Source organism: Pinus tabuliformis, chromosome 2_2, assembly GCF_031772625.1.
Source record: "Pinus tabuliformis cultivar Carrire ecotype Pingquan chromosome 2_2, CPIR1, whole genome shotgun sequence".
Classification (NCBI taxonomy): Eukaryota; Viridiplantae; Streptophyta; class Pinopsida; order Pinales; family Pinaceae; genus Pinus; species Pinus tabuliformis.
Window position 1 is genome coordinate 949,520,098 of NC_142300.1, and position 72,089 is coordinate 949,592,186.

The 72,089-nt window shown below is 36.5% G+C and overlaps 1 pseudogene; it reads right to left on the reverse strand.

Moving 5' to 3' along the window:
- Positions 1–12,372: 12,372 nt before the first annotated feature.
- Positions 12,373–38,419, reverse strand: LOC149196338 (uncharacterized; annotated as a pseudogene).
- Between the last annotated feature and the right edge of the window lie 33,670 nt (positions 38,420–72,089).

Sequence of the window (72,089 nt, forward strand, 5' to 3'; positions counted from 1 at the left end):
AGTTAAAAGTGATAACATTACTTGTGGATTTATGTGGAAGGATCAATCGTAAAGGACACGTTTTGCTTCGTTAAAAGACTTGGGATTTGATGGACACTAAACTTCTTGGTCCGATTCTCCACTAACTTTGAGTTTGACATTTCAATATAGTTTTGCTTAGTTTAAAAAGCTCAAAAAATAATTTAGAAATTTTGGCAAGATTATTAAAAAATGGGGCAGGAATTTTTTAAAATTTGTATTATTAACAAGAAGTAGCGCCCATTATTACTTGTTACTAGGTGATAAGTGATAGGTTAAATCTTTGTGTGATGAATTTTTTCTATCACTTTAAAATGAAATATTTAAAAAAAAATACAAAATTTTACAATATTAAATTAAATAAAAATGGTTTTTTATAAAATTTTATTAAATAAAATAAATTTAATAATTTTTTTTTTTTTTAAAGTAACATATCAAAATATTGATGATGATGGTGGTGGTGGTCGTTAACATCCACTGAGACCAAAACTTTGGTCTATCCGACCTCAAGAAATGAATTATTTAGTTTGATTTATGATTTTATTCCTATGCTCAAAAAGCTTGGAGAGAAGCCTCTGAGACCAAAACTTTGGTCTATCGGACCTAAAGAAACCAATTATTTAGTTTCATTTAAGATTTTATTCTTATGCTCAAAAAGCTTGGAGAAAAGCCTCCTGAGCTCACTATAATTTTGACAACGTAAAAGGCTAGGAAGCTCAGTGTTGCAACAAAGATTTTGAAACTGAGATATAATGTGGTTGTACGCGGGGCACTCTAAGAGGAATTGATTTTCATCCTCGATGTTCGTATTCTCACAGAGATGGGAGAACCTTTCCATCCATGGTGTTTTAGGCACTGCCCAAGGAACTGTCAAGGACTCGTTTCACTATGGATCTCATGAGAGTAAAATTAACTAAAACATCATTTATCCATTAAATAAGACATAAAATCCCCCCCACACACACAACGGAGTAGTGCTGTGTTATATATATATATATATATATATATATATATATATATATATATATAAAACACGGTGTAGGTCTTTATTTTCATTCTATTAACAACAAAAATATCAAAATTAATGTTAATTTTAAATTTTTATTTTAAATATATGTTAACATTATATGAATTATCCCCGGATGCGGGTGGCGGAAAGGATAGGACAGGCGAGCCACATGCCACGCATGGGCTGCCCCGTGTTAACACCACGGCCACCATGGGAAGGCCGTCAACTGATAAATGAACCCTCTGCTGCGTTAATGCAGTTAATGGCGAGGGAGTATGGTAGATGGAATTACAGAAGGAATTTAAGGCGCGCCTGTATCGAGGGAATGAGGCAGTGTTTTACAAGCACGATGGAGCGGGCAAAGAATTATTGTTTGAGAAGAGCTGGGAAAGGCGGAATTACAGAGGGCCTCAGCGGTGGCAGTTTCTATCACCCAGAGACTTGGATGCCCGTGGCCATTGCCATTGCCATTGCCACTCTGGTTGCTGGTCGAGCAGATGTTGGCAATTGGCACAATTGCAACACCAGTCCTGGAAATGGTTCAATCTGCCACCAAGGGGAGGATTTCAGAGTGAAGATTTGGTACCAGAGGGAGATTTGGAAAGCAATTGGTTCTGCCATCGATTCCAAACTTACCTGCAAGCATACAGAAGAAGAAGCGGACTCACCATGGTCAAAATTCGACAACGACAGCCATGCAGGAGAGGTCCAGCAAGAGGTTCCTCATCACGGGCCCCTGCAGTGGATGAGCATCACCACTGCTGCTGCTGTTATTGCCACAGGAGAGCCAGGGCAACCCCACTCCCCATTAGTCAATTCTTGGAGGTTGGGAGTGCTGATGAAGGAAAACCAGAGCTTCCCTCCTTTGGTTCAGTGGTATTCAAGCTGCAAGGCTCTGCGGACAACCCAGGGCTTAGTGCCCACATATCAGTCATGTTCACAAAAATTCTGGAAGGCAATGGGGAGAACACCCCTCAAAGCCTGCCGGAGAAGCAACCGGAAGGAAAAGGCAAGGAAATTGACAAAGGAGAACAAGAAGCGGCGGAGCAGAGCTCAACAATGGTGCCTCCAGCGTATGAAGCTGGAAGAATGGAAGACCAAGGCACGCAAGACACCTTTCCTCCAGTGGGGCCACCCCCTCCAGGCGTCGACGAAGAGCTATGGAGTAAGATGTGGGAGGGACGAGCAGAGGGTGATGGCTGGGCGTACGTGGTTGAGGACAAAAGCCTTGCTGAAGAGGCAGATGCCTATTTCGCGTCCCTACGTCCACCTTCAGCCCATCGCCAGGATTAGCGCAGCCGCGGGTACTCTTCTCTTGTTATTTCCATCGCCGAGTGTAATTTTGTTTAGTCTCTGGTCTAGTGTTAATTTCAAATGGTCTAAGTTGATAGATGATATGAGCGCCTCTGTCATGCTCACTTCTGTCTGGTCTTTGAGTCAGTCTCTTTTGGTAGTTCGCCCCTGCGTGGGCAAGAATGTGTTGGGTCTACTCTTTGCTGCTCCTCTGGGAGTCTGATAGTTTCTGGAACTGTTTTGGAAAATCGATCCGATGCTGCCCCTGCGTGGGAGCTTTTGGTGTCATGGCAATGTCTGAATGGTTTTGGTGAAGCTACCCCAGCGAGGGAGCTTTCAGAATTTTGGTCAAGGTCCCCAGGGTGCTACCACAGGCCCTGGAAGACATGTCTTACTGCCTGTAATTTTTACTTGTAAATATAATACATGACTTAGCTAGTTTTTACGGAGAAAAAAAAACATTATATGAATTATATTTAATTATAATTATAATAATATTTTTTTAAACTATAATAAAAATTATTTACTTAGGTAGTTCAATTGGTAAGTGCTTGGAGAGAAGCTTCCCGAACTCACTATAATTTTGAAAAAGTAAAAGGCTAGGAAGCTTAGTATTGCAACAAAGATTTTGAAACTGAAATCTAATGTGGTTGTACGCGGGGCACTCTAAGAGGAAGTGATTTTCATCCTCGATGTTTGTATTCTCACAGAGATGGGAGAACCTTTCCATCCATGGTGTTTTAGGCACTGCCCAAGGAATTGCCCAAAGACCCGTTTCACTATGGAGCTCATGAGAGTAAAATTAACTAAAACATCATTTATCCATTAAATAAGACATAAAATCCCCCCCACACACCACAGAGTAGTGCAGTGTTATATATATATATATATATATATATATATATATATAACACGGTGTAGGTCTTTATTTTCATTCTATTAACAACTCAAGCATTAAAATTTAATTCCATAAAAATATCAAAATTAATGTTAATTTTAAATTTTTATTTTAAATATATGTTAACATTATATGAATTATATTTAATTATAATTAATAATAATATTTTTTTAAACTATAATAACAATTATTTACTTAGATAGTTCAATTGGTAAGTGTTGTAGAAATGAAGTCTCACTCAATTTGAAATCTTGTGTTCAAATCTTGTACTATACCCGATTTGCATGAAAAATTGGACATAATAAAAATATAATCATACCAAACTTATAAAAAAATATATAATACAAATTATATTTAATTTAAAAAAATTTATTGAATATATAAAATCTTACCTAATAATTCTATTTCATATTTAATGATATAAAACTAATGCATATTTAATAATATAAAAGTAATATGCTTTGAAATTTAGTAAATTAATAAGCATTTTCGACCCTATCAAATATTAAGTAATGGTAGCTCTTATCTCTCGTCACAATTAATAAACTTGGAAATATTAAGTAATGGTAGCTCTTATCTCTCGTGACAATTAATAAACTTGGAAAACTTATTTAAAGTTGGAAAAATTATTTAAAGTTGAGAAATTTATTAATTGTTATATGTATTAATAATCTATAATTTTCATTGTGACTTGATATTGTTATTTTATTTGAAAATAATTTTATTTAAATTTTGGATATTTTTAAAAAATAGTAAATTACTTTTTTGTTTGTAAATTAGTTTCTGTTTGTTTGATTAGGTTATGTGAGGCTTGTGATTATTGGCACATTTAACCTATGACTTGAGTAATCTCAATAAGGGGCAATTAAGCCATCAAAATCACTAAGTGATTTTAGCAGATATGGGCCACAATAACCTTTAGCATGGCCACAATAACCCTTAGCATGGCTAGATTTTTGCCCACATTATTTTGAATCAATGAAATTTACACCAGGAAATGCCTTAACAAAAAACCCATAGAAGTCTACTCTACACCCTATGGGAAAATAGTAAATTATTAATAAAAAAATAAATTAGTATTTAATTTTCTATTATGTTAATTCTTAATCAATACAAATACATCTATCTACATTAGTTTAAGAATAATTAACAATTTTCAATAAATATAATAACATTCTTGTATTGAAAGAAATTATTAAACTCTATTTTACATTGTTCCACAAATGTAGATAATTTATGTCGACGTCCAAACACCATATTGTTAAGTAACAATACATAGACACATACTAAGAAAACAAGGTATATGAATAAAAAACATTCAAACTATATTATTAAGTGGCATTACATACATTAAAATAGTGTTTTTTAGAGACAAGTTTCATTTAACTGTGTTGGGAATCAGTAGAGATCATAAAAGGGGTTTCTTATGTTGTTGGGAGGCAAACCAAGTACTCAATACATTGCTTTATCCCAAACAATGAACATAGAAACAACCATCAAACCCTATCCCAATTCTCATCTCTAATGCTATCAAAGATATCTTTTCTCAACCATCCTCTCTTGATATTACTTTGACTGCCACTGTCTCCACTAGTTGTCTTCATATATTTTTTATTGTATCCTCGAACAGGATATCCACATAAGCACTTATTCCTTTTAAAAGAAGACTCATTAAAAGTGTAAAATTGTGTCCCTAGTGGAATTGGCCCACATAGGTTATTAGATGAAACATCTAGATAAGCCAACATTGATAATTGAGATAGGTCTTCAGGGATTGCTCGATTCAAATTATTTTTGGACAAGCCCAACTGCTCCAAAGAAGGTATCTCACAAAAAGATGTTGGTATTTTTCCTTCCAATTGGTTCCGAGAGAAATTTAGTAATCACGAGCTTCTCATGTTGCCTATGGTTTTAGGGATTTCTCCAGTAAGATTATTACTAGACAAATCAAATATAACGTTTATAATCAAGACATGTGACACATTATACTCAATCCCTTTTATGTATTCTTCCATTTGAAAAGAATACTTAATAGAATAAAATTGATGTCTTGCAAACCCTTGAAGTGTTTGAAGATTATATGGTATTCTTCCATTAAAATCATTGTTGAACAAATCTAAAAAACAAATTGATAAAATTGTGATTTATTAGAGAATAACACTTTAAAAATTATTATTACTAATGTTTAAAACTCTCAATTTACTCAAATTTACAAGGGTTGAAGGAAGCTCACCTCTAAATCCACAACTCTTTAAATCCAACATTAGAAGCTTAGTGCAATTGGCTTTAAATCCAATATTATAAGCTTAGTGCGATTGGCAAATGATGAGGTTAAATTCCGAGAGAAATTGTTAAAATGAGCGGAGAAAATATTTAAAGAAGTGGAATTATAGATGCACACACTGGGAATAGGTCCCTCCAAATTGTTTTGTGATAAATCTAATGTCTCAAGTGGTGTCCCTCCAAATTGTTTTGTGATAAATCTAATGTCTCAAGTGAAACCAGATTATTAATATTATTTGGCATTGTTGTTTGAGAAGTATAAGCATTTAACTTTGGTTAAATTGACAAGGTTTTAGGAATGTGAGTTATGAGTTTATTTTGAGACAACTTTAGGTATGACAGATTAGTCAAATTGAAATTGCTGAAGAATGTGTGAGTTGTGTGTTCTAGATGCATTTCTATATATATTTTTCTATATAAATTTTTGAGATTAAGTTGATTGTAGATTTCTAGAATATTCGAAAATCTGAAGGGCATAGATGCCGTTAATTTTTTTACAGCAGTTATGTCCTTCAAATTCCTAAATATTCCAGGAATCTGAAAAAAAAAAAATGCCATGACGGTCCTGATAAAGTTACAAGTCACGTTGACGAGTGGTGTGGTGTCAAATTGAGAGAAAGTGTTGAACAACTCCTTTGGAGATAATTTGTATGCTATCAATTCACTCGCATTTAGCGTTATCCTCACGGCGCTCGTTTGTCTTCGTGGAACGGGAGAAGGAAAAAAAGGGAGATTCCTTATGAGTAGACGTGCACTAGAAAATGAAAGGGGCACGAGAGGTCTTTCTGCAAGTTAAAAGAAAAGAAAATATATATGGAGTTAGCGTGTTTATCAACTCCACTGAAAATGATTTGTGCGGTATGAATTCACACCTATATCGCGTTACCCGTTACCCCCACGGCAGCCGTTGATCTTCTCGAGAGGAAAAACAAATTAAAGATCCATCCTCTCCGTTTCGACCACAATTCCAAAGCACGTGAATTTGTCTATTACTGATATTATTTTTGTCAACTATACATATTTTTGACACTTCTTGCACACGAAGAGCCGTGTGCACAGAAGTCCCGTTGATGATGGAGAATGAGTGGCATGAAATGGTTGAATAACAACTCCACTGAAAATGATTTGTGTGGTACCAATTAGTCTTAGCCGCACGAGAGAAGGAAAACAAATTAAAGATCCATCCTCTCCGTTTTGGCCACAGAGTGTGTGGTATAACATCCAAAGAAATTACTGAATAAGTCCATTCAAAATTATTGGTGTGGGGTATCAATTCACTCGTATAACGTCAGCCCAACGGTGGCCTTTGGTCTTCACGGCCCGAGAGAAGTGAAAAAGTCTGGCCTTTTAGAGAAGGGGATATGTCAAGAGTTTATAAGATTTAAAAAGTGAACAAGATATACCAAGCACTCGTGGTTGACTAATCATATTTCAATTGAGAAATTAAATAAATAAATAAATATATATATATATATATTATTAGCAATTGTTTTTAAAGGTGCAAAGATACAACGAAGGTATGAAGGATTGGGGAAGATTTGTTTTTCATCATTGTGTTTGAAGTAGCAAGTTTGTCTTATAGTTATGCATACAACATCATAAATGAATTATCACCAAAATATGTGAATTGTGTGCACAAACTGTCCCAAATTTAAGGATTGGGAGTACAGTACCCCAAAAACATGCCACTACAAATTTTAACTATGGCTATGTAGGGCCAACAAATAATATTGTTAATGCAATACCAACCCTGACGCAGAAGTGTAAAAGCTATGCTAATCATGCCACTATTGGAAATAGGCTAAAACAACCATGTGATTATGAGGACATGAATAGGTCCGTGACTTGGCTCAATGTGGTGGTTCCCCTAAAATGATCCTGTAGAGAGTGTTGTTGCCTTATCATCATTTGAGGCAATTCATAATTGTCTTTATTTTTCCATGTAAATAGTAATAAACAATTTATTCGAGATATGCCATGAATTTGACAATACTTAAGTTGATACTTAAAATTTTCTTTAGATAAAATTAATAATGAAAGTTTATGAAATTTTATTGCAAATGAGCAAGGATATTTAATGGTTTCCTTTTATAAATGTTATCCATGCTTCTTTGCTTCTATTCTATCTGAAATGATTTTTGCCTTAGCATTAGGGCATCATTTATTTTTTTCCATAAATAGCAACACGAGTTAAACTCCAAAGAGCTCATTATTTTATTATGTTCATGGAAATATGCATCTCGGATTATCCTGTTCTTATGGCACATGTTCAAAGAATTTATTAATATTATATTGTCATTGTAATGGGCTATCAAAGTTATGCAGACATAAAACAGAGAGCTTTGTATGGATGCTTATGATGGAAAACAACTATTGGTAAAATTGTGAGTGCTTTGTATTTATGCTTATGGTGGAAAACAACTATTGTAATGGGCTACCAAAGTTATGCAAACAAAAAACAAAGAGCTTTGTATGGATGCTTATGATAGAAAACAACTATTGGTAAAATTGTGAGTGCTTAGTATGGATGCTTATGGTGGAAAACAACTATTGGTAAAATTGTGAGTGAATTTTTTTCGCAACATTTTGTGAGAAACTCAACTTTGTCGGCTCTCTTGGTATTGCAATGTCAATTTCTAATTGTATAATGTTCCATATTGTATTTATCGAGTGGTGATGGAATGCATTGACTTTCCGCACAATGGCATTACTATGCATTCTATTATTTGAAAACGTTTCCAAGAAATTAAATTTTTAAAATATGGCAATCAGTTCAAGATCATGAAAAAAATAATTTTTACTTGTTAAAAGTATTTGGTTGGTTGGTAAAGCAAGGTGATTATTAGTTTTTTGCCAAGAGAGATAATATTTATAATAGATATTTTCTTTTAAATAATATAAAATATTTGATCTGGTTTTCTGTTATTTATCCATTTAGGGCATTGAGCCACAACTCACTTTTCATAATATTTCTTTTTTTGTTCTCTGAAGAATATTAGTAGGCACTTGAAATGTTGGTGGAAATGTGTCACCCAATGATTTGGATATTGAGGACTTACTGGGTAAACAAGAGCAAGGAGATATGTATGTCCTTGGTTTATTTTTCTCATTGAACTTGCTTTATTTGAATCTTGCCATTGATTATTCTCTAGCTATGCATGGTCATTATTAGTTTTTTCCAAAGAGAATAATCTTTATATAATATATATTTATTTTAAATAATATAAAATATTTGCTCCATTTTTCTGTTCTTTATTGATTTAGGGTGTGGAGCCACAACTCACTTTTCATAATATTTCTTCTTTTGTTCTTGGCGGAATACGAGTAGGCATTTGGAATGTTGGTGCAAATGTGCCACCCAATGATTTGGATATTGAGGACAAGCTATGTAAACAAGAGAAAGTGTATATGTATGTCCTTGGGTAATTTTCCTCATTGAACTTGCCTTATTTGAATCCTATGATTGATTATTCTCTAACTATGCCTTATTTGATTTTTGGTTTGTTATCATCTAAAAGAAAATAAAATAGGCTATATTGAATGAGAAAATTGATTATAAATGGGGAAAACATCAACCTCTTTGTTGGAGTTTTGATTTTTTACCCATGTGAACGCTTTGTTCATCATTTCAATTTCATGGAAATCTGTCTCTATTTCTCATGGGGCAGAAGCTTAAAAAATTAAATTATGTATATCTGTAATTTTTTATGGTTGTGAAATTTGTTCATAGATGAGATATAATTTTGTTGGATAAGGCCTCTCTTCTACTTCTGAATTTTGATAACAAGCCTTAGTTATATGTGTTGTAAATGCCTTTTGGGTATAATAATCCCATAGAAACCCTATGGTTTGCTAGTCCTCGCTCATGGCATTTTTTTGTCTGTACAGTTTCCAAGAGCTAGTTCCTTTGAATCCTAGTGATATTTTTTGGTGCTGAGGATAATAGCCTTGTATCCAAGTGGGAAGCTATCATTCATAGAACATTCAATAGGACACATTGATCTAAAGCAAAGTGTAAAATAAATAGTGCTCCTCCTTGGTCGTCGAGATCAAGGCATTTGATTCTTCTAACGCCATTGTAGATGAAATATTATCTCCCGAAAAAGATGGGGCCAACAATGAAGATGTTAATTTGTTGTCCCAAAGCATTGGGAATGATACCATCAGAGATTGGCTATATTCTAGTAATCTATATAGATTCAGTAGAGTCTCCATCTTATGAGGAAGAACATGATCAACTTTGCCACAAGAATTAATTGATTTACAGTTTTAGAAGAATTAGAATGAAATGGTTGGAGCCTTGTAGGATGTATTTAATTTTAAAATAAATAGTTGGCTTTAAACTCTTCTTTGGATATAATATATATGAGGAGAAAAACATCATGGTTATATTAAAAGATTCTAGAAGAATTAGAATGAAATGTTTGGAGCCTTTGTAGGATGTCTTGACTTTTAAAATGGATAGTTGGTTTCTAACTCTTATTTGGATATAATATATGATGATGATGATGATGATGATGGTTAGCGTCCGTTGAGACCAGATATTGGTCTATCGGACCTAAAGAAACAAATTGTTTATTTTGATTTAAGATTTTATTCCTATGTTCAAAAAGCTTGGAGAGAAGCCTCCCGAGCTCACTATAATTTTGACATTGTAAAAGGCTAGGAAGGTCAGTGTTGTAACAAAGATTGTGAAATTGAGATCTAATGTGGTTGTACGCGGGGCACTCTAAGAGGAAGTGGTTTTCATCCTCGATGTTCCTATTCTCACATATATGGCAGATCCTTTCCATCCATGGCGTTTTAGGAACTACCCAACTACCTGTTCCACTATGAAGCTCATGAGAATTCATTCTAATCTTTGCTATATTAACTTTCTTCTTTGAGCCAGTTAAAATAGAGAGATACTTTTGATCTTCTAGGGTGGGGTTGATGACCTTCTTATAATAACTTAATTTTCTTTTAGTCACTAAATCTTTCTCACACCACATTTTTCTTTGAACTTAGAAGTAAAAATATCTTTAATGTTATTTATGTTTTGCAATGCATCATTCTCGTTGATCTCCCAATAGTTTAACCAGGCCCTTGTGTCTTCATGCCACCCTCGATTGAGCCTCAGGTGGTTTTGGTTGGAATTTAAAGCTAGCTTAGGAAGTCTATGATCGTCTATATTATTGAGTTTGTGCTTGTACAACAGAAACCTAATCATAGGTAGGCTCTCAATAGGGAAAATACCTCCTTCTATAAGGAGAATAGGATAGGGTGTATTAATTTTAATCCCATAAGATCAACTAGCTAATAGGGGAAAGACCTGCTTCTATAATGAACATCTTTCCTAATTAGCGTGGCTTCTTAACTCACTGATCTTATGGAATATGACTAGTAATGTACAACTGCTATCGATGTCTTAGTGTATATATGTATTCCAGTGAAATGAATTCAATGAAAAGGATAATAAAGATTTTATGTATACGTATAAATAAAATAAAATTAGTGTTTACATTCATTCGAGTAAAATGAACTAAATGAAAAAGATACTATATATATATATATATATATATATATATATATATATATATAAAAGTTTATGTATATCGAATTTTTTTGGATATTAAAATAATTTGTGAGCTTGAGGATTTATTTTATATTACGTATCTATATATATAAACACATAGGTAGATTTCCTCTTTTATATTCTAATTCCAGGTAGTTCAACTATCTACTATATTTAACTTCTTATTGGAATGCAAGCACATTTTTCGCACAGTTCAAGTTGGTGTGGAATCAACGATTTTTTTATAAGTTTATGTCACTAATAATTACATGTCATTAATGTCATAATAATTTTAATTTACAAATTAAAATATACATACAATTGAGCAATATCCATACGTGTTAGTTAAAAAGATTTCTAAGTACAGTGTATCTGAATTAATTAATAGTTAGATGGCATTACAGGTTATAATAATTTTAATTTACAGATTAAAATATACAGATAATTGTGCAATACTCGTCGAGAATTTTGACTACAATGTATTTGAACTAAAACTTACATGTCATGTTAATTTTAATTTACAAATTAAAATATATAGACAATTGTGCAATAGTTAAAGAGAATTTTGAATACAACGTTTCTGAAGGGAACATATAATAATTATACTATAATTAAAATTTCTTAATATTCAAATATTATTTGATGAATCTTGCATTATATTTTATTTTTGTAATTTTCTCTCGATCAATGAATTATAATATGGAATGCTAGACATTAAATTTAAATTTCCAGCTCACAAATTTGGGAAGAACAATTCAAGTTGTTACTTGGCTTGTTGTGCTCAACCATTTTTTTTCTAAATCCTTAGCTAATTGAATTTTATGCAAACAATTAAACCTAAACCTCGAGTAAGTAATAAGCAACATAATTCTTATTCACAATGTATTTGTATCATTATTTTCTCCTCTAAATTCACCTATATTTTGGGCTCCAAAACAATAGAACTGATGCAAGTATAAGATACAATCTCGAAATAGGTGTCTTCACTATAGACTTCTCATGTTACGCCCTTGAGCAGGATTAGTTAACTTATGGAAAACAACACCCATGCAATCCATGTCCTCATGAAGTTTTGAAAGTTGTAATAGATATCATGAGGTTGAAACCTTTAACAACCCCAATAAATTAATTATATTTCATTTTGATAGGTAGTGAATTAAATATAGATACCATGACCTCTGAGAAGGAAACCCTGTTTCATATATCTCTGTAATTAAAAGAAAGTGATAGATAGTAACACTAATATTACAAAACTGAACATAGTCAAGTCTTCTGAAACATGTAACTATTACCTTAAATGCTCTATGTATGTCATTGTTATTTGGAAGGCCATCCCACATCCATGGATTGCCAACAATAGTTTGCATCTTCAGCCTTCATGTCAAGGTTTCTGGATGAATGATGAGGGGCAGTGTTGTTATTGGCATTAGATAGGTGAAAGTTGCATTTGCCACTTCACCCTTCTTGAAGGCTGTGGAGGTGGAGCCTATCTGTTGGTCATATGAATAGGCTCCCACACAATTCTGCCCATGCTAGGTGAATCCATATGCACAGAGGTTGTTTTCCAGTATCGAGAAGGAAAGATAGACCTCATCCTTGCTCCACTTTTGCTTCGAAGAAGATGAAATGCCCTTCGATACTAAACAAGATTTCAAATTCTTGTTACTTCTATTGTTTCTTGAGAGAAGAGGGTGTAGGAAGTTGACATAGAGGCGCCTAAATCCACCGAAGCCCATGACCACGGATTTCAACTTCCCACTCTGAAGTGAGGCGGTGGATAACCAATGGCGCGTGCAGATGGATTTTCAGAGATCCTCATTGCATTTGACTCGCTTCCATTTATTTCCCACCCAAGAAATCCCTCTACCTGCTCTCCTTACCCAGTTGAGTGCTTATTCTACCATCCTATCCCTCGTAGTGCAGGCTTAAAATTCAAAGCAGAGCGGTTGAGCAATCAGATAGAGAGTCGGTCGAGTACGTAAATGACTTCATCCAATCCTGTGCTCTCCTTGCAATATAGATAAGGTCGAGTATCTATAATAAATTCCCCTTCTCAGTCGAGTTTCTTATAGAAAACAACCAACATTCATATTATGTATGTAATAAGGTGACGTGCAATTACTGTTGGAGGGAGTGAGCAACAACCTTCAAGGCACTCGTTAGGTGAGGCATGAAATTGGGCCCACACTGGACCATTCATACATTTATTGCCCACCCAAGAAACCATGACTGTATGGAGCATGGTCAATGCGTAGTGTGTGGTAGCGTGCTTTGATAGATCCAACATGGGAAAATAAAAAGGTAGACGATGGTAGGGATTGAGACGATTCAAAAAGAAACTCCTTCGGTGTAATTATATATTATTTATTAATATATTAAATTATATTATATACTCAATATTAAATTTATGATAATTAAATCTAAAAAAAATCAATTATGATAATTTCATCTATCATAATAATTATTTGGAGAAAGTTTCTTCATACAGATATTCAAGTATTGACATTTATTAGCTCAACTAGAATTGTAGCATTAACAAAAGGATCATTAAGGATGAAACGTTTATTATTAGCTTGAAACGAGTTGTAAGTCGATTAATCTTTGGGTTGGAGCAACAAATGGTTCCTCTTTCAGACTCTCGTCACTCATATTATTTTATATGGCTCTGAGGTTTGACGTTGTAGTATATCTAGATAATCATGGAGGAAAATTGAGTTGATCCAAAAACAATTTGTAACCAACAAACTCAAGATGAAAGGAAATACTTCCTATCATATCCTCTTGATTTAAGCTAGTTTTTCCCCCCATTGAAAGCATGCCCATGTTTAGGTATCCATGGATGCCATGAGGTTCCCCATAACTGCTTCTAGCTCTAGATAGAACCCCCACCTCTGGGTCAAGCGAGGATGGCACAAGGATGCATGGTCTTGGCCAGAACACTGGGGCATAAAGGAGGAAATCAACTTGGAGAATAAGGATAATATAAAAAATACTATTCTTCCAAATTTAAAGATAAGTTGTGGGATGATAAGGAGCTAGAGGGGAAAATGAAGCTAAGGTATTATAAGGAGGTGATCAACCTCACTCTTGCTAACCAAATTCATCATGATGTCTTCAACAATAATAATAAGAAAATGAACATTGTGAAAATAATAACTAATTCTCATGAGCTCCCAAGTGAAACTCGTAGTTGGTCTATTCCCAAAACACCTTGGGATGAAGGAGGTTGGCACCTTTACAATACTAAGAGGGTTCAACATGATTTTTTTCTTTTTCTTGGATTTTTAGGCTATTATCCATTCTCATTTCCAAAACACACTACCAACTTTCTTGACTTGTTAAGTCAACAAAACTACAGTGACCTAAGAATGCTTCTTTCCCTTCTTTTTGATCATAGAAATAAAAAATAAAAGAGTCTCAATTAGTCTCTTACTTTCTTAATGTTCCATAGAGCAAATTGGTCTTAGTGGATGTTATTCATCAAAATCATCATCATGAGTTAATTATCTCATAGTAATTTTGACTGGATTTGAAATTTTACAATAATATTTACAAAATTAAAATAATAACTAAAAGAAAATTAATTCAATATGAAAAAAATATTATAGATTATTAATTTATTACGTGTTATTTTTATTTAGCAGTATGATTTTATTTATTTATTTTTAAGTCATTTTAGTAGAGAATTTTTTTTTGATAAGGGTGGTTACCCTTCACTAAAATTTTCTTCCTGATGATGAGTATGGTAATTAATAGAGGTTGCTACAGGCATAGGGACAACATGATGTAGAGGAGCAATAATGATATGACAAATTGAAGACCATTTCCCTCTCTCCCACTAAAATATCTCTAACAACGTGTGAGTTGTGTGTTCTACATACATCTCTATACATACATGGTGGTCTTGATAAAGGTACAAGTCATGTTGAAGATGGAGAACGAGTGGTGTCAAATCGAAAGAAATGGTTGAGTAAATCCATTGAAATTTTTTTGTGTGGTATCAATTGAGATAATGAGATTGTCTTTCAGAATAATCACATCATTGAGATTTGGTCGACCTTTCAAACCAACTAATGTGGTTCATCGGTCATGTGATATCACTTTTATATTTATTAATATATTATTTATATACACATAAGTGAATAATTTTAAAAAGGTTTGGATCTATTAAGAAGAGTTATGCATTTCTCACAACATAAAATATTCACAATATCTATTGCTACAACGAAAGAATTTGAGGAAGAAGGTTTTTCATGTGATTATGAGATCACTTTTATATTTATATATAGATTTTTTTTTTTGTAAGTTTGGTAGGACATTTCCATTATTTTTCTATCAAAACAATAAGTTACATACACATGTCTGAAGGTTAGGTGGCCTTAACCTACCCTAAGGGAAACCGAGTATGTTGGCCACCTGATAGAAAAATAAGCCATCCAAAAACAAAAATAATAAATCTTTCTAGTCACACTATATATGTGTGAGAGTCTTTGTTTTTCCTACTAGTTAGATACCTATAAACATAATGATAATATGCCTAAAATTTTGGAACTGCTTCATACAAAGCTAAAAGCAGGGGTGCACTGTCACTCTACAAATCATCAGCTGAATCAACAGGAGGAGAGTCCTTCATAGCGAAACCTGGCAACTTCGTGTGGGGAATGCATGGGATGTGTTGCTCAATGCGGTTGAGGCATCCATTTTGCTACTACAATTGAAATTGGATCTTTTGAAACTCTTTATTATAATCCAAGTGCCCATGGGAAGACATATGCATCTTTGGTGGAAACTTCTTTAAGGCTTTATCCAAAAGGATCTTCATCATCCAATATAAGTGGACTATTTGCCTGTATTGAGTGGATCTTTCACAGGAATGGCAAGGGTCCAGAATAAAAGTTTGTCACTCATCCAAATCAATTTCCAAACTTTCCTCTATTTGTTTATTCTCCTCTTCCCAATCTGTTATGCGCTGCTTGACTGAGTTTGAACTTCCCGAATGATATGTCTTAGTGACTTCCTAGATAAATCGAGATGTTGATTTACAATCCCCACGGATGAGCTAGGTTGAATGGTCTCGGAAGGGGATTCTTTCCTCTATTTATCGCAGCCGTGACCTCCCGACCATTCCTTCCCTTACTAAAGGCACAAACCATTTTGCTACACCTACAAATCAAATAACGGGTTGTCTCAAAATCTAGAGGTTGGCCCGAACATAATCTAGGCTCAGAAGTAAGACACTTCCGAGGGTCGCTACATCCCTTAATACCTGCCAACGAAATTGCATAAGAAACCAACAAAATAAGGATCCAGTTAGAAAACTTGTTGTCAACAGGTGACTGCAAGTAGTTACAGTCCTACATATACTATTGCTCCACCAATTCCTGAAGTTAGGCCTATACTAACAGACTGAAACATCCACAGGAAAGACACCAGAAGTGGCCATGTGAATCTCATCTGTAATTAATTTGAGCAACAAAACTGTACGTTAGAGAAAGAAAGAACAATTGAGTGGTGACCTACCCCAGGACCAAGACCCACACGCAACCATGCGCCAAAACCATATACAATATACCATTACCATAAGGACAAGATTGTCACAACTTCATTGAAAATGATTTGTGTGGTATCAATTCACTCCTATATAGCATTGGTATTAAGAGATATATGTGGAATTTATATTTAAATGTGAAATGTGCAAAAATGTTAACACCTTTGAGTTGTGTGTTTGACATGGATATCTATAGATACAAAATGTTTTGTTCAAGGAAGAGTCTTGTGCGTAGAAGTCACATTGAGGATGGAGAATGAGTAGGCATCAATTGAAGTGGCATGAAATGGAAATAAATTATTGAATAACAACTCCACTGAAAATGATTTGTGTGGTATCAATTCACTCCTATATTGTGTTACCCCCATGGTGGTTGTTGGTCTTCATGGCAAGAGAGAAGAAAAACAAATTAAAGATCCATACTTTCTGTTTCTGATCACATATTCTTCCAACCATAGAGTCTTCCAAAGCGCGTGAGCTGTGTGTTCTTATATATATACACGACGACTGTAATGAAGAAGTTGTGTAAGTCACGTTGAAGATGGAGAAGAAGTGAGAATCCATTCGTGTGGTATCGTATCTAAATAAATTGTTGTATAACTCCATTCAAAATTATTGGTGTGTTATCAATTCACTCGTATAACGTTATCCCCACGGTGGTCGTTGGTCTTCGTGGCATGAGAGAGGTGAAAAAATTTCAAGTGTCTGCTAGCCTTCTAGAAAAGGGTATATGTCGAGTTTATAAGTTTTAAAAAGAAAACAAAATATACCAAGCACAGATGGTTGATTAATCATATTTAAATTTAAAATTTAAATATGTATATTATTATATATTATTTAATAATATATTAAATTATATTATATACTCAATATTAAATATATGATAATTAAATATAAAAAATTTAATTATGATGATTTCATCTATCATAATAATTATTTGGTGAAATTTTCTTCATACAAATATTCAAGTATTGACATTTATTAACTCAACTAGAATCGTAGCATTGACAAAAGGATCATTGAACGATGAAAACAATTGGAAGTGGAGTGATATTTGGGTTTGGAGCGACAAATGGTTCCTCTTTGAGGCTCTCGTCACCCCTATTAGTTTATATGGTTGTGAGGTTTGGGGTTGTAGTATATCTAGAGAATCACAGAGGAAAATTGAGTTGATCCAAAAACAATTTATAATCTACAACCTCAAGATGAAAGGATATACTTCCTATCCTATCATCTTTATTGAAGTTATTTTTTACCCCATTGAAAGCATGGCGATGATTAGGTATCTAACGTATAAGAATAATATTTACAGCATGGATGCCACGAGGTTCCCCAAAACTGCTTCTAGTTATAGCTAGAACCCCCACCTCGAGGTCAAGCGAGGATGGCAAAACGATGCCTAGTCTTGGCTCAACCATTGAGGGATAAAGGAGGAGATAATCTTGGAGAATAAAGATAATATAAAAATTATTATTCTTCCAAATTTAAGGATAAGTTGTGGGATGATAAGGAGCTAGAGGGGAAAAGGAAGCCAAGGTATTATAAAGAGGTGATCAACCCACTCTTGCTAACCAAAATTATCCTTTTGTCTTGAGAAATGTTAATAAGAAATGAACATTGTGAAGATAAGAACTAATTCTCATGGTCTCCCAATAGAAACTAGGAGTTGGTCTTTTCCCAAAACACCTTGGGATGAAAGAATTTGTCATCTTTACAATAATAAGAGGGTTGAAGATGAAAAGCATTTTTTCTTGGATTTCTTAGCTCTTAGTCAGATCCCTTCTCATTTCCAAAGCATTTTCCACCCTACCAATTTTCTTGACTTGTTAAGTCAACATAACTATAGTGACCTATGAATGTTTATTTCCCTTCTTTTTTATCATAGAAATAAAATATGAAGGAGTCTCAATTAATCTCTTAATTTCTTAAGGTTCGATAGATGACATTGATCTTAGTGGATGTTAATCATCAACATCATTATCATATTCATAGATTAATTATTTCATAGTAATATTCATAGAGTTTAAAATGTTACAAAGATATTTACAAAATTAAAATAATAACTAAAAAAAAACCCCATAAAATAAATATTATAGTTAATTTATTACTTGTTATTTTTATTTACCAATATGATTTAATTTATTTACTTTTAAGTTCTTTTAATATAAATAAATAAAATTAATAATGATAATTACCATTCACTAAAATTTTCTTGAGAAATAATGATATTGCAAACTTAAGATCCATTTCTCTATATCTAATCCAAAATGGATCTAGAATAGACTTCTAAGTCTAAAATTATTCCTCACAGAAGAAAATGGAAGTGAAAGGATTCTCTTGGAAATAGTCTCATTACAAAGATCTCTTCAATCTGAATCTAATGTAATTTGAATGGGCTAAAATGGACTTTGGATGATGGAGTTATTGCAAAAAGAAGTTTGCCCATTGTCCTTTGAAAAGGAGGCAATTTCTTATATAAATGGGACTTAAGAGAAGTAAAGGCTTTCTATGGAAAAATCACATCAGAAGGTTCAAAGGGAGGACTTAGAACAAAGGCCTTAAGGACCCCCAATTAGCGATCTCCGATATATCGGATCAGAGGTAGGCTGCCATGTGATATCGAGACACTAGGCGAGTCGATTGCGATAAGCGATGGTCGGCGATTGAAGATCGGCACAGTCAAAGGGAAGATCGTCGGGTTCGTTGCAATTGTGATATGAAACATGCGATTGGGGTCTATAGCGATGCTTCAATATCAGTGATCAGCGAATCCCCGATACAAGGAGCCAATGCCAATGTGACGTGCGATTGTGACTTGCGACAAAGCGCGGACCCGATCAAGTTTATGAATGTGGTTGAATAATATTTGAAATCTAGAATTTCGGATTTTCTGTGTATTTCCATGTATTTGGGTTCTTGACCATGTGACAATGCAATTACGATATTGCGACCAAAGGAGGACCTGATAAGGATTATAGACGTGATTTCATAATATTTGAAATCCGGATTTGCAGATTTTCTTTGTATTTCCATGTAATTGGGTTTTGGTCTTATGCAATGTGATTTGCGATGAGAAATGAAGAACACTGACCCGACATGTTTATAGATGTGATTCTATATTATTTGAAGTCTGGTTAAATGCCCACGATGTGTTTTGAGTGCATTTTCCTGTGTATTTTCGTTATTTGGCTATTTCGTCCAGAGGAAGGAAAAATGATCAGGTGGCCATGCCCGCTGGTTCCTTTCCATTTGTAAATGGATTCTTGTGATGAAACAATCAGGTTCTTAAATGATGGAGGTGACTGTAACTGATGCATTACAAAAAGCACAGGGAGCTCAATTGACAGAGTAGCTGAAGGTTGCTGAGATTCGCTTGGAGGTCAAGCGAACCACTGATAACACAAAGAGCCAGAGATAGAGCCAAAGCCAGAGCCAAAGCTGAGAGCCAGAGCAAGAGCCAGAGCCGAGAGAACAACAAAGAGATCAAATGTTCCAGCTATTGCTGGTGTCTGATGTGTACTGAATACAGAAGAATGAGTTTCAAAGACACTAAGAGAATTCTGAGGGAGTTGGTGCAAGCTAGAGCTCAAGATAGCTCAGAGCGCTGATTGAAGGAATCTAGTCCAGAGAAGCCTAGATCTATCTGCAAAGTATGGACAACCAGCAGGATAAGATGGTATTCTAAACCCATAGGTTTAGTTGTAAACCAATGGAGTTGAGCATGGAGCTTGTAAAAGAATACAACTATAATCCCAAAGAGCCTAGTCAAGTTGACTATAGCTCAAGGAGTTGTAGCCCAAGATATTAGGGTGAACTCCATATTATATTGTTGTCTTATGTGTTTGTTTATTTGCTGCATTATTTACTGTTACATGTATTTAAATATCAGCATAAGCAAGAAAACTTAAGGCATTAGAAAGTTTAAAGGCAAACACAAGAATACACCTATTTCAAGTTCTTTTAATTCTGCAATTGGTTAATCATAAGCTAGATCTTGGAAATTAATAAGCTTTGGAGTGGGAGAGGTTCTTGTAAGCTTGAAAAGAAGCCTTTAGTGCCCCATTTCAGATCAGGTGGTATTAGAGTATCAAGTTGATTAACCCCGCCTTCAAAGAAGGTGATATCGAAGTTGGTTATGTCAGAGTAAGTTATACCAAAGCAAGTTGTATCATGAAGCAGGTAGTATCATGATGCTTGATTGATCAAAGCAGGATGCTTGACTGAAAAAGCAATCTATATGCTTGTTTGACTTAAAAGGTGTTCAAATAGTCAAATTCTTCTATTTGATTGTTTGTAAACTGACTATTGTTTGAGTTTGCAAAGGTGAAAGGAAAGTTGTTGTTAGTTAATTCCAGGAGAGGACAAGAAGGAAGAAGGGTTGAAGGCATTAGTCTTATCCCAAAGGACCTCAAGGTCATCCTTAAAGCACAAGAGGTTTGTTGCAAAAGGTTGCTTGAATAAGCTCTTTGTTAATCTTGTTTGAAGTTCTTTTGTTCATTTGCATAATGACAACTTCTACAAGTGAATCCTCAAATTCCTCCTTCATCACAAGATTCTTTGATGAAGACATGAAGCAAGACTTGTTCATCTTAATGGCCATGGTGAGAGAAATGTATAAGGATGGAAGGAAGAGCATCATACTTAGAGAGTACTTGAATTCCATGAAGGAAGAGAAGGAGTTGCTTTCTGACAAATTGCAGGAAATGGAGAGACAACTTCATATTGCAAATATGAACCTGGAAAGGATGCATGAGTTGGAGACACAACTCTTTATTGCCAAAGAAGCCTTAGCCAAGTATCAGCTTGAAGAAGAGGTAAATAATTCCAGTTTGTCTTCAAATTTTTCTAAGAATATTTATGTTAGTTTTTTTGAAAAACATACTAGAGGCATAGGCTCCAAGTTAATGTCCAATATGGGCTATGAAGGAAAATGATTGGGCAAACATGCACAAGGTATTGTTGAGCCAATAATGGTTGAGGAAATGCCTAAGTATTTGGGTCTTGTTTATGGACAATCTTATGGAGAAAGTTCCAAAGCTGCCATGAAGAAAATTGAAACAGTTCTAAGAAAGAGTTTCATTTTAGGTCTTCTACCCCAAAAGTGTAAAGATTGCATTCACGGGGAATGCAATAGCTTGAAACATCATTTTTAGAAAGAAGGTGTATATCAGCATACACTTGAACCACAGAGTTGTGGAGACTCTGAAACCATTGAAGAGGTCGATGGTGTTTCAAAGGGAGCTACTTCTTCATTCAATTCAGCTCCTCATGAAGGAAATAAAGGTAAAAGAGAAAGGTATAAATCTGGTTCTAAACATATTCCTTTTGATTATGTAAAGCATGATAAATTTCCATATAAGCATGGGAAAAGAATTGCATGTTCCTTTTGTGGTTTGGATAACCATAATGTTTCTAGATGTTGGAAGAGAATGGCCACATACAAGAAACTTTTGAAGGAAAAGAAGTAAGAAGCCAAAGGTCCACTGGACAAGGAAAATCATGCTATCAAGATGTTATGAAATCAGCTCAAGAAAAGATAGAAAAGATAGATCAACGCCTTAGAATTCAACCTCTTCGAGGGGGAAACCTCCTTTACATTACATAAATAAAAAATTCTTGGATGATTCAAATGACAAAACCTCCTTTCTATATATAGGAGCCTAAGGATTCACAACATAACCCAACTGACCTAACAATAATAATATAAAGCCACAAAAATAACAATAGAGGGATTCTATGGGGCACAGTAATAACAATATGGGGATAATAGGGGCACAACAATATTAATAAGGGATGCAACTACAATAGTAATGGGGTAATCACTAGTATTATAGGGACCCAACATGCCCCTATCCTTCAAAAAAGTGTTGTCCTCAATGCTTGAGTAGTTATGGATGCTTCTGTATAAAATTCTCATCCTCCCATGTGGAATCTTCAGCGGATAAGTTCTTCCACTTGATAAGATACTCCGAAATTGATCGATTTCGTAGCTGTCGAGTTCTTGTTTCTGTGACTGCTTCTGGTTCCAATATAATTTTTCCTTCCTCGTCAAGTTCTGGCAATATTGTTTGAACTAGGAGCTTGTCGCCTATAACCTTCTTTAAACATGAAACATGGAAAACTGGGTGCAATTGAGAAGCTGCAGGAAGCTCCAATTTGTATGCCATAGTACCAATCTTTTGCAACACCTTGTACGGACCATAATACTTTGGTGATAATTTATTATCCTTCTTAGCTTGCTTGAGAGACATTTGCTTATATGGTTGTAGCCGTAGGAAAACCCAATCACCTACATCAAAACTTCTTTCCATGCGATGTTGATTTGCCTGTTGTTTCATTCTATTTTGTGCCAACACGAGGTTATCCTTTAAGAGTTGGAGGACTTGTTGTTGATGTTCGATGTGATGTTCCACTGCTTGAACCTTAGAATTTTCTCTTAAATATGATGTGATGGATGGTGGTTGATATCCATAAAGTGCCATAAATGGGGTCATTTTTGTTTCTGTATGGAAGGAAGTGTTATACCACCATTCAGCCAGAGGCAACCATTTGACCCATTGTGTCTGTTTATCAGATACAAAGCAATGAAGATATCCTTCCAAAAATTTGTTTACTATCTCAGTTTTCCCATCAGATTGAGGATGATAAGATGAGCTATGAGCTAACTGAGTACCAAGACAAGAAAATAATTCTTTCCAAAAATTTCCAGTGAAAATGGGATCTCTGTCACTTACAATAATCTTTGGGTTTCCATGTAGCTTTTGAATTGTTTCCATAAATGCAGTAGAAACTGTACTGGCTTTAAATGGATGTGATAATGCACAAAAGTGTGCATACTTGGTAAGTCTATCAACTACCACCATGATGACACTCTTTCCCTCAGACTTGGGTAAACCTGTGATAAAATCCATTGAAACCTCTTCCCAACGTTGGCTTGGAATGGATAAAGGTTGTAATAGACCCGGTGTCTTAATTGTTTCAACTTTATTTTTTTGGAAAACCAAACATTCCGCCACAAATTTTTGAATATCCGATTTAAGGCCATCCCAAAAAAATTCCTTCTTAACCCTGTGGTAAGTTTTTAAAAATCCTGAGTGCCCTCCTAAGGGAGAAGTGTGCAATTCCATAAGAATCTTTTGTTTTAGTTGGGAATTCTTACAGAGGTATAAGCGATCTTTGTACCATAAAGAATCATTTTGCCAGCTAAATGTATCAGACGTACTGGAATCTTGTTGTAACTTTTGAATAAGTGCCCACACTTCTTCATCATTCTTCCATTCCTCCCTTGCTTCGTTTATCCAATCTGGTTGGATAATAGAAATGGTGCACAACAATGCTTCCACATCCTCATCCTTTCTTGAGAGTGCATCTGCCACCACATTTTGCTTCCCTTTTTTGTAGATGATTTCAAAGTCATAACCCAACATCTTTGTGACCCACTTTTGTTGCTCTTCAGAAGATAATCTTTGTTCTAAAAAGTATTTAAGGCTATCATGATCTGTTTTTACCTTGAAGTGTCTTCCCATTAGGTAGGGTCGCCATTTCTTAAGTGCATGGAGTATTGCCAACATTTCCTTCTCATAAATAGCTTTGTGTAAAAACTTTCCCTTGATTGGACGACTTTCAAAAGCAATGGGTCTTTCATCTTGCATTAAAACAACACCAATTCCATTTCCTGAAGCATCACATTCCACAATAAAGGTTTTTGTGAAGTCCGGTGTAGCTAAGACCGGTGCTTGGCACATTGCCTCTTTAAGATGTTCGAAGGCCTTTGTTGCTTCTAGAGTCCATGAAAATGCATCTTTCTTCAATAATGTTGTTAGAGGTGCTGCTATTCTCCCATAATTCTTAACAAACTTGCGATAATACCCTGTCAACCCGAGAAATCCTCGCAGATGCTTTATGGATGTGGGGATTTTCCATTCCTTAATGGCTTTAATTTTGCTAGGGTCTACCTTAACTCCTTCATGAGATACAATATGACCCAGATATTCCACCTCTTGTACTCCAAAGAAACATTTGGATCTTTTTGCATATAATTGTTTCTCCTCCAATAGTTGTAGCACCCTGTCAACATGTTCAACATGATCCTTCCAAGACTTGCTGTAGATTAGTATATCATCAAAAAATACTAACACAAATTTTCTAAGGAATGGTTTGAAAATGGAATTCATCAAACCTTGAAATGTTGAAGGTGCATTGGTAAAGCCAAAAGGCATGACCAAAAATTCATAATGACCCTCATGAGTTCTAAATGTTGTTTTCAGAATGTCTTCAGTCTTCATTCTGATTTGATGATATCCTAAATGAAGATCCAACTTGGTGAAGTAAATTGATCCATGCAATTCATCTAGTAATTCATCAATGACAGGAATGGGAAACTTATCTTTAATAGTGAGCTTGTTGAGCTCCCTATAATCTGGACACATGCGCCATGATCCATCCTTCTTGTGCACTAATACTACTGGAGCAGAGAAAGAACTTTGACTCAGTTGAATTATACCAGCCTCTAGCATTTTTGCAACCATACGTTCAATTTCACTCTTTTGGGTATAGGGATATCTGTACGGCCTGATGTTTGGAGGAACACTTCTGGAATCAGATGAATAGCATGATCATGATCACGAATAGGTGGGAGACCTTTGGGAGTCTCAAATACCTTGGAATGATTGTCCAAGACTTTTTGGAGATCTGGAGAAATAGATGATTCCAATGTGGAAACATCTAGCGAACATAATTGTGCAATTACACCCCTTTGTTCCTTTTTTAGAAGCTTTGTCATACCGTTAGAGTTGATTATCTTTCCTGGTTTCCCTGCAATACCCCTTAATTCAACTTCCTTTCCTTCCACAGAAAATTTCATGAAAAGTTCTTGAAAATTAAAAGCTATTGTACCCAAGGATTGTAGCCATTGGACTCCTAGTACAACATCAACACTTTCCATTGGAATGGAAAGCATTGGGCTAGTCAATACATATTCTCCCATGGATAGCTTGATATTATGGCACTTTCCAGAGCAATTTATTGTTCCTCCATTTGCAACCATCACTTGACACTCTGGTGCTGGATATAAGAAGCAATTCAATTCTTTTGCTACCTTACAATGAATAAAATTGTGGGTACTTCCTGAATCAATCAACACTATTACCTTTTTCTTCTTGATTTGTCCTTCTATCTTGATGGTTTGAGGAGTGGTAATTCTTGCCAATGCATTACAAGATATGGTCGGATTCATTTCTTCTTTATCTAGGCTTTGTTCCTAGAGTATATCCTCTTCTTTTGACTTTTCTTGCTCTTTCTTCTTCTTCCTCTTCACAATCTATGTAGAATAATTTCTTCTCAGCACACTTATGACCTTTAGTGTATTTGCTATCACAACTGTAACAAAGCCCTTTTGCTCTTTTTTCTTCCAATTGTTGTGGTGTCAACCTTATAGGTTGTGGAAGACTAGGAGCAACAACACTTCCATCTTTATAGTTGTGAGTGGTATGCTTCCTGGTTGCCATAATTTTGCTTTCCATTTTTCTTGCTAACCTGAATGCCTTCTCTAATGAATCAGGTTCCCAAAGGCGAACATCATGTTGGATATTATCCTTTAAAGTCCCTATGAACACATCAATCCTATGCTCCTCTGGAATATTTTTTACCCTTATGTTCAATTTTTGGAACTCCTCAATGTGCTCCATTATTGAACCCTTTTGTTTGAGACTTATCAATTGGCTAAAAAAAGTGTTGCTTTTTGTATCCTCATAATGTGCTGTCAATTCTTCCGTAAAAATTGCCCAAGTGATAATTTGTTTACGAGAGCAAAGCCATTGATACCATACAAACTGATTTGGTTCCAAATATAAAGTTGCAATACATATCTTTTGTGTGTTTTGCGGGATCCTTGTCGTCAAACTTCCTAATATCGATTTTTGGAATATGGTGGGTCTTCGATCCCACATTAGAGTCTATGAAATCATGATTAACATTTCTTTTGTTCGCATCATGAGTTTCCTTTACTACCTTTTCACCATTAATAAGTATTTCTTGTAGAAAATTTGTCAAATCTATCTTCAAATCTGCCATGTCTGTCTTCAAATCTATCTTCAAATCATCCATCTTAGCTTCCACACCCTTTATCTTAGATTCCATGCCATTTATCTTAGCTTCTGTTAGCTTTTGTGAGAGTGAAATTTGTTGCACTTGTTCTTGTAATTTTGATATATCATGTAGCATTTCTTCCTCTTCTTCATGAGTCATGCTAGAGCTTTCAGGTTGCTTACTAGGTGTTTGCATTTTCTTTCCTTGGGGCATCAGTTACCGATAATAATGCTCTACTATGCCCTTTGAATTCCTTCAAAATAAATTTTCAAACCAATCTTAAGCAAAAATTTAAAAGAATCTACACACATTTTTTCACTTTGTAGGAGCTCGATATTGCCTCTGATGTATCTCTGTACTTTCAGATCATCCAGTTCTGAAATTGTGACCTGCATTAGCCCTCTATGTCCTCTTTCCAATGCCACCAGTCTGATCCAAATTGGATTCTCCAAGGAAGAGTTATGTGAAATATCCCACAGTGACCTGATTATAGACTAGTTCAGTAGAGCGAAATCGTACGACGTGTCACGAGTCATTGTTTCGACCTTTGGCTCTAAAAAATATATAGAAAAAACTACAATCCATCCTCTTTCTGTACCTTCTTACGAAATTTCAATCCGATGCTCAGAGAGAAAGTTATGATGATTTTCCCCAGGTCTCCTGTTTGGAATGTAATTCAGGAGTCTGGAAAAAGACCAACTTCCTCATATCATATCTCCGCAAATATAGCGCGAAAAGTTGTCAAATTTGGACCCGAGGTTCAGCGCAATTTCTTCTCAAATGGGTTTTTTTTTTTTAGCTTCTGAAACATCGCAGAAAAAGAGTTATAGCGAAAATGCCACGATGACCTATTTGGAGCAGTGAAACCCTAGAATCTAAAACTCTGATACCAAATGTTATGAAACCAGCTCAAGAAAAGATAGAAAAGATAGATCAACGCCTTAGAATTCAGCATCTTTGAGGGTGAAACCTCCTTTACATTACATAAATGAACAATTCTTGGATGATTCAAATGACAAAACCTCCTTTCTATATATAGGAGTCTAAGGAGTCACAATATAACCTGGCTGACCTAAAAATAATAATATAAAGCCACAAAAATAACAATAGAGGGATTCTATGGGGCATAGTAATAACAATATGGGGATAATAGGGGCACAACAATATTAATAAGGGATGCAACTACAATAGTAATGGGGTATTCACTAGTATTATAGGGACCCAACACAAGAGAATGCATGTGTTGCACTTACTGCCATAAGCAAGAACATGTTGCTGCAAAATGTTGGACTCTGAATCCAACAATGCTTCCCCAAAAGTGGAAGAAGGTGGAAAGGGAAAATGGTAGAAATGGAAAGGAAGATTCCATGAATGATGTGTTTCAATATGATTCACATGTTGATGCCGATGTGCAGACAAAGGAAGGACCTTTGAAATGGATTGGTAAGAAATGGTTAGAGTTCTTATCCAATTAAGATTTCATGTCTATCGATATAATGCATCTATTTGCATTTCTTTGTTAATGGAATGCGAGTTGTAGGGTTTTACCAAGAAGGTGAATGGAAAAGTTGAGTAGGGGACTCACTTTATTGCTGCAACATTGTATTCATTTCAGCTTCAAAAGTACAGTGTACTTAAGCGAAAGTTGAAGGATGAAATGCATGCATAAGCATGAAGTGCATGAACACAGGGATGTTGATGATTGCCTTGTATTTGAACATGTGTGTGTGATTAACATGAAGGGTTGATTACTTTGTTTTTAAGCATGCATGTAATGCAATATTGACTTGAGAAAAGTTGATTTGGTCTCCAAGATGGAGATGATGATGAAGTGTTTCATCTTTTGAAAAGAGTCCTTGAGATCTTTTCTACATTCTTGACTTGAAGGGTCAATTGTTTTAAATGCATGTTTTATTGGCTTGTTATCTAGTCAATCATTTGTATGTAGATGTAAAGACATGGAGGTGTTCACAAGATGTGAAAACTGTTTCTTTTGTTGAAGCAGGAGTTTAGGCCATCCAGTTGTTGTGTATAATCCTGTTGTTGTTAATGGTTGTTATTGATAGTATGTCAAACAGGTACAAATGAATTTTTTTTTGAAGCAGATGTAACTTCACATTGGTTTGAGTCACCTTGGATTAATGATCAAGGCAGAGAATTTCAAACTACCATCTGTGGCCTTCTCAACATGAGTTTTGCAGGAAGTCAAGGAGGAAGACAGTTCTTCCCAAAAGAACAAGTACATCTTGGAAGCAAAGTGCTTACAGGCTTTGGTTTAGAGGCACTATGCAAGACAAGTGTATGGAGGCTGAAAGAAGAGGGTGAGGTACTCTCATATACTATTTAGATTAGTATATTAGTCTTTTGGAGACCAAAAGTTCTTTTTAGTGGGAAGGTGTGATCCACAATGGATCTAGAATAGACTTCTAAGTCTAAAATTATTCCTCACATAAGGAAATGAAAGTCAAAGGATGCTCTTGGAAATAGTCTCATTACAGAGATATCTTCAATCTGAATCTAATGCAATTTGAATGGGCTAAAATGGACTTCATATGATGGAGTTATTGCAGAAATAAGTTTGTCCATTGTCCTTTGAAAAGGAGGCAATTTCTTATATAAATGAGACTTAAGAGAAGTAAAGGCTTTCTATGGAAAAATCCCATCGGAAGGTTCAAAGGGAGGACTTAGACCAAAGGCCTTAAGGACCCCCGATTAGCGATCTCTGATATATCGGATCGGAGGTAGGCTGTCATGCGATATCAGGACCCTGGGCGAGTCGATTGCGATATGCGATGGTCAACAATCAACAATCGGCACAGTCAAAGGGAAGACCCCTGGGGACATTGTGATTGCGATATGCGACATGCGATTGGGGCCGATAGCGATGCGCCAATATTGGTGATCGGTGATCAACGGATCCCCGATATAAGGAGCCAATGCCAGTGCGATGTGTGATTGCGACTTGTGACAAAGTGCGAATTTGATGAGTTTTATGAACGCGGTTGCATAATATTTGAAATCAAAAAATTTCGGATTTTCAGTGCATTCCCTTGTATTTGGGTTTTTGACCATGAGACAATGCGATTGCGATATTGCGACCAAAGGCAGACTTGATAAGGATTATAGACACAATTTCATATTATTTGAAATTCGGATTTGCAGATTTTCTTTGTATTTTTGTGTAATTGGGTTTTGGCCTTATGCAATGCGATTTGCGATGAGCGGTGAAGAACATGGACCTGACAGGTTTATACATACGATTCTATATTATTTGAAGTCCGATTAAACATCCATGATGTGTTTTGCATGCATTTTCCTATGTATTTCCATTATTTGGCTATTTCGGCCAGAGGAAGGCAAAACGATCTGGTGGCCATGCCCACTAGTTCCTTTCCATTTGTAAATGAATTCTTGTGATGAAACAGACAGTTTCTTCAATGATGAAACAGGGAGCTCAATTGATAGAGCAGCTGAAGGTTGATGAGATTCGCATGGAGTGCAAGTGAACCATTGATAACATAAAGAGCCAGAGCCAAAGCCAGAGCCAGAGTCGAGAGCCTGAGCCAGAGCCAGAGCCAAAGCCGAGAGAACAACAAAGAGATCAAATGATCCAGCTGTTGTTGATGTCTGATGTGTGTTGAAGAAAAAAGAAGGAGTTCTAGAGACAGCAAGATAATTCTGAGGGATTTGGTGCAAGATAGAGCTCAAGATAGCTCAGAGCGCTAATTGAAGGAATCTAGTCCAGAGAAGCCTAGATATGTCTGCAGAGTATGGACAACCAGCAGGATAAGATGGTATTCTAAACCCATAGGTTTAGTTGTAAACCAATGGAGTTGAGCGTGGAGCTTGTAAAAGAATTCAACCATAATCCCAAAGAGCCTAGTCGAGTTGACTAGAGCTCAAGGAGACATAGCCCAAGATATTAGGGTGAACTCCATATTATATTGTTGTTTTATGTGTTTGTTTATTTGCTGCATTACTTACTGTTACATGTATTTAAATATTAGTATAAGCAATAGAACTTAAGGCATTAGATAGTTTAAAGGAAAACACAAGCATACACCTATTTCAAGCATTTTTAATTCCGCAATTGGTTAATCATAAGCTAGATCTTGGAAATTAATAAGCTTTGGAGTGGGAGAGGTTCTTGTAAGCTTGAAAAGAAGCCTTTAGTGCCCCATTTCAGATCAATCTCCCACTAAAATCTCTCTAACAACGTGTTAGTTGTGTTCTATATGCATCTCTATATATACATGACAATCCCGATAAATGTACAAGTCACGTTGAAGATGGAGAACCAGTGGGAAATTCTTAAGAACAAGTCACTAATCCAATTATTAGTGGCTTAATTGCAACATGCCATGCCATACCATAGGATATATAATTACACATGTTCATACATTTTTAGGTGATTTTATCACTCCAACTCCCGAGGCTCCACAATTTAGTCTAATTAATGCAGATACCGATTATTAACGTCCATGATACCATGTCCATGCATGCTAATTCATGGACCATTCATTTTCCGATAGCTCCATCTTTCCAACGTCATCAGGCCAAACCTATTTGACTTTGGAGTAGTCTATAATGCGACTTTTTGGAGATGGATGGGACATTTCTATGGGTGATGGTCATACATAGCATGGCAATAATTACCGCGTCTCTTGATTTCCCGGCAACTCCATTTTCCCTGTGAGTTTACATCTTCGAAGGTCTGACAACAAACAGAAGTTGCCACCACTGTTCTTCCAGGTCGACTCAATTAAAGCAAGTCCGCGGCACAATCTTTATGTGAAATTCAAAATTCAAAATTTGAGCGCGCTACATGCCTACCCATGCTCGCTCCGGGTGAATGCATGAACGCGTGCATGGTGGAGAGGATGGTAGTGGGTAGCGGACGGATTCTATAGCAAGTGGCTTCCCAAAGAATTTATGCCTCCCTGGTTGCTACAACAATTGTGCCAACATCATTGACCTCTATTTCAATATTGTGGCTGGAGAAGGTACTTATTATTCTTCATTATCCTATTCATGTACCCTATACTGTATTAGAGGTAAAATATTATATTTACTGGATATCCTACATGAGACATACCTGTAACCATGAATATATGTATGGCTTTTATACCTAAATTCAACCCATGATTGATTCATATAGATATATAATTTCTGGTGTCTACTTGTGCCCACCTGTGCGAGGTTCACAGAACCAGATACCGTGGGATGATAAGTGAGGTTACATAATTTGTTATTGCTTCCACAACAATTGGTTTTGGCGATATAACAATTCCTCCCACTTCAGCTCCATCTCCAGTCTCTTCGCTCAATCATTAGCTACCAGATTCTGTAATTTTTCTAATGCTTGTACAAGCAGTGGAGTGTACAACCAAATTTGTTTTGTAGAACTTATATCTTGTATTTGCTATTATTGAAGGGTCCAATTTGATTCATTGGACTTTCTTTTTCAAATATTCCTTCAATTAATAAAATTTACTGTAACTTTATTTGGAACAAGGGATTTAATTCGCAGTAGTAAGTGTTTTTCGCATCACTTTATAGTTGTATGGTATACTTCGGCACTTTGTGGAAGTATGATTATAACACACATTTTATGTATGATATTTCACTTTTATGAATTCTTCGTTCAAGTTGGGCCATTTCAAATTATTAATCATCTTTATATAGTAATATATAAACTTACATGAAAGGGTTTTTTCATTATATTTGCCTTATTGTCCACTTAATAGAGTTTCTTGTCCAATTATACATTATATGATTTTAATTAACTACAATAATATCTAAATACATATCACCAAGATTGAAATGAATTTAAAATTCTAAAAAAGCTAATTATACACTATCTTAATAGATTATATAATTTCATCCTTAAAAAGCTCAAAGAGCTCTTAATAGCAGAGAAGAAAGTAGAAAAAAACCAACAAAATTATAAAATAGTAAAAAGTATAAAACCAACCATGTGAAAAAGCTCAAAGAGCTCTTAATACCAGAGAAGAAAGTAGAAAAAACACCAACAAAATTATAAAATAGTAAAAAGTATAAAACCAACCATGTGAAAAGGAAAAAAAATTAAATAGGTAAAATTTAAGAAATGAGAAAAAATAAATAAATAAATATTTAAAGTATAAAACCAACAATGTGAAAAGAAAAAAAAATAGGTAAAATTTAAGAAATGAGGGATAATATAGAAAAAGAATTAAAGAAAAATTATATTTTAAAATTTATCAAAATAAGAAATCATTTTTTAAAATTGAAAAAATAAACAAATAACTAAATGAAAATTTATCAAACTAATTAATTATTTTAACACATGAAGAAAAAAATATTCTCATCATTTATTTTTTAATTTAAATAAACTTATAAGTATTAATCATGTGCACAAATTACTACATTAAGAAGAGAAAAATACATCCACATGTGGTTAGAAAGTGAGATGAAAGAATTAATGAATATATTGCTACATTAAAAAAATTAGAAAAATACAAATTAATCCCATCTTAAAATTATATTATATAGTGTGTTTCGGTGAGAGAGAACATTTAAAGAAATTTGATCCCTTAAAGTGATTGATAGATTGAATTTTAAGATGGATCTACACTAGTTAATAATAATATAATTTCATATCATGCAAAATTTCATTCACCTTTACAATGTAGTATAAGGTATAGAATTTGTCATGAACAAACCAATGAATATAATGCTACATAAAAAAATTTAAAAAATACAAGTCAATTACATCTTAGATGGCACTAAATTAAATTAAAAAAATAAATAAATCACATACATAAATAGATATCTATGTGACAACATCTAAAAAATATTAAACCAATATTCATACATCATAAACCTAGATATATCAAGCATTTAGAGGTATAGAGTTTGTTAGTGTGTAAATTTTATTAATATGAAGGAATTAATACACAACATGGAATTAAATGATAAAAAGATTACATTTTAAAAGATTTTTCTCTTTAGGTGCTTGATAGATTCAAGTTTGAGATGAATGTGAGCTAGTTAATAACAATATAGTTTCATATTATGCAAAACATTTCATACATTTAAAATGTAATATGAATAGAAGTTGTGAAGAACAAACAAATAAACGTATTGCTACATTAAAAAAAATATACATCTCAACTCAATCTTAAACAATATTAAATTAAATTAAATAAAAAAAATCAATAACTACAATACGCACATATGTATGTTAACAACATTTAAAAAAAAATCATCTAAGATCCTGATTAGTCAATTTAGTGTCCTAAATTGCTTGCATAAATTATCAACTAAGGTTTGTAAACTGATGAAGTGTGGTGCACTATATGTGCTTAGTTAACCTTTTCTTACTTCGTTGTTTTGTATTTTATGTTGTTTTGGGGGGTTTTGTTCTTTGATGTCTAAGAATGTTCAACCTAAAACTATGAGAATATTTAAGTGAATCTAAAGAAATCTTCCTAAGTTAATCTAATTCTCTAAATAAAAAACTATTGGCCAGTTAGAACCTAATTTGGAAAACAAAGCATCTATCTTATCTTATCATTAGTCCTAATCCATGGATCTAATTCTTAAAACCAAAAATGAAATTGCAGTGTTTGTTTTAAGTAAAGATAGAAAATGAAATCAATTAAAGTACTTCTGGTTACTTTAGCATTCAATTATGAAGTATGAACTTCTTGATATGGAGTATAAGAAACCGTGTGTACTTTAACGTCCTAGAAAAATAAGTAGAGTATGCAACTAAGTGAGAATATAAAAGAAACAAGGTGAAAGCATGTAAAACTAACTGTAAACAACTAATGTATTTTTGGTTTTCTCCAAAATTCAAATGTGAAGCATTACCCTCCTGAAGTGCTACTTAAGAAGTCAATTATGCCTTAAGTCCTAAGTTCCTACGAAGCTAATAACAATATACTGAGTAATTTCAATCATTGTATGAATTAGACATTTAACCATGTAGTTTAGGATCATCATCATCTTGAAATGGCTTTTGAAAACATCCATTAAGACAGTTAATTGACAATTCTGTTCTAAGAAAATGAATGACAAAACAGTAAGAAAAACTAAGCAACTGTGTATTCTTATCACTTCAATCTTAATTCAATTTGGAAACAGAGTTATTTTTCTCCATGAAATATCTTAGAAGAACAAGGTTGCACAGTTGTGAATTATCACTATGCTATTGATCAAAAACTAGAATGAAATATTATCCTAATTAGAAAACAGATTTGCTGAAAATAGAGTAATGCAAATTGAACTAAAAACAACAATAAAAACATCCTCCAGTGTAGGGGCCCTCTACAACTAATTTGGCTGGACTGCTAGCTAGTTAAAGATGCTCTTAACCAATCATTCACTACAGGAACTTTATTTATGATAAAATAAAGTCTGAATATAGAGTATAAGCAAAAATCCTGAATTTAACACTTAATTTATGAATTGTTTCTCGGTTCTATGTAACTAATATTTAAAGGAAAATAGCATAACTATTTGTGAGATAAACTTACTACAGGTGGCTAATACGAATTAGATTTGCAATAGGACTGTTGGACTCTTGATTTCCTATGAAAGAGCAAATCAAGAGTCCTACTGCTTTCGGATAACGTATTTTGACTCCATCTTTGACCATGATCTTAGGCTTTCTTTTTTTGTCGATTTGGACCGAGTGAATAGGATAGAATCCATGTGGAGATGAGTTTAGAAATGCCTATGTGGCCTGATTCTTCATTTGACACCTAGAATCTGCCAAACCATGAACACATATTTCATTAAAATTGGAATTAAATAGTGTATCTAGAATTTCAAAATAACCAAAAAAATCAATTCTAGTGATGTTTTTGTAATAAAAAAATTCCAATTTTAATGAAATAAGTGTTCATGAGAGTAGCTACGGAATCCACAGTTAGTTACAGAATAAGTTGCGTTCTGTAGCTAAATTGAAAAAATCTACTCAAATAGCAAGAACATGAAAATATAATATGGCAATCATTTTAATGGTTTCCTTGAGACAAAACTTAGCATTTATCATTGATTGGGGTCTGTAATCTTATGAGAAAGTGAGGGAAAAAAGTGGGAAAACTGTCAAGGAGAGGGTAATTCTGAGGTTCAATAGATCCATCTTAAAACCAAATCTTTCAAGCATCTATAGGTATCAAAGTTGTTAGTGTGTAAAAATTTTAGTATGAAGGAACTAATGCATAGCATGGAAGTAAATGATTAAAAAATTACACATCTAACTTTTTTATCCCTTTTAGTTTTTAATATTCAAATTTAATATGGATTTAAGCTAATAAGAATGCATAGGTGTTTTTAGTACAAAAATTCATATCATGCAAAACTCCCTTACCTTTACATGTATGCGAAGAAAATATCTATTATGAAGACTATTTTCCTCTCTTAGGAACACTCAATGTCCCTAACCCATTTTTTAATGCAAAACTGCCTAATAGTACCTAGAATACCATTTGGGTATCAAAGACCCCAAAGAAAGGCTATTATTCATGGTGGTATGCCTTATTCACAATGCTTAATCATGAAGACTATTTTCCTCTCTTAGGAACACTTAATGTCCCTAACCCATCTTTTTTATGCAAAACTACCTAATAGTACCTAGAATACCATTTGGGGATCAAAGACCCCAAAGAAAGGGTATTATTCATGGTGGGATGCCTTATTCACAATGCTTAGGACCTAGAGGGTTCATTTTCCTATGTAAGGCCCTTGTTTCTCTTTTTTACCGTGTTTTAGGCCCTAGAGTTATCCTTATTTCCAAAATCCAATTAATTGCAACCATATCCCATTCAAATTTGAAAATCATGTAGAGAGGTCCTATGTGGTGTGTCAATGTATTTTCCACCATGTTTGAGCCTAACAATATTTTTAAAATTCTGACTTGTTGATATAACATACTCAATAGGTTATGTCATATATTGAGGTTACTAGATGCTTCTTGAAACCACAAAAATTATACTATTTTTGCTTTGATACCTCTCTCTTATATATCCAACCACCCCAATGGCATGTTTTAGGTGTTGGAGTGCTCCAAGTTCCTTTCACAAACTTATAACTATTCTCTAATACCACTTTTTAGTGTATCTAGTATCCATACTACACCCACGACACTTTGATTTTAACTTTATTCCAAATATGGTATGTACAAAAACATGTACTTAGGCTAATAGTTATGTTTGTACTCATGTAGTTGCTAATGGTTAATTTATTGAATTTTTATCCTTTCAGGTGATGGAAAGACATTTATGATGGAGGCTTTGCCACTAAGAGCTTAAGAGGAAATGCTTAATTTAATGAACAAAGCATTTTGAATAGAAAAATGGTTTCTCTTATGGATTAGTTTCTTTGAGATATATGTTTGCAAACTATGTGATCTCCTTAGTGACGGAAGGTATGTATATGAACATACGTGTATTCAAATTGATTTCGTATAACCATAACTACAAATATTGATTCTATATTTTAGGTGCTTCATTCTTATGGGTCTTTACAAGACCTTATAGCATCTATATGAGAATATATTAGAAGCCTTTCCAACTTGAAGAGATATGTATGATGGTCTTTTTTTCTTTGAAGTTTGTCATCTTGAAGAAGGGTTTTTGTTTAGATTCAATGATGTTTTTGTAATAAAAATGAGCTAATAATAGTGTTTAGGGAGGGATCTCTTAATTCCAGACACTATGGAGTGAGAAAAAAAATTATAAAATTTTCCATATATTGGTTGTAAATTCAATCCAATGTGAAAATTATTTTATGTGCAATTGTTCATTGTGTAAAATTTTAAAGATACCAAGTAGAAAGTTAGCATTTCACACTCCAATTCTTGTTATTTCATTTTTTTGGAAAAGTATTTCCATATACGTCCTGAGAAATTTACCAGAAAGGAGTTGAGGAAATGATATGTAGTTAGTACCATGAACAATTTTTCTCTTTTGTTTGAAATTCCTTATGTAGTAATATGTAACACAAATTTTCTTCACTAAGATTATGGTACATTTTGGGTAAATGATTTATATCATTTTTTTTATCAAGATAACATAGTTTTTTAAAGCATGCTAACTCAATGGAAGATCACTTTCTTTGCAAGTAAGAGGTTGATGGTTTGATTCCATCCTACCCTAACATTAATTAATTATTGAAATAACAAAAATATTCACATTATATATATTTTTTCTAAGTAATACTATTCTATTGAAAAAAACAAAATTAAAAATACAGCGAGGCTCCGGCCTCTGCGGTGCTGAACAGAGTTATGTCAAAATTTAATCAAGAAGACAAAACTCGACTACCCACCAAGGGGAAACCAGTCTGAGTGAACCCATTGTAAAATGCCCACGTAGGGGTCTCAATTCTTAACCTAAAAAGGCCCACATAGGGGTCCTAAATCAAAACCAATCAAAACGAGCCACATGGTTTGAAAAAAAGTAGAGAAAAAACCCCATGAAACAACAAGAGAGTGGCGAATCGAAACCTGGCAACTTGGCCCCCCTAGGTCTCGTCTGGTGGAGGGTCCTCCACAATGTGACATGCGTACTCATACCAGTCATCATCCTCTGCTGACGTGCCACACGGGATGCCATTGACTGCTTGCGAACCGGCCGAACTGCCCTTCACTGCATGCTTGCCTGATGTGCCACCCGGGATGCCACCAACTGCTTGGGTGCCACCCGAACCGCCTTCGATTGTATGCTTGCCTTCAGCCATATGCTCGCCATGCAGAATGCTGCCATGACCAGCCTTTCTCGTCTTCTCTATCGTCTGCTACTTGCTGTTGTTTCCTTTCTTTGGTTCACCACCATCCTTGTTCGTCTTATCTGCCTTCTGCTGCTTGCTGTTGTTCCCTTTCTCTTGTCCAGGTTTGCAGGTTTGAGCATCCTGCTCATCCTGCGGATTGATTTCCTCACTGAAGGTCACTGTGACAGTGGCAATGATATTGGGACGATGCAACATACTGTGAAAGTGAAAGTGGGTTGTGTGGTGAGAGGGGTGAGGGGGGGTAGGGAGGTTGTCCGTTTGGGTAGAAGCATTCATTCTTCTGGCACCATGGGCCTGTGCCCGACGTTTACCATTGCATGTGCCAGGGTGTCTACCAGAGAAGTGACCTCTGGAATGAATAGTAGAAGGGGATGAGGAAGGAGTTGCTAGTTCAGGGGTGGGCATTGAGGGGAGGAGAATGCTTCCGTCGCAGCTACCACCTCTTTTGGTATGCATTCGATAGCGAGTATGCGGCATGGCTGGTTGACGGTTGTTGGTTTGGGCCAAAATGACTGTGTTGTTATCAGTGATTGCAGTAGGGGAGGCAGAGTTTACTCTGGAATTGATGAGGGTATTCATAAGAGATGTAGAGGAATTCTGGGTGGAATTTAGAGCATAGTGAGTGGTTTGGGAGAAATGGAAGCCATTCCCCAAATCAATACATTTGAGGATCCAACAGTGCCTCCCTATAATTGTGTGCGAGCTCGGCTCCGCAACATGAGGGGGCCAAGAGCAATTTAGTGGGGATGGGATGAATGGGTTATGGCTTGCAGAAGCAATGGCCTTACGCCTGCTGTGAATTCCTCGACTTGAGCACCCGAGTAATGGTGCTTGCAGGCCAACTGTGGCTTGCCATAAATTGGCATGGAAGGGGACGCGGGTGGCCATGCGACCTAGTCGCTTGCCGTCCTTCTGTCTAATCTGCATTAATGTCAATTTAATCACTCGAATCTGGGTGTGCCTCTTCACTTTGTACCAGTTCATTATATTCCTTTAGCTGGGAAGCATTGGTGGTTATGTTGAGCGAACCTATATGTAGAGTCCAATCTCTGTCCACCCCCAAATTTTCCAGGAGATTAGCCACTTTGTTGCCTTCTCTTTTGATGTGTTTGAAAGTGACTGCTCTGTTAGTGGTGAGCCATTGATCTATGAGCTCTAATCTTTTTTCCAATCTCCAACTACTAACCACTTTGTATGTCGCGGTCCCCTGCAGGATTTGATTAGCCATATTAATAAGAATCTGAGAGTCACCTTCGATTACTAAGGGAAAGAAGCTGTGTCATTAAGCTAAAAGAAGCCCTTGCCATAGCCCCTCTAGCTTTGCAGAATTGTTCGTATCCCATCCAATTGAACCTAGGAAAATTAAAAGAGGTTTGCCTTTGTGATCCTTGAATATTCCTCCATATCCTGCTCTGCCTGGGTTACCTTTGGAGGCCCCATCAAAGTTTAATTGTATCATATTATGTGGCGAAGGGATCCATTTGTTTGGAATATTGTGATATAAAGAGGATTTACTATGTTTTCCTATACCTGGTTCATCCGAAGATTCCAGTTTGTCCATATATTCTGCTCTTGTGGAAGGGAAGGAAAGTCCTTTGTCCATATATTCTACTCTTGTGGAAGGGAAGGAAAGTCCTCTTCATTCCAAGTTTGGAGCATTAAAGTTTCCTAAAGGTTGTTGCAAAAGCTACTTCATGGGACTTCTAATGGTGTACATTGATCTTTGAAGATGCGACAATTCCTTTCTTTCCATATAGACCACATAAGAAGACTTGCGATGATTTTTCACAAAGAGTTTAATAGTTTTCTCTTCTATGGATTGATTTCCTAGCTACGAATGGTGTTGGTAATATCCTCTTTAATTCTTCCTTCTTTTTGGCATCTAAAACTTATTTTTTCCCAAAGTCTATTTGCCAAATTTTAAGAGTTCATGAGGTGTTGGATGGTTTCTTCCTATTGTTTACATTTAGGGCATATGGAGGGCCCATGGAAACTTTTTTTCCTTAGATTGTCCCAAGCGAGTATTTTTTTTGACATAACAACCAAAGGAAAGTAGAAACTTTGGGCCAAATGTTGGGGGACCATACTTTGTCCCAGAGAGGATCGTTGACTGTTTGATTGCAAATTATTAGTTTGTATGCCTCTTGAGTGGTAAAAGTTCCACGTGCATTATAGCCCCATCGTATTATGTCCTTCTTGTTAGAAAAACGAATTTTCCTATTGATAAGCTCTGTCTCCAAATTCTTATGAATAGACCCTGTTCCTTACCTGATGATGTGAGTCGTGCTTATCCATTGTTTGTATCCCTGATTGAGAGTAGGCATCCAATGCTAGCTAACTTTATCTATTTGATGCTCCTCCCATTCCTGTGTTTGGTGAGGTCTGATCAGGTCGCTTAGTTTGGGTCTCTTCTGCCAAGAGTCATCCCAAAAACGTGCATTGTTTTCGTCCCTTATTTCCTAGAAACTATGCTGTTGGATTATGGGTTTGTGTTGATTTGCCGCATTCCAAATTAAGGAACCTTTTCCCACTTCTATGAGTTGAATTAACTCATCTGTCAGTCAGTTTTTTGCATATTTGGCAGTCCAGAGGATGGCCCAAGTTGTGTGTGGAGTAGAAATCCATTTCCACCATAATCTTGCTCCCATGACTGCATTGCTGTGTTGAGGATCTCGGATCCCAGTGCCCCCAGAAATTTTTGGAAGGAAAAGTGTAGCACACTTGATTAGTGCCCATTTTCTATTCTGTCCCGAGGATACCGATAAAAAATTTCACTGTAGATTTTTTATTTTCTTAAGCACCGATTTTGGTGCTGCCAAAACAGAGAAAAGATAAAGAGGCATGGATTGGAAGACAACTTTGACTAATACTAGACGACTGGCCATATTGAGGGCTCTATAAGTCTAGGGGGAAGGCGAACTTCCAATTTTTCTAGGAGCAATTTCCAGGAGGAGTGCTCTAATGCAGAGTCAGTCATGGGTGCACCTAGATATTTAGAAGGGAGAGAGGCAACCGAGAATCCAAAAATGCGGGCTATAGAAGATTGAGTGATGGAAGGGGTATGAAAGAAAAAGATTTGGGATTTAACATTATTAATGCTGGTCCCTCGGGATGTCCAAACAGCATGTTATCTTCCACAAATTGTTGGTAGGTAAAAGCAGGGGTATTGGGGAAGGAAATACCTCTGAGCTGTTGTGATTGAAGAGCGTTTTTGATACTTCTGCCTAGCCCTTCCACCATTAAGACAAAAAGAAAGGGGGAAAGAGGATCTCCTTGTCGGATGCCTCTAGAGGGATGAAAGGGGGTGGAAGGTATGCCATTGACCAGAATGGAGAAAAGAGTAGAGGATATAAGACTCATAACCCATCTAACCCATGGAGGGGAGAAGCCAAAGGCAATCAACATCTTTTGAATGAAAGTCCAACTTAACTTATCAAAATCTTTTAAAAGTTCAATTTTAAGGAGCATATCTACTTTTTTGAGCTGCTTCAGGGAGTGTATGATCTCATGGATGAGAATGATGCCATCTGTGATTTGCCTCCTTTCCACATATTCCGATTGTTCTGGCGAGATGAGCATAGGTAGCAGCGGCTTCAGGCGAGAGGCGATAACTTTAGATATGATTTTGTATATGACATTATAGAGAGCAATAGGCATGAATTTGTCCGAAGTTAGAGATTTCTCTTCTTTGGGGATAAGGGCAATAAAAGTCACATTCAAAGAGGGAAGCATCCAGCGTATAGTCCGAGATTCTTCAACTACCTGCCAGACCTTCTCTTTGATGAGATCCTAGAAGTTATGAAAGAATTTTGAGGTAAACCCTTCTGGACCAGGTGCCTTTCCTTCCTTGAGCTGTCGCATAGCAGAATCGACTTCTTGTAGAGATATCAGACAAAGGAGAAGCTGATTGTGTTCTTCTGTTATAATTCTCGAAATGTTCTATATAATCTTCTCTATAGTTGGCTGTCTGTTGATTTGTGGTTCTTGATGCACTCATTTGAAATATGTAAGAAGCTATTGTTCTATGTCCTCATGGTTTTCCAAGCATACTCCTTGTTGATTCTGAATATGAGTGATATTGTTGTGCATTCTTTGCTGTATGGTGGTGCGGTGAAAAAATTTCGTATTTTGCTCTCCCTCCTTAAGCCATCTGACTCTAGATTTTTGTTTCCAGAGTATCTCCTCTTGCTTTTCTCTTTCTGCTATTTGAATTTGAAGGAGATTTTCCTGCTCTGAGAGGGCTTCAGTTCTTCCTTCAGTAATTATTGTTTGCTGGATTATTTTCATTTCCTAAGCTATAACATTCTGAGCTCAAAAGATACTGCCAAAGGTCAATTGATTCCAATGCTTGATGTTCTTTTTGAGATGTTTGAGTTTTTGTTGGAATTGATACATTTTTGAACCTTCCGGGGGACTGAAGCATTTCCATGTTGTATGTATCAGATTGTTGAAGTCTGGATGCATCAACTAGAAGGCTTCAAAGCGAAAAGGTCTTTGAGTGTTATTCCCGGGTCTTTGCCATTGGAGCGAAATAGGCCAATGATCTGAGCCAGAAAGAGGTAAGATCGAGGCTAAAAGATCTCCTCCAAGATGAATGGCATTGTTTGAAAGCAGAAATTTGTCCAGTCGGGAGGCGATTTGTTGGGTACCAGTTCTTCTATTGTTCCATGTGTAGATACCATTATTGAATGGCATATCAATAAGCCAGTTGTTTTGTATGAAATTCCTTAAATGGGTACTTTCACTGTCCAGTTTGTTCTTGCCTCCACTTTTTTCTTCCAGTTTAGTAATCATATTGAAGTCTCCTCCTGTTATCTAGAGTGGATGTATTCTGGTGGAGTTGATCAGAGTTAATGTATTCAGAATGGCTAACTTATTCACTGCTTCCTGGGGGAAATAGACATTGGTGAGGTGACTATGCACATTTGTCCCTATTATATGAAAAGTGGCTTGAATGAAATGATGACTCGCATGGATGTTAGTAAGCGTGATAGCTCGCTCATCCCAGGCTATTGCTAGTCCTCCTGAGGCTCCTAAGGCATCCACTGCTACTGTTTGACTGCCTAGCCATGCTTTGGCAAGAGTTTGGCCAAGTGTGGTAGAATTACATTTTGTTTCTTGCATGAAGAAAATTTGGGGTTTCTCCTGCTGAATCATGTTTTTGATCATTCTGTATTTCCCAAGGTTGTTTAGCCCTCTTATATTCTAAGATGTGAGCTTCATATTTTAGTATTGGGTAGGGGACTATAGTACTTTGTAAGCTTGGAATATCTTCCTGATTCCACCAGCATTTCCCCAATGCGGATGGTTCTTTGGAGGTCTATCTTTCTCCCTCGTTTCTTAGTGTCTTTAGGAATATTTTTCCCATCCCATTGACTTCCGGGTTGAATACCTAGAGATCTTTGCTGATGTGCTCTGGAAAGGATAACTTCCAAGCTTTCTAGCTGTCTTTCTGGGATTTTGTCAAATTCTTTTTTCCTGCAAGCTTGCTCTAGGCCAAATATGTCTAGATCTCCTATGTCTATACTTTCAGGCTCTTCTTCCATGTGCTTGGCCTCACTGCTTTCCGCCACGAAGTCTGTTGAAGCGGTGGTCTCTTGCTGAAAAATGTCAATATCCATGCCATGAGGTTTCCAGATCGGAGTCATACTGGGCGTGGAGGTGGTGAGATCTTTGGATTGCGAGGGCTTTTGAGTTTTCCCTGAGCCTGTGGGGTTGACTTTAGAGGTTACCTTGAGAGGCTCTTTGGAGGGCAAGGGGGACTCAGGGTCTGTCGGAGCAGGTCGAGCTAAAATGTCAAAGTTGTTACTGGTGGATGGCATTGAGGTATTGGCAGAAGGATTTTTAGGGTTTGATGCAGGTTTTTTGTGGTTCTTTTTGTGATTGTTTACCTTGGTGAAACCTTCAGAATCAGGTTTCTCTGAGGAGGTATAAGTTGGGGGTTTCACATTTAGCGGGCAATCACGAAAGAGATGGCCATGGGCATGACATTTTCTGCATCTGAATGGAACATGTTCGTAATCTATTGACTGAATCCACTCAAAATCATCATGATATAGACTTACCATATCTAGAAGAGCTTTTCTTAGATGCATATAGACACAAATGTGGGCATAGGATGTATATCTTCTGAGTTTTGTCTCCTCCACAATTTTAATGAACTCCCCCAGTCCATTTCCAATGTCTTTCAGTGAATCTTCATCCCAATATTCCAATGGAAGGGAGTAAAGACGGATCCAGACTGGTGCCCAGCTTAGATCCTCTTTGTCCGGGTTGAATCTCTCAATCCAATCTCTCAGGTATAGACCAGCAGCATTGAAGAAGTAGGGTCCTCCATCGATTACCCTATTCTAGTCTTCTATACAATTGAAGACCGCCATGAAGAAGCCCTTTGGTCCCAGTTGCAAGGTGATGTGCCCTTTTGGTTTCTATATGGGTTCAATCCAACTGTGTAGGGCTTTCTCTATGGGCCAGAAGCCGATAAATTTCACAATTAATGCATGATCCTTCATGAACTGGATTTTGGTATTGATTCTTTGACTTGGTAGTTCAATCTTTGGTCTTTCTGCTGCAACAGGTTTGCAGGTTGCCGAGGTTGCTTTGGGAACCTCATCCATTCCTGCGTTAGCTGTCTGTGCATTCTGATTCGTTTCCGTTTCTTCCTGTGGCTTTTTGTGTTTGCCTTGATTGTTCTGGTTTGCCGGCTTTGTTCGATTGGTGGTCTGATCATTTCCAGTTTAAATTTGAGGTTCTCCTTGATCGCTGGGGGGAGGCACCGTGTCCCCCCTGGAGGTTATCCATGACGACTACTCTATTTGTTGTCGTATGTTATTGTCAGTGTTGCTGATAAATTGTTGCAGAGGCGTCGTGGTGTGAGCAGGTCTGCCGTTGCAGGGTCTGACAAAACCCTAAACCGCCATCGTTCCGTCGTCTTCCCCCGTTTCCGCAGTTTATTATGAGTTGATCATATATTTATATAGTTGATTATATATTTATTTCTAAAGAGAATTTTTATTATCTCTAGAGAGACAACAATTAGGATTAAAGACATATTGTCTCTATAGAGACAATAACTAGGATTAAATACATAATTTTTTGCTAATGTAAGATTCGTGCCTTCTTATAATTGAATCAAACAAAAAATAAAATATGTACAAACTCCATCACCCTGTGTGGACATAGGCAAAAAGGAAAATGCCCATCTGAAGCCTATCCCTCAGTTTACCAAAAAGTACCTACCCAACCCTTTTTTATTACAAACATGTGAAATCATCGGGCATCTCAGGTCCTATGAGCCCATATGTAACCACGCGCCCAACCCTTCCTATCTTTCAATCGCTACCATTCATTCTTCTCTTTTGATCTAATGGCCGAGGTATACATCGCACCATGAGGAGGTAAGAAGATTAACCCTCGGGCCCCACCAAACTTCTTGCTCGATCCAGAGCGTTGATCTACCTTGCTCCATCGGACGGCTGAGCCGGATATCACGTGACTGATGCCGTCAAACTTTAGAGTGCGATGAGGGTGGTTTTTAGACCGGGCCCTCATCCATGTGTCATGCACTATGTGGCTTCACTGCCAAATTTTCGAAACCACCTTTTTTATGAAAGGGGTGCGGTCGCACCAAAACCACTATGGTAGCTATTTTGACTTCTGCCACTGAAAACTTGGGTAATGTTGTTGCTTAAATTGATGCCTTCGCTTGTTACCTCTAACATTCCTTTGCTCTGAGAAAACCTTTCGCCCTACACTGGGAATATTCTAGATTGTGGTCACCATGGCTGCTAAGGCCAACCGTGGCTCGCCTTCCATCATAAACCTCTCTGTCCATAATTGTCAAACCTTCTGACGTTTATCCATTACGAGTTGGATTCTTTGGTTTTTCTCCTATACACTTTTTTATCCTCCTCCGCCTGGTTATGGCAGAGTTTTCTTAGGTCGCTCTGCGACATTGCATTCCTCTCCATTAAAATTGCACTATCCCTACAGCTGACACCTTGGTTGGCTAGAATGTCTACGAATTTGTTGGCCTTTCTCCGCACATGTATGAATATGAGAGTGCGCAGTTCCTACAGATGTACCTAAATTTTATGGAGGACCCGAGTTAAACTCCAGTGTTTTGTAACCTTTTTTGGCCTTGTTCCGTTGCTGATTCTCTTGGCTTCGTTGATAACTAACTTTGAATCAGCTTCTATTATGACATTTTGGCAATTGTCCTGTATCAGAAGTTCTAAGCATTGTTCCAAAGCCATTAGTTCTGCCATGTTGTTGGTGGCTTTTCCTAAGTGTCCATGGAAGAGGGAGATTATGCTACCGGTATCATCCCTAAGAACTCCCCCAAAGCCAGCCTTCCCTGGGTTGCCTTTAGAAGCTCCATCGATGTTATACTTTAAAAAACCTTCTAGGGGAGGATACCAGAACTCTTCAACCTTTTCTCTCATGATTATTTTCCTGTCTAGGCCTTGTGGAATAAGCCCCTGCATGCCTAACTGCCTGAGAATTCTTAACTCTTCTTCTGAGGGAGGACTTTTGGGGAGATCCCTAACTATGGTACCAACTGTCTCCTTAAGCTGTTTTAAGATCAGCTCTACCAGGTGGAGAGAGGAATTCTTTTCTTGTTTGAATATTCTTTTCTTTCTTTCTTTCCACACATTCTATATAATGAAACTTGGCAAGAGAGCCCAGGCAGCGTTGAGAACTTCATAATCTGAAAATTTATTCCTCCAGTTGTTTAGACTGTTAGTGATACTTTCTTTGTCTCTATCAGACTGATTGAAGATGTTGGTAAAAAAATCCCATAACCTGGCTGTGAAAGTGCAGCAATTGAGAAGATGTTCCATAGTCTGCTCTTGGGCTTCACAGAGCTAGCATCTAGAGGGTCCCAACATACCCCTTTTTTTAATGTTGTCCCAGGTTAAGATTTTCTTGTGGTGAACCAACCACATAAAGAGTTTGATTTTCATCCAGCCTTTGTGCCTCCATAGCTTCTACCAAGTTTTAGTTGGAGCTTGAGATTCTAGATCAAGGAGAATACCTTTTACTTCCTTGATATTAAAGTTTCCCTCTTTGTTGTTGCCCCATCTTAGTTGGTCCCACCCTTCAGTTACTAAAATCATCCTTTGATCCAGCATCCTATTAAGGGACTCTGCTTTACTGTTGAGGGTTCTATCCTCTTTGCCATCTATTTTTTTCCATGTTCTCCATTTTCCTGCATTTTGTGAATGCTCCCAAAAGTCTTTCACCTTTACTAATCCTTGTTTGTCTGTCTCATGCTTGAGGCCCAAAAATTCCTCCTTCAGTAGATTAGGTTCTTGTTGCCATTTTTCCTCCCAGAAAAGTGCCAGATCGCCCTCTCTGATTTCCCAGAAACTGTTTTTTTGAACCACTCCTCTGTTCTCCCAGGCCTTGTTCCATATGGGAGAGCCTTTCACAACTCCAGACATTCGTATGATATCAGAAGTAGGCCAGGCATTGGCATATTTTTCCTTCCAGATGCTTGCCCATTGAGCTTTAGGATCCTTAACCCACCTCCACCAAAGTTTGGCCCCTAGAGCCTTGCTGAGAATCTCAAGATTATCCAAACCTAGGCCTCCTTGGTCCATGGGTTTACAGATCTTGTCCCATGAGACTAATGCCCATTTTTTCCTTGTTTCCTCTTTTCCCCGAAGAAAATATCTTTGAATATTTCTAAATTTCTGCAGGACTCCTATTGGAGTTGGGAGGGCTGATAACATAAATATTGGGATAGCTTGGGGTACTACCTTTGTAAGAACCAGTCTACCAGCTAGATTTAAATATCTGGTTTTCCATTTCCTGACCTTGTCTTGCATTTTAATTATTAACGGATCCCATATGCTCTTGTATCAGGGTTTATTTGTTAGAGGAACACCCAAATACTTAGAGGGAAGGGATTCTCTTTGAAAGCCTATAATTCTGGAGACGTTTCTCTGAATAGAAATATGAGTGTTAAAGAAAAATATTTTTGATTTGGAAAGATTAACTTCCATACCTGATGCCATAGCAAAGTCATTCAAAACTTGTTTGTAAGCAAGTGCTTCCTTAACTGTGGGAATTCCTTGTAACATGGTATCGTCTACAAACTGCTGATGAGTCAGAACTTGACCATTCTTCGAAAGATGGAGTCCTTCAATTCTTCCCATTACTCTAGCATGTTTAATGGACCACCCCAGCCCTTCCATCATGAGGATGAAGAGAAAAGGAGAGAGCGAATCTCCCTGTCTAAGTCCCATAGAAGGAAGTAAAAGTTCAGATGGAGAGCCATTAACTAAAATTGAAAAGCTAGATGAAGTCACCAAGGGCATTACCCATCTGACCCAATTATGATTAAAATCAAAAGCTATGAGCACTTTCTTGATGTATATCCAATTCACTTTGTCATATGCTTTGGCTATGTCTAGTTGCATGATCATACCCGCTCTCTTATTACTTGTTAACAAGTGAACCACCTCGTGAGCTTGAATTATATTATCCAGAATTTATTTGCCTTCCACATAACCAGTTTGTTCCCCCGAGACAAGCGAGGGCAGCAGGGGTTTGAGCTTGTTAGCCACAACCTTGGAAATTATCTTGTAAACCACATTGCATAAAGCAATGGGCCTATACCTCTCTAGCATTTGAGCATTATCCTGTTTTGGAATAAGGGCGATAAAGGAGGTGTTGAGAGCTTTCAAAATGGTTTTTTTCAGCCTGGAATCTTCGGCTACCTCTAAAATATCCTTTTTTACAATATTCCAGCAGGCTTTGAAGAAATCCACATTGAATCCATCCAGACCTAGAGCCTTGCCATTTTGCATTTCCTTGAGGACCTCACTGACCTCCTTTTGAGTTACAGGTGTGTTGAGATTAAAATTATCCTCTCTAGAGACCATTTTAGGGATATGTTTAATTAAGTCCTTGATGAAAGGTTCTCTTACTAAAAGGTTTTCCTTGGTAATGTCACAAAAGTGCTTTACTAACACTGCTTCTATCTCCTAATGGGATTGATGGATCTGGCCATCCTCATCCTTGATCGAAGAGATTCTGTTGTGAGTTCTGTTTGCCATGGTGGATCCATGGAAAAATTTAGTGTTACGATCTCCTTCTTTTAGCCATAGAACCCTAGATTTTTGTTTCCAAAAAGCTTCCTCTTGTTTACACAACATGTCCCATTCTTGATGATGTTTCTCTGCTAGATCATTTTTGTCTTTATCAAAGACATCCTTGATTAAAGCTTGATTGAGCTCTAGGATTTTGTTTTCTACAATTTTCTTACTCGTAAAAATATTGTTGAATTCCTTCTTGTTCCAATCCTTTAGCTTTAGCTTGATGTGTTTTAATCTTTTATGTAGTAGGAACATAGTTGATCCCTGAATCTACAAGTCCTCTGCCCACCATTTTCCAATGTTGCTTATGAATTCTGGGTATGAAAGCCAAATATTTTCAAACCTAAACTGTTTGTTTCTTGGGGTGCCAATGCCCTTGATCTCCATTTGAATCGGCCAGTGATCTGAGTCTCTAAAAGGAAGAATTCCTGCTATTATTTCCTTGTTTAGAAGCATGAGATCCTCAGAGATCATGAATCTGTCTAGCTTGGAAGCTACCTGGGAGTCCCCTCCTCTTTTGTTGTTCCATGTACATAGACCATTGTTTGTCTCTATGTCCATGAGCTTCATGTTTTCTGCAAAGATTTGGAAGGCTGAGGAATCTTTATTTAGTGCTCTTATACCTCCTTTTTTCTCCGAGAGAGATCTCATCTTATTGAAATCTCCTCCTATAACCCATGGTAGCCCTGCATGTTTGGTCCGGAGATCTACCAAGGAATCAATAAACTTGATTTTGTCATCTAACCTTTGAGGGCCATAAACATTTGTTACTAGATAAGTGTCCCTTTCTCCTACAGGTTGTATAACAACTGATAAATAATTCCTTGATGCCTCCACATCAACTATTCCTATTTTTTGGGGATTCCAGAGGGTGAGGATACCCCTTGCTGTATTTTCTGCTTTGACTTCTAGAAACTCAAATCTGTTGAGCCACTTACTATGGATTTACCTTAACTTTTGGACAGAGCATTTCGTTTCTTGGACAAAAATTATATCTGGAGCTGCCTATTTCATTATGTTATTCAACATTCTATGTTTTCTCTTGCTACCTAGACCTCTGATATTCCAAGTTGTGAACTTCATAATTACAGATTGGTGAAGGAGTAATTGGTTAGATCTTTCATCTTACCCGAGTCTACCATGAGCTTGCCACATTCCATCAGTAGCTCGTTCTGTTTTTTTCTGCCTCTTTTTTTCCTAGGTTTCTCGTTGCTAACCCTGGAGTTGTTTTTACTACTTTCACTCCTTGGTTACCCTGTCTTTCAATGTTGTTTGCTTCTTCCAAGCCCTTTGCCTGAGTTTTCCATAAGAATAACTGCTTTATTTGATTGCATTCTTCTTCTGGTAGAGATTCTACCCCACCAGTTTTTCCCTTACTCAAGAACCCTTCTAGATCTAGGTTTTCTCTGTCAAGAATCCCTTGTAGCTCATTGTCCTTCATTTCCATCTCACTTTGTGTCATTTCCTAATCCATTTCCGTTTCTGATTCACTCATCATGATCCCTTTCTGTTTTTCATTTACCTGTTCCTGATCATGTTCTTCTTCCTTCTCTTGCTTATCATAACCATCCTTCATTACTTGATCTTCAACTGTTGTTTCTTCCTCCTCTTCAAGAACTTGGAACTGATTCGGCCTAACCTTTTGTCCTTCACTTTGGTGCTACTTTGGCCCTTTTTTGCCGCTTTTTCCTTTGTGAACTACTTTGTGAAAGCTATCTGTATCTTTCATTGTGTTAGGTTTGCTTTTGTTCTCTGCTTTACTGAGAGGGCAGTCTCTTAGAAGGTGCCCATGTTCATGACATTTACGACATCTAAATGGAATATGCTCGTAGTCAACTATCTGCACCCATTCCTCATCAAAAACCTCCAAGATGACCTCGTCTGGAAGAGCTCCAAATAGATCCATCTCTACATAGATTCTAGCAAAAGAGGTATCTTTTCCCCTCCTTATGGCTTCAGAAGATTTGACATACCTTCCTAATTTATTGCCTATGGCAGTTAGCGATTCTATTTGCCAATAATCCAGAGGTAGAGAATAGAGTCTTACCCAAACCGGGACTGAAGTAAAAGTTTCCCGCTCCGGTACGAAGTTCATCATCCACGGCCGCATATAGAGCCCTGCTGCTGCATAAAAGTAGGGCCCACCTTCAAACACTCTATGTTTATCTTCAATATTTGCAAACATCACAGTGAAGAAACCCTTGGATCCGAGATGAAGATCAATGCTCCCTTTAGGCTTCTAGTGGTATTTGATCCATGTCTGTAAATCATTTTTAGTGGGCCATAGTCCCATGAATTTACATATGATTATACAAGTCTGCATGTGCTCCCTGTGCGCCTGCAGCACTGGGTCATTTAAAACTACTCAGGGAGTGATTTCAGCTTTAGGTTTGCACGGTCCCTTTTGTTTCATGTCTTTTGTTTCCTGTTTTTTGTCATTTCCCTTCTTGTCTTTTGTGCCATCATTCTCCTTCGCTTTGATACTTTTTGTTACCTCTTCGCTTTTTTTTCTTCCTTCCTTAGTGTTACTTCTGCCTGATTCTAGAGGTTTCTTGCCTTTGTTGCCCGCTGCCTCTTTGTAGGAGGGAGTGGAGCTCCCTCCTCTGCAACCGTCCATGGAGAAAATTGTTGAGTCCCAAACTTGCATCTTCCCTATACACCTTTTTAGCTTTCTTTTCCAGTTACTTGAACCACCAAGCTGTCAAATCATTGCATATTAGTTTAAAAAGAGCTTATAAAATGGTTTCCTAACTATGTCTTGTGACTGCTGTTTGATCTAGATTTTTGTTCAGTCAGTTGCGAAAATTTGTCACTTTCTGCAACCAGCTCAAGTTTCTGCAGCCTTTTTGTTCAAGTCTATGTTACAGGTGTCTACTGGAGAATCCAGCCACATGGGAAAGCTGCAAATGATGTGTACATGGAACGTGTCCCCTTGGTTCAGCCGAATCACTCACAAAAGGCCATGGTCAAGGACAGTCAAATCGGTGGTCAATCTAAGAGTTTTGCGGTGGCAGGACTCTGCTTTTCACCACGTGAAGACTTGAGTGGCAAATTCCTCAATATCAGGAGGTGTGCTAACACTTGTGGACCGCTCCGTGAACCAAATCTAACAGCCACCACTCCTTCGATTTAATTTTCACGGCTACCAGACTGCTAGATCTCCGGACGTGGTCATTCACGTGTCTGTTTAGCAGCGTAGAATTTAGGAAGTAGTTGTAGCATCCTCAGTTATAAATAACACGTTATCATACGCTTATTAGTTAGCTTGGTATATGTAATTTTGATTTTTTTACGAGCCCACTGTGCCGTGCTCTATCTTTATCTTATGATTGCATTTTAATAAATGAGAAGACAGTGTTCTTAAGTTCAATTTGTGACTGATTGCTGATTGGCCAAGGTTGAATAGGGCCCCTGTACACCAAGGCTCTATAACTACTATATAGTTTCTTGCTTTCTTCCATTATGTTATTGTTTCCCTAATCGTTTGCTTGTATATATTATACTGTTTTTGATATTCATGTTAACTGCTGTCCATATTTTCTTTTATGCTTTCTCATGATTGTTAATTGATCAGTGTTTTTCTTTCAGGTTCTTGTAGATAGCCCGGGCAATTTCACATAGTTTTTAATGACTAATGACATGAAATCATCTTGTCCTTCTACTGATTTATTTTCTGAGTTCTAATTCTAGCATTGTTATTTCTTTCAGTTTTGTTTTGCTCATTTACTTTTATGCAATTTAAATATCGGATTACACAATTTGTTTATGATTACCTCCTATAGCCAGAGCGAGTCAAATGGTGAGGGATCAGAATGTGAGTTGATGTCGTATGATTTAGTTTACTTTTCTGCAAGTTAGTGATTAGATTACTCATGTCATTTTTAGTTACCTCCTATAGCCTGAGCGAGTCAAATGGTGAGGGATTGAAGTATGAATGCGTAGTTTGATCTTAGTTTCTTTTTATTCAATTTCATTTTATGCAATTTAGATATCAGATTACTCAATTTGTTATGATTACCTCCTATAGCCAGAACGACTCGAATGGTGAGGGGTCAGAATATGAGTTGAAGTAGTATGATTTAGTTTACTTTGCTTACTTTTTTTGAATTGCTTTGAGTTCAGTTTTTTTTTCTCTTTTTATACAGCAGCAAGGATACTAGGCTTCATTATCACTAGCTCACTGTTTGGTACTTTTTTATTTTCTCTTAGGAATTGATTTCATCACTGCAAGTTTTAAAACCTTTTTGAGAACTTTGAAGTTTGGAATCATTATAGAAGTCGCCATTGCCATCCATACCTGACTTTCAATTCTGCCATCTCACATTAGGGAATCAACAAAAGATAAACCCAAAAACAAACCAAAAAACTCAAAAACGACAAAGAAGTAAGAAATCGGTTATCTTGCATATATAATGCACTTCACTTCAGCAGTTTACGACTCCCGGATTGAAAATTTATATAGAAATTTAGGACACACAATTTACCAAACATTTTGGCGCCGTTGTCGGGGAAGTGAAACTAGGTAGCCAATTTCTTAAAAAAAAAAACAAGAAAATTTCTAGGAAGGTAAAAATTGATAACTTCTCAAAGTATGCTCTCCTCTTGCACCTAGTGTGATCTAGAGGATCAGAAAAGAGAGTTATTAGTTCAATAATTTCTTGAGTATGCTCTCTTCTTGCACCTAGAGTGACCTGGAAGATCAGAAAGAGAATTATTAGCCCGACTTGAAGAAAAATAAAAAAATGACATGCATAGAGCAAGAGATTCTAGGGGAAGGTTTATAGCTAGGGCTAATAGTTCGATTTTTACAACTCCATCTACTTCAAGGTATAGACAAGATACACCTCCATCATCTCCAACTCACACTCCTAGCCTTAGGATTCCTGGAATTCAAGAGGCAGTAGCTGAATTAGGAGACTTTCCCACACTATCCACCGAATCTGAGCTAGGAAAAGACCCTTTCTTTACTTCTACAGGAAAACAAATTGTAATTGAGGAAGTAGAATCACCCGAAGAAGAAGAGGGAGAAATTCCTCCTTATTCGCCATTAGTAGAAGAACCAGAGGACTCTGAAATCTCTGAGGAAACTATCATGACAGAGGAAGTAGTAAACGGATTTGGAGGGGGTAGAGGTAGAGGAATAGGAGGAGGAAACAATGGAGGAGGTAGAGGTAACAATGGGGGAAATAGGGAAGGAGATAACTCATTTGGATTTCCTATAGTTGATGAGGAATCTCGAACAACAATGAAGAACATCTCACCATCTGTCCTCCCAAACTTTTATGGGTTGCGAAGTGAGGATCCTGAAACGTTTTTATTTGAGTTTGAAGTCATGTGCCGAACTTATGATTATATGGAAGACTCTCAAAAACTCAAATTGTTTCCTTCAACATTGAAGGGAGCTGCTCTAAAATGGTTCATGGGATTAATCACTCAATCTATTAGGACTTGGAATGATATGAAACAAACATTTTTGGATAGATACTTGGACTATTGCATGCCCACCAATCACAAGGATGAGGTATTCAAAATGGTGCAAAAAGAAGATGAAAACTTGGAGGATTTACTTGAAAGATTTCAATACAACTTGAAAAGAGCAAAAATGAATAACTTAGATGAGGAAACCTTGAAAGCCCTTCTATTAAAAGCCATTAGAGATGAATGGATAGATATTTTGAACATGATGGGGAAAGGAGATATATCTCAACTTCCACTTCATGATATAGCAGAGCTATGTGTCCATCTCTCAAGGGGAAAATCTAAAACTGGAAAAGGGCCTAGTGATCCTTCTCTCATTAGAGCAAACAAATCTGCAACTGGATCAGTAAGTAGGGCTGAGATTGGAAACATGCTTGATGAGTTCAAAACTAATATTTTAGGGAGTCTTAGTGAGCAACTAGACACCCTTAAGATACAAAACAAGTAGAAAGCAGAAGCTGAATATTTGGCCATCTTTTGTCCGAAATGTAGGAAGAAACATGCTCTAAGGGAATGCCCCTTGGATGCAAAAGTTGTAGAAACATGTATGATTTGTTCAGAAAGCCATGAGACCAAGGATTGTCCTTCAATTCCTGGGCTCAAAGCTGTCTTTCAAGAAGATCCAAATTCAATTGAGTCTCTCTGTTTTGTTTCAAGGAAACCTTGGCAGGGGCAACAAAATCAAGGGTTTAACAACCCCACGAACTTTCAACCCCCACCAAATTGGAATCCTTGGCAACAACCTTGGTCCCAACCTCAAAATCCATTTCAATCATGGGTACAAGGTATGCAAAATCCTTATGGGAGATTTGCTCAATTTTATCAATATCCTCCATCTTTTCAAAACCAACAAGCTCCACAACTTCCAAATCAAAATCCACAACTTTCATTGCCATTTCCACAAGAACAACAACCTCCTCAACAGAATCCAAATTCCCAACTCTTGCTTCCATTCCAACAAAAGACAAATAAACTACCTTCCCAGCCATTGAAAAATCCCAATAATAAAAACCCTCAAAATGCTTACATGGTAGAAGGACAACAATTTCCTACCTATATGATTGTTCCTCTCAATGATGTACAACTTAGATCTGGTAGAGTTTTAGACAAGCCTTCTATAGATGCTTAAAAGCAAAGCATTTCTGAGGAAGATTCTCTTGAAGCCAATAAAGGTTTTGAAGCATCTCTTCAAAACCCAAGCACTCAAAAAAGAAAAGAAAAAGAGTCAACCCCACACCTCCTTTTCCTGAAAGATTACAAATTGATAAAGGAGTGGAAAAACAAATCTTGTTGCTTGACTATGATTTCCTAGATAAATTAAAGAATGTCTGTATCAAGATTCTCTTGTTACAAGCCATTAGAGAGATTCCTATTCTAGCAAAAACAATAAAGGAGTTGAGTCTCAAAAGACCAGGAAGGAAACCAAGAGATACAAGAAGAATCCACCTGGTAGGAAAAATTGCAGATATCATGATGGGAAAAATAACTATGCAGAAGTATGTAGATCACGGTAGTCCAATTGTCAAAACACATATCAATGGGGTAGAAATTCCAAATACTTTGATTGATTTAGGGGCTGCTATCAACATTATGAGTAGACAGACTATGGAACAACGAAAACTTCCTAATCTTCTTTTTACACCTACATTACTGCAACTTGTAGATCGATCAATTATCAAACCAAATGGTGTATTAGAAGACATTTTGGTCTCCTTAGATTCTTGGGAATATCTAGTAGATTTCATGATTTTAACTCCCAAGAGTAATCTAGGAGGACACCCACTCATCTTAGGAAGACCTCGGCTAGCCACAGCTGACGCTTTTATTAGTTGTAGATCTGGGGATATGTATATTTCTGATGGTAATTCGACAAAGAAATTCAATCTGTATCCTCCAGCAAAAGAAATTACAGAAGTAGGAGATAATGAATGGGTTGATGATGAGGATACGATACAACCTGTCTTTACCATTTATGAAATTAGTGAAGATAGTCAAATTTTGAACACATTAGAAAACTTTGAAACATCTTCAGAATATGACCACACACAATTTCAGTTAGATTCTGACATTGAGTATCTATCATCTAGACAAATGTCTCTTTACTCTATGGAAGAGTTTGGTAGTTCCGCCATAGAGATCTTTCTAGGTAAAACATTGAATATCAACAAAAACTTGGAAAAATCACAATAGGGAGAGCTAACCAAAATCTTGCAAAAACATTCTACTGCATTTGCATGGGAGTATACTGACATGAAAGGTATTGACCCTAGGACTTGCATTCATCACATCTACATCGAGGAAAACAGTAGACCAATCAAATAACCTCAGAGAAGGATGAATCCAAACCTTAGGGAGATAGTGAAAGAAGAGCTCCAAAAACTACTCAATGTAAACTTCATTTATCCAATTTCAGATAGCCGATGGGTTTCTCTTTTGGTTATAGTACCTAAAAAGAATGGTAAATGGAGGGTATGCATTGATTACAGGGAATTGAACAAAGCAACTTTGAAGGATCACTTTCCTTTACCCTTTATCGATCAGGTATTAGATACTCTAGCAGGCAAAAAGTACTTTTCATTTTTGGATGGTTTTAGTGGCTATAATCAAATTCAGGTAGCACCTGAAGATCAAGATAAGACCACATTTACCTGTCCATGGGGAACTTTTGCTTACCGAGTGCTTCCTTTTGGATTATGTAATGCACCTGCAACATTTCAAAGGGTAGTGCTAGGAATCTTTTATGATCTAATCCATGATTTCGTAGAGGTTTATATGGATGATTTTACAGTTTATCGTGATTCATTTGAAGAGGCATTAGAGAATTTGGAAAAAGTCCTTATAAGATGTAAAGAAACAAACCTTTCATTGAGTCATGAAAAATGCTTTATGATGTTTACTGAAGGTATTGTTTTGGGACATCATATTTCAGGGGATGGGATTAAAGTTGATAGATCAAAAGTTGAAGTCATCTCCAAGTTGCCTATTCCAAATTGTCAAAAAGACGTTAGAAGTTTTCTGGGATTTACTGGGTACTATAGAAGATTTATAGAAAACTTCACCAAAATAACATCTCCACTCTTCAAATTACTTACAAAAGACTTTGAATTCAAATGGGATCCTGATTGTCAATCAACATTTGAAACTTTGAAAAGAAGAATATCTGAAGCACCCATTTTGAGAGGACCAAATTCGAAACTTCCTTTCCATATTTCTACTAATGCTTCAGATACAGCTTTAGGAGCTGTGGTGGGTGAAAAGGATTTAGTTCCTTATGCCATTTACTATACCAGTAAAAATTTGACTGCCACTGAGTTGAACTATACTGTGACTGAAAAAGAGTTCTTAGCTGTTGTTCATGCAATCAATAAGTTTAGACATTATATAACAGGCTATGAAACTTTTGTCCATACTGATCATTCTGCAATTAGATATTTAATGAACAAACCTGTTACTAATGGCAGAGTTACAAGATGGCTCTTACTTTTACAGGAATTCAATATCACTGTGTTGGATAGACCAGGGAAACAAAATACAGTAGCTGATTTCTTGTCTAGGATCCAAAATACTAACGAAGATTCTCCTGTAGAGGATAAGTTTCCAGATGAATATTTATTTGCAGTAACTACTAAGACTCCTTGGTATGCAGATATTGCTAACTATTTGGTTACAGGGAAGCTGCCTCCACATTTATTTCCTAGTGAAAAAAGAAGAATTATTCAGGAGAGTTCAAAATATTCATGGATTTCTAACGAATTGTTTAAAACAGGGCTAGATTGTGTGATCAGAAGATGTGTTCGGGAAGATGAAATGCCTGACATCCTCAAGGCATGTCATGACGAACCATGCGGTGGACACTTTGTTGACAAAAGGACGGCCTATAAAATCCTTTCTTTAGGATATTATTGGCCTTCCCTCTTCAAAGATACAAAAGAATATGTCAAAAGGTGTGACAACTACCAAAGAGTAGGGAAACCAACTCTTTCAAATGAAATGCCATTACAACCACAGGTACCCATCGAACCCTTTGGAAAATGGGCTTTAGATTTCATTGGACCCATTAATCCACCATCTAAACAGAAGAAGTATATATTGGTATGCACTGATTATGTCACTAAATGGGTAGAAGCCAAAGCATTACTTTCTGCTACTGAAAATTCAGTTGTTAATTTTCTTTATGAGGATATTTTTACTCGTTTTGGTGTCCCAAGATAAATTGTGACAGATCAGGGAAGTCAATTTACATCCAACAGGATGGAGAAGCTGATGGAAGAATACAAAATCAAGCACAGAAAATCTACTCCTTACCATCCACAAGAAAATCATTGAAAGCATCATCACCAAAACTGTTCATCTACATAGAAGAGATTGGGCAAAAAGGCTTCCTGAAGCCTTATGGGCCTACAGAACTACATGGAGGAATACAACAGGACATTCTCCCTATGAACTTGTTTATGGGAAAGTAGTCCTGCTCCCCATTGAGTTTCAAGTCAAAACTTTCAAGATGGCAGTTCAGTTGGGGATGGATCTATCAGAAGCCCAAAAGCACAGAATGGAGCAGCTGAATGAGCTAGATGAGATCAGACAAGAAGCAATCCTAAGAACTGATCTAGTTCAACATCAAAGAGCTAAGTGGCATGACAGATACATCAAAGAGATAAAGTTTCAAGAGGGAGATTGGGCATTACTGTTTGATTCCAAGTTTAAAGACTTCAAAGGTAAATTTCTGACCCAATGGCTTGGGCCATATGAGATTGAAAAAGTTTTTAGCAATGGAGCAGTAAGAATCAAGACCATTGATGAATTTCAAACTCCTCTTATTGTGAATGGCCACAGATTGAAAATTTATCATAAGCCACTCTCAAAAGAGGAATTTGTCAAGATGTTTCAAGAGAATTCTGCAATAAGGCTGGTGAAGAAGAATCCTTCTTCCCCACCAGCCTAGCCTTTGTTTCTTTCAGTTCAAAAAAAAAAATATTATTTAAGCCTGAAAACCAATCATTGATTAGCGGTCTTATACAGAAAATGTACAGTGAAAATCAGGGACACCTGACACTCTATATTTTCCAAAAAAAAAATCTCTCATTCTTTCCCATTTTCACTTCACTTCATTTGCCATCCCACTCCATCTCCATTTCATTTTCATTTCACTCCACTCCACTTCATTTCACTTCATCTCATTCATTTCATTCCATTTCATCAATAAATGTCTCTTTCATGACCATTTCCATTCAATTAGTTATTATCTAACTATCTTTATTCAGCCAAGTGGGTGCTGTGTCAGTTTCCGCAGCTGGAATCAGTTTCCGCAGCCAGAAGCAGTTTCCGCAGCCACCACTCTGTTTTTCAAATTTACAGTCAAAGTGTTAGTGCAATAATCATGAAAATGCAGGTGTGACTGAGCATATGCTATGAAGACATGGAGCATCTACAGACATCAATAAGGAGCAGTTGAGTAAAGGCTAATGGACAACAAATGACAAGGATTCCAAGGTATGAGCAAAAATTTCTTTCAAATAGCAATTAAAGGCACAATTTTGCATAGTTATTAAACCTTAAAAGCTCTACTATGTGCAATGATTATCACGATAGCTCCATTACCCATTACCATCCCACGACATTATTCCATAAACCATGCATTTATTCCTTAACGGTCTCATGATTGATTTTCGGGTTTAACTCATAGTCGACTGCACTTTCATACTCCACTTGTAATCATGAGATGTGACCTATTTCATTACGGCTCCTCTCCACCGCATTTTTCGCAGCCATTCATTAAACGTGTAACATCTCGCACGCAGCCATTCAATTCAAAATTCTGACTTCACTTCATTACCCTGCCAGTTTGTTAAAGCCACCTTGTTTACATACGTCTCCGTTCCATTTTGTGAACTCACCTCGGCTGCTCATCCTCTGTTTCCGCTTGCAGTTCCTGCACATTCCCGTTACCTGTTATCCATCTGCCAATTGAAACCACTGTTCTTTTGCCATAAACCCTGCAACCAAGCCACCTTACCACTGCTAAACCCTCACACGCAGTTGAATTTCAAAACAGAGGAAAGGATGGGACGATTATTAAGGGCAGAACCGGAAGGACCTAAGTACTTAGAAGGTTACCCTCAAGTAAAATATTTGTTGAAGAAAGCAAAATGGCTACGCTTCATTCAAAAATTTAAGGGCCATAATAAGGAGGTGACAAAAGCCTTTGCACGGTCTTTCAACGGCCAGATGGTGGAAATTGGAGACTTGAAGTTCACAGTCACTGAAGCATCAGTAGCAACTGCCACTGACTTGCCCCAGGAAGGTGAGCGTTCGTTTAAAAACAAAAATGTGGACAAGTAGGCATGGAGAATTATGTTATGTAACCCAGGTATGGACGTTACTGTATTTACAAAAGGAATTCCTGTTCATGTATTGAAAGAAGAATGGGCCAGCTTACTGTTAATCATCCAAAAGTTTATTACTTGCGAAGGACGCTTTGGAGCAACGTACATGTATCATGCTAGGTTATTGATGAACTTCTTAGAAAGTCAAACTCTTAATCTACCTTATTTCTTACTACTGAGTCTGAAAGAGATGAGTACCACAGTCCAAAAGAACATAGGGAATATAGAACCTCATTTATATCATCATGGACTTGTAAGGATTCTCATTGAAGACCAACTGAAGAAAAACAAAGATACCTGGGAACGGTTCTTGGTAGGAAATTAGTTTCAACAGCCATCTAAGGCACCTAAAAGTAGTACACCTAAGACACCAAGAAAGAGTAGGAGAAAAGAAAAGAGTTCCATAATCCAAGACTCTCCTATTATCAAAACTCAAGAAGTTGGTCAAAAAGAAAAGGAAGAAAGAACTAAGGACAAAAAATAGAGGAAATTGAAAGGAAAAAGAAACATAGAAGATGTCTACTAATCACCAGAGCCATTTATAGAGGAAGACTATCAAACATTGTCTGAGAGACTAGTGCATCTTCATAAACAAGCTGCTACAGCAAGGAAGAAAGAAAAAGGAAAACAGAGCATAGAGGAAGGAAGTACTAGTCCACAGTACTTAAGAAGAAGTAGCAGGCTCAAAGGAAGGGGGAGGAAAACACAAGTAAAAGGACCCCACTTCATCGACTTGGGTGGGGAGACACCCGAGAAACCTCCAGTTGGCTGTAGTCCACCTCATCCTCAGCAAACTATTGAAACTAGTCCTCCAGATGTTGATGTAAGCCCTTCTCGGCCAGAATTAGAAAGCAGTCCTCCTCAACAAGACTTTGAAGTCATCCCAAGGAAAACACCCGAAATAGATCCAAGTTAGCAAGAGGTGTATGATTACCTCGAATCCTTAGAAAAGATAGCTGCAGGCCTGAGTACATCCACCACTCTGCCCCACATAACACAATATGTACAAGTCCAATCCTTAAAGCAAGAAGTGTTTGAATTAGAGGTTCTAAACAGGCACATTGAACAAGAGAATGAGGCATTAAAGGAGCAGAGCAAAGTGGACAAAATCATTCATGATAATACTATGCTTCATTTGGGACTATGGCAAAAGAAGAACAAGAAACTAAAGAAAAAGTGCAGAAAGTTGAGCAGGGAATTGATCAATCTCAAATTCAGATGTTTGATAAGGAAACCCAGGATGGTGGTAGCACCAAGAAAGAAGAGAAGAGGACTGGATGTACTAGCAGAGGCTTCAGAACATATGGACTAAAGGGGAATGACTAAAATTTTGGTTGCATGAGGACATGCAACACCTTCACAGTGGGGGTATGTTGAGTCCCAAACTTGCATCTTCCCTATACACCTTTTTAGCCTTCTTTTCCAGTTACTTGAACCACCAAGCTGTCAAATCATTGCATATTAGTTTAAAAAGAGCTTATAAAATGGTTTCCTAACTATGTCTTGTGACTCCTGTTTGATCTAGATTTTTGTTCAGTTAGCTGCGGAAATTTGTCACTTTCCGCAGCCAGCTCAAGTTTCCGCAGCTTTTTTGTTGAAGTCTATGTTACAGGTGTCTACTGGAGAATCCGGCCACATGGGCAAGCTGCAAATGATGTGTACATGGAACGTGTCCCCTTGGTTCAGCCGAATCACTCACAAAAGGCCATGGTCAAGGACAGTCAAAGCGGTGGTCAATCTAAGAGTTTTGCGGTGGCAGGACTCTGCTTTTCACCACGTGATGACTTGCGTGGCAAATTCCTCAATCTCAGGAGGTGTGCTAACACCTGTGGACTGCTCCATGAACCAAATCTAACAGCCACCACTCCTTGGATTTAATTGTCACAGCTACCAAACTGCTAGATCTCCAGACGTGGTCATTCACGTGTTTGTTTAGCAGCGCAGAATTTAGGAAGTAGTTGTAGCATCCTCAGTTATAAATAACACGTTATCATACGCTTATTAGTTAGCTCGGTATATGTAATTTTGACTATTTTATGAGCCCACTATGTCGTGCTCTATCTTTATCTTATGAATGCATTTTAATATATGAGAAGACAGTGTTCTTAAGTTCAATTTGTGACTGATTGCTGATTGGCCGAGGTTGCAGAGGGCCCCTGTACACCAAGGCTCTGTAACTACTGTATAGTTTCTTGCTTTCTTCCATTATGTTACTGTTTCCCTAATCGTTTGCTTGTATATATTATACTGTTTTTGATATTCATGTTAACTGTTGTCCATATTTTCTTTTATGCTTTCTCATGATTGTTAACTGATCAATGTTTTTATTTCAGGTTCTTGTAGATAACCTGGGAAATTTCACATAGTTTTTAATGACTAATGACATGAAATCATCTTGTCCTTCTGCTGATTTATTTTCTGAGTTCTAATTCCAACATTGTTATTTCTTTCAGTTTTGTTTTGCTCATTTACTTTTATGCAATTTAAATATCAGATTACACAATTTGTTTATGATTACCTCCTATAGCCAGAGCGAGTCAAATGGTGAGGGATCAGAATATGAGTTGATGTAGTATGATTTAGTTTACTTTTCTGCAAGTTAGTGATTAGATTACTCATGTCATTTTCAGTTACCTCCTATAGCCTGAGCGAGTCAAATGGTGAGGGATTGAAGTATGAATGCGTAGTTTGATCTTAGTTTCATTTTATGCAATTTAGATATCAGATTACTCAATTTGTTATGATTACCTCCTATAGTCAGAGCGACTCGAATGGTTAGGGGTCAAAATATGAGTTGAAGTAGTATGATTTAGTTTACTTTGCTTACTGTTTTTGAATTGCTTTGAGTTCAGTTTTTTTTCTCTTTTTATATAGCAGCAAGGATACTGGGCTTCATTGTCACTAGCTCACTGTTTGGTACATTTTTATTTTCTCTTAGGAATTGATTTCATCACTGCAAGTTTTAAAACCTTTTTTAGAACTTTGAAGTTTGGAAATCATTGTAGAAGTCGCCATTGCCATCCATACCTGACTTTCAATTCTGTCATCTCACATTAGGGAATCAACAAAATATAAACCCAAAAACAAACCAAAAAACTCAAAAACGACAAAGAAGTAAGAAATCAGCTATTTTGCATATATAGTGCACTTCACTTCCGTGGTTTATGACTCCCGAATTGACAATTTATATAGCAATTTAGGACACACTAAATTGACCAAACAAAAATCTCCTTCAGAAAACCGCAACCCTAGTTGTCCGCTCTTGCACTCTTCTCCGCGCAAAATTTTCGCTCTCACCTTCTAGGTGTAGTCACCCACCTCAGGATTAAATACATATTATCTCTATAGAGGCAATATATATTTAATTGTAGATATAGTATAAATTGTAGCTTATGAAACAATAATACTTGTGTTCTATATTATTTTTTATAGAGACAATGATTTGAGACACTCACAATGTTTAAGACAATTTACAAGTTTTTCTTTTCTCAAGTTAAGACAATTTACAAGTTTTTCTTTTCTCAAGTTAAGACAATTTACTCAAAATTTGTCTTAAAACCCCCTATATGTAGTAGTGGCTAATTATAAGCATATTCTTAATTTAATAACACCTTAGAAATGATCAAATTATTTTTATTATTTACCATGTTATAATTATCAATATGGTAAGTTGAACAAAAGTTTCAAGTTTATATTATTGCTATTCTTTCCTTGTAGTAGGTTGATAATCTTAATATTGTAAATTTTGATTAAATTGATATCATCAATTAACTACTTTATTATTATTACTATTATAAGATGAATAATAATATACCATATTAATTATTATTGTTGTTATGTTAACTAATTATTATTAATATATGAAATTTTATTAAACAATTAGCTAATACCAAAATGTGTTATGTGGAATGGTTAAATTGGTTAACCTATGTATCATTTTTAAGATAAACATTTAAAAATAAATAACATAATATTTTATTAAATAAATATGTTAACAAAATTATATAAAATGAACGTCAAAGCACACACTTAGTTTACTCCATAATATGTCAAAAATTGATCAAATAATTGCTTGGGGTTTTGTAAATATATTTTTTCTTCTATCATTTGTAAAATTTAATTTAAAATTTGAATACATAATTGGTTTCGGTCTTGTTGCTACAACACCACATAAGTGAAGCCTCAACCTTGAATCAAAAGGTCTTATGAGTTGGCAAGAGTATTCTCCCATGTTAAAAATAGTATTAATAATAGTTTAATCTTATTTAACTTATATAAATTAATTATTATTTAATTTACATAAAAAAAAATAGCATTATTTGATACTCTTAATAAATTATGGTACAATTTGCCACAATAATGATAAGATAAATGATAAAAATAGAATATCAATAGATATAAAATCAAAATGATGTTATATAGACTATCTAATTTATACAAATATATCTTAACAAATTATTTAAAATAATTCTTACACTATGACCTAATCTTAATGTAGGGCACAAATATGACCTAATCTTAACATAGCGCACACATCATTTCATATTAATATAAATCCTAAATCCACACTAGAAAAACTAAACTTAACTTGCAAGTAAGTGGACAATCTAAATCTACACTTCATAGCACAACTTAAATGACCAAGAATGTGAGGAACTATAAAAGCAAAGTGACCGAAAGATATAACATGGTAGGTAATAAACCTCGAAAGCAACTTTTAATGAAACAGAGGAGTTTAGAGGTTTCCTCAACAGTGTTGGGATCATATTTGATGGCGGTCTCGTTGAGATGGAAATAGTGGCCAACTTTCTGAGAGATATATTGCTCCACTTCATGACATTGCGCTTTTCATGGATTTACAATGCTCCACCTGCGTGTCATTAATAATGTCTTTATTAGTGATGGCCACCAACATGCATGGAAACCTCAAGTCCTTCATAAGTGGAGCATTAGATCCCATTCCGTTGGTGATTGAATGCTCTCTGGTTCCTAGGTACCCGCTGGTATTATTATTAGTTAATAAATTATTATTTCAAAACATAATTAAGTTCTTCAAACAGTTTGAAGAAATTATCGACCATTCCCCGACTTGAAAGCGTAGAGTCGGGTAGAATCTCCATCTCGAATGTGCTTCTTTTGGATCTCACATATCCAGGATGTATACAAACACCTCCTCACACACAAACAGGACGTAGTAAATCGACCGCCAGAGTGGCGAGCCACTTCAATAATGAACGAGGTTTCCTCGGGTGGAAATTATGGATTCAATAGAAGTGCGGTGATTTTTCGAACATCCCCTCAAACACAACTCGGGAATAAATCCGAGGTCCAAGCTCTAATACCATGAAGAGGTTTTCAGTTACATATACGGATTCCATAGAAATTTTTGGTGTAACAGAAAACCTCGTCATCCTTCATCTATCTTAAGAGCTTCATGGCCTTGTGGGCTAGCCCGTCCTTGGATAGGGCATCAAACATCCTGATGGCCAGCTAAATGAGGCCGTTCTCTGTCAGCTTGTGGATGACCTCCTGCAGGTATGTGGGGTCATCGAGCTCCTGAATCACAAGCTTCTTGTTGAAGGGGTCAAACAAGGCCACGAGGCCCTTGGGTTTCTTGGCTTGCTTCTTCTTCTCTTCGTCGGCTGAGTCGTCCTCTGAGGCATTGTTGGAATTGGCTTGGATGATGAGATTTCGACATTGGGGTGCGCTTTCGAAGGGAATTTTTTTGGAGTATACCGTTATGTATGGAGCGATATAAGGTCTCAAGTATTGCAGGGATTTGTTATTTGAAATGAAGTTATGGATATCAGAAGCTCTGATTGTGAACAGAGGAGGAGGAGCAATTGAGAATTTTGATAGAATCAAGGAATTTAAACGAGAATGGTATGATAATAGATGCTTATTGATTCTGCTAGCTATTGATAAATGACACACGAAAGGGCATTGGAACAACATCTTGCTCGTTGTTATGGCCAACTACAGCAGAGCATTGTTTTAAAAGTCGGTCGGCTCACAACCGACTCGGCTGAGTTGGTCTGAGCCAATAAAAAAATTTGCAACCCGACCTTCGAACCGATTCAGTTGGCCGGGTTAAGATCGACCCGGCCTTCGAACTGGTTCAGCCGGCTTGGTCTTAACCCGACCGACTTGGCCGAGTCTGTATCAACCCGGCCGGGTCACTTCCTGCAGCCAGTAAACCCAAAAAACTACTTTTTTATTTATTTTTTTATGATTTTTCTTAGTGTTGGGGACTCCAAATCATTTTATTAATTGGTTAGTTGTCTTTGGGGTCCATTCCCCTCTCCCAAACCCTATTTAACCCACTCAACTCCTCTCATTCTCTCACAGTCATCTCATGCATTTGAGTGAGAACTTCAGTGAGAGTTTGTGAGGAGTTGTTGAGTTTGTTTTTGGAGCAGCAGTGAGGAATCTTGGGCAAGAATTCTAGCTAGAGTGAGGAGCTTCTTGGGTAGCCATTTGGAACAGCATTGAGGAGTTGATTTCTTGGAGCAAGCTTGAGGAGGCAGTTTGTGCCTAGAGGTATTTTTTTCACTTGTACAAATTTGTTTTTGCTTATTAAATTTTAGGTTCATATCTAGAAATCCTAAAGAGTGTTTTTTGTGAAAGAAATGAACATTGAATCAATTTATTTTTTTTTTCTTCATTTTCAGATTGTTTGCTTTCATTTCCAAGTCAAAAAATGGCACCTAGAGTGAAAGATGTTGCTTGGGCATATGTTGAAATGGTTGATAGTCAAATGCATTGCAAATTTTTCCATAGGAAAATTAAGGAAGGTCTTGGGGGCATTAATGGGCTGAAACAACACTTGGCGGGGATTAGAGGCCAAATTACTCCATGTACCTCACCAAAAATTGGGGAGATTAGGAAGAAATTGTTAGCCAGCTTTGAGAAGTTTAAAGAAGATAAGGCTAGGCAAAAAGAGTTAGAGGCTGAAATTGGGAGGAAGAGGGAGATACAAAAAATGATGGCTACCAACCCCCATTATGATTTTGAGGGTTCTTCCTCTATCTTGCGTACTGATGCATCCAACCCTTTCCGATATGTTCCTCCCTCTTTTGATTCTATTCAAGAAAAGGGAAAGGGTAGAATGAAAAAGGGTGATATGTCTATCAAAAGTTATTTCACTCCCTCCTCTCCATCATATGCACATGGTCGTCAAGCTAGTAGAAGTCAAATGCAACCCACTTTAGATGACCATTGGAAGAAAGAATTGAGGGAGACTGCTTGTGATTACATAGCTAGATGGTGGTATGATGCTGATATCCCCTTCAATGCTTCTTGTTCACCATTTTATGAGCCTATGTTTGATGCCATACATGCTGCTCGAAAAGGCTTCAAAGGCCCTACTATGCATGAGAGAAGGGGGTATCGTTTGTAGAAAGAAATTGCCTCCATTAATGAGTTTTTGAAAGATTTCAAGGACTCATGAGCAAGAACAGGATGTACCATCATGTCAGATGGATGAACTGATCAAAGAAACCATACCATCATAAACTTTCTTATCTTCTGCCCACGGGGAACCATTTTTTAAAATCAGTTGATGCATTTGATAAGGTAAAAGATGGGCAATTGTTGTTTCAGCTATTGGATCAGGTCGTTGAGGAGGTGCGAGTGGCTAATTTTTTTCAATTCATCACAGATAATGCCTCTAACTATGTTCTTGCTGGTAAACTGTTAGAGGAAAAACACAAGACCATCTTTTGGACCCCATGTGCTACACATTGCATAGGCCTCATGCTTGAGGATATTGGAAAATTAGAGTGGGTCAAAAACACTGTAGATCATGCCAAAAGCATAAATTTTTTATCTACAATCATTCATGGATTTTGAGCCTCATGAGGAAACACACTGGGGGCAAGGATATTATTAGGCCTTCCATCACTATATGCTACTCATTTTTTGACATTGCAATCTATGCTTTCCCAAAATAGAAACTTGCAAAAGATGTTTTCCAGTGATGAATGGAATCAAAGCAATTGGTCTCACAAACTGGAAGGTAAAGAATTGAGAAAGAAAGTTAATGAAGAAATATTTTGGAGAAAGGCAGCAGAGATTGTGAAGCTTGTTGAGCCACTGGTTAAGGTGTTGCGGCTGGTGGATGGGGAAAGATTGGCTATGGGCTTCATTTATGAGACTATGGATCAAGAAAAGGAGAAAATAAAGAGGGAATACAAGGATAAAGTGGCTAAATATGGGCCCATTTGGGCAATCATTGATGAAAGATGGAACAATCAACTTCATTTCCCTATACATGCAGCTGGGTACTTTTTGAACCCAAGGTATCATTATAAAGCTAAGGAGTGAGGAGCTTTGAGGGGGGAGGTTAGAGATGGACTGATTGACTGCATTGATCGCATGATCCCATTGGAGTCTGATCAGCTAGAGATACACCGACAGGTCATGACCTTCAGCAATGCCTCGAGTACCTTTGGGAAGAACCTGGCAAAGATTGCAAAAGAAGCAGATGAGCCAGGTAAACAAAAATTTCAGAAAATAATAACTATTTAAAACAATAAAAACTAACCTATAATCAAAGGAAATAAATAGGATTAATAATCTAAATATTAAAATCAATTAAGATAATAGTCAAAATTGAAATAATTAAACTAAAATTATTATAATATTCATATGTCGGCTTCAATATTAAATTTATCAAGATTTAGGTTTATTTATACTCTGGTCGCAAGATTCTTCTCTCAAGGAACTATCAATCATATTCTAAAAAATTAACTCCTGATGATGGACCCCCTTTGGGGTTTGAAACGTCGACAGAATGAACATGATACTGTGGATAATCTGGATCATGCTACTCCAAAAAATTTCAATTTTCAAATTCTTAATAGTTTTTTCAAATTTTGTTAAATAGTTTATAATTTGAAAGTTGGATATAATTTGAATCTTGTTGAGCTAACTCATTACACTCCTATGTTTTTTGTAGCACAATGGTGGGAGGCTTTTGGTGGCCATTGTCTTGAACTGCAAAAGTTTGCAATTCGTATTTTGAGTCAAACTTGCAGTGCTACTGGGTGTGAGCGCAATTGGTCTGTCTTTGAGAGGATTCACACAAAGAAGAGAAACTGTTTGGATAAAAAACGGTTAAATGATCTAGTCTATGTCCAATACAACCTCCGGCTCAGATGCAACCAATTGCTGAACAAAAGACCTGATTCAGATCCCATTGTGTTGGAAGACATTGATCCAATATCAGATTGAGTAGTGGAGAGTCATCCAACAGAGTTTGATCCTGATGAGGATCTTGATTTTGATTTAGATAGGGAGGCATCACTCAAACATGATGTTCAGTTGAATGCAGATCCTGATCCACTTGTGCTACCAACCTCAGCCTCACAGCCAACAAGGACTCCAGTTGCAGGTGCTTCCTCTGCTCAGCCACGACAAAAGCGTGGCCGCATATCTTCTCTATCTTAGCTTGCATATGCTACACAGCCTGCTAGTGCTAGCACTTCTACAGTTGCAGTTGGAGATGATGATGAGGAGGAGCCATGGGGCCCCCTATCTGATTCTGATGATGATCCAGAGATTGATCCACATGATCTTGGTTCCTCTGGCAGTAGCTACTAGCCAATGGCCCAATAGTACTAGTCACAGTTTACTTTTGTTGTAGAGGCCATTTCTAGCCTCCTTGGTTATGTGATTTTGTTTTGAATCTTTGATCATGTATGTATTGGACAGTGCACTGGGTGCCATTTTGATATAATGGATATATTCATGAGCCTACTTTGATCATATGTTGTCTTCCATTTATATTCTAATGCTGTGTGTTTGGAAACATGAATGAAAATATTTAGAATTATGTTTTTTTATATAAAAAAAAAAAAATTAATGTATTTTTTACAATGACCGAGTCATTGAAATCGAGCCGACCAAGTCGATACCGAGTTGGGGTCGGAGTCGGAGTCGACCCTCAACCGAGTCGAAGTTTTAAAACATTGCAGTAGAGAGCCGAAGAGTGAATATTGTAGTTGTCACTGAAAGTGTTTGTTTCGATTCGCTAATATTAATGGTATGTAAACTAATTGAAAAATTGAATTTATTTTATTGCACACTAACATTAATGTGGGGTGGAAAATATTTGTGTGTTTGTTAAGGGTCAAGTTTAAATTAACAAGCAACTGTGAATTTTATTATTATTTTAAATGAATTAAATAATATAACTTCATGTTCATTAGAAATTGTGATAAAAAGTGTCAATGATGCATCATATTCATGAGCAACGAATTTTTAAAAAACCCCAGTTTCATACAAATATCAAGGTTTTACTCATTAAGATATGATAATGTTAAAATATGATTATAAGTAGATATTATTATTATTATTATTATTATGTATTTTTTTAATTATGAGCATGGATAATTTGATAATTTGTGGAAGTGATGAGATTAGGTATCGAAATCAAGTTTATTTTTATCTTAAAATTTTGCAAGTCAAATATAACAATAACTTCTAATTTACCCATGGCCAAGATGTGCTTACTCTTCTACCTTATTTCAATAAACTAACATAATTTTTACTTTTTAGCTTTTAATTCTTCATTTTCTTACTTTCGTTACTTAAAACATATATAAAATAACAAACATTTTAACCTTATCACATAGCGTTTTTTATATATAA